Source organism: Amblyomma mixtum, chromosome 4 (genome assembly GCF_055824585.1).
Source record: "Amblyomma mixtum isolate Tamu chromosome 4, ASM5582458v1, whole genome shotgun sequence".
Classification (NCBI taxonomy): Eukaryota; Metazoa; Arthropoda; class Arachnida; order Ixodida; family Ixodidae; genus Amblyomma; species Amblyomma mixtum.
The window spans coordinates 143,585,832-143,656,604 of record NC_143015.1 but is presented as its reverse complement, the minus strand read 5'-3'; the positions used below and the strand labels follow the sequence as shown (position 1 = coordinate 143,656,604).

The window sequence follows — 70,773 nt, the reverse complement described above, 5'->3', positions numbered from 1 at the left end:
ACAGAGCCAGTGTCACCCGAAACACCATTGCGCACCTCCGAAGCTTCTCTATGCTATTCACCCGGTTCCCTCGAGTAGCCTGGTGTCCATCCTAAAATTTGGGGACTTTCAACGAAACTCGTATGTACCACGGCCTGTATCATGTTCACCGTCCCGCCTCTCCTGTGAACTGTGTTATTAAACTGGTTGCGCTATTCCCAGTTCTGCGTAATGTAGGGCGCGAAACGATCCGCTGGTTGCATTTGTCCCCTATGTCGGCAGGATGCCTCCTTTTTTGAAGGAGTGGGGAGGTGAATATTGTACTTTGGTTGTACTTTTGAAACGCGAACACACTTGGTTGGATTTGGATTTAGAGCCGATGACGACGAGGCATAAGGCTCTGCTGCACAACTGGACGCTAAGCATCACCCTTTTGACGCTGCCTGATTTCCAGCGGGCCTCGGACACCATAACCCACCCAAAGGTCGCACACCGAAACCTACACAGGAAACCTCGTGGGATCTACCCACATACCAGCAAATCCCACATACCAGCAAATCAGCACTCATTTCAAGAACAGCCGCTTCGCCCTCCCACCACCTCATCGTACACTAGATTCAAAATGCAGTGTAACTGGTGGCTACTGCAGACAAGCTGCTATATCTCATCTTACCTCCTTCATCGCTACCACCCTAGACCCTCCCATTTTGCTCAACATGTGGGGTGGTCAAAGCCACCCTGATGCACTACGTTTGGAAGTGCCCCCAACCAATGTCAGTTCCCCCATACCCAACCCATCCCTCCCTCCTGGGAGGCCACTCTGCAAGTTACTCAACCAGCTGGCCAAACATGGCTACAGTGGACAGAGCTCTCCGTGAAGCCCACGCCCCTAGAATCTTATACAAGTAGGAGCGCACCCTTGAATACCTCCTGTTCTTTTCTTAAAATAAAATTGTTGTTCGTCCTGCATAGCTTACGCGGATTGAAATCCTCGTTGCAGCAGTATTTTACATTTCGCTTCCACTTTGATAGCCTTTCCATTCCATCCTTGAATCATGTCTTTGAAATGGATTCGGCAGTCGTTTCTAGAGCGCAGCTCTTACGTGCCCTTCCGCGGTGAGCGGTGTCGGCCTAACTGGCATAGCGAACGATGAGCAAAGCGGCGGATAAAAGAGTAGCTATGAAGGCAAATGCGGAGCACATCGGACGGAGGATCAAAGACGGCACGGCAGTAACGGAGACCTCTAGGAGGAAAGTGAAGGAGGAGAGTATGGCGGGAGCTTTTAGTTCCACCATGGCGTGGTTTTCCAGAGGGTGCAGCCGTCTGCAGGGTAGAAGAGGGAGATGAGTGTGCGGTGTGTGGAATTTGTGGAATTTGTGGATGGTGGAGGTGGGTGGGGGAAGGCTCGAATATAGAAGAGGCATTGTCGCCGGTGAGTGCCCGGAGGTGAACCCACCAGCGGACGCTCCGCATAAGGCACCATCTGAACACAAAGGGCGCTACAGTAGAGGCTCCACACACACATAGACACACACACGCACACACTCCCACACACATAGATACAAAAATACTCTTGGGTTTCTATATACTCTTAGAAAAGGAATAAACTCCGAATGCAGTAAAAACAGCTAATGCAGCATTACAGCCACAAAACCTCGCTTTTCTGAGCAACCAGAAATAAAATAAGTTACTTACAAACTCCCAGAGCCTCTGAAAAGGAGAACAAAAAAGGAAATTAATTCTCTACGTACTTCAGTGCAACGGTTGCGTCAATTTCTTAGCATTCACTGACTTCGGACAGAACACGCCTCAGCAACAAGCAAGGAATGTGATCATACATTTTTCCGTGCAGGCTCTATCAGAATAGTTAACAGATGAGTTGTTGCTGTGTTCACACTCTCTAGCAGGAGTCTGTCACAGCCATGGCAACTGCTCGCGAAAGACAAGTGTAGATTTACAATCAATTGTTCCGGTCTGAAGCAACACAATTGCTTTCCTTCTAGTGGATGTGTGGTACTGTTGAGTTCCGCGTTTTAGTGCGGTTGTTAAAGCTAATCTCTTTCTAACCTTATTCAATAGAATGTGCAATTGATGAATCTTATGTCGAGTTTCAAATATAGAAATCCAATTTCTTTCCTTAACGTTACTGACCAATAAACGTCTACAATACGCACTCTAAGCCTCCTGGCGTTTTTCTTGTACACTTTTGTCGCCACAAAAGTGATACCAAATTTACCCTGCATTTATGTCCGGGTTTCGACGTGGCCGCTCTTCCATTGACAATGTGGTTGACCTTGTATCGTCCGTCCAGCACCAAAAAAACTTGAAAAGATTGACTGCGGCACTATTCTTGGACATCAAGGGCGCGTACGAGAACGTAACGCATCAGGCCATTTTGGACGCATTAGAAGCTGCTCAGATTGGAGGCCGCATGTTCAGCTGGATACGCAGCTATTTGTCAGGGAGGTCGTGTTTTGTCCAGACTGAAGACGGACCAACCTCTTCGCATCTAAATTCGCGCGGAGTCCCGCAGGGTGGAGTGCTGAGCCCAACTCTTTTCAACATAGCTCTCGTCGGCCTGGTTGACTCATTGCCACAATCAGTCCAGATCTCAATATACGCCGATGATATCTGTATTTGGGCATCAAGCGTGACCCGTCCCCAAGTTCGTGCGAGACTACAAAAGGCGGCAACGATACTGACGTTATACCTTCGTCAGCAGGGCCTAAATATTTCAACCGAGAAGTGTTCCCTCGTGGCGTTCACGCGAAAAAAAATGACAAGTTACCCCATATATATTAATGGCAACGCCATTCCCTATGAGAAAAACCATCGCTTCCTTGGCGTTGTTATCGATAGGAACCTCTCGTGGAGTCCCCATCTTTACGACATGCGAAAGAAACTGACAGCGATTGTTCATATTCTCTCCTTCCTCGGGGGAAAGTCCTGGGGTGCATCTGTACGCTCGATGCTTCAACTGTACCGTTCGCTGTTCCTGGGATACATGCGGTATAGCTTTCCCATTTTAAACAATATCAGAAAGACAAACCTTCAGACACTTCAAAGTGTTCAAGCGCAAGCTCTACGAATCTGCCTTGGGCTACCTAAATGTGCCTCAACGGCAGCCACTATTCTTGTCGCTGGGGAGCATCCTGTTACTTCATACATTGCTGTTGAAACCATGAGAACACACATTCGGCACCTCACGCGAGTTCCGAGTCATCATCTTGCAGCTTTTCCCGTACTCAGACCACATACTGCATTTGCAAATGTAATTCAAGCTCACCGTGCCTATCTTCCTTCGCAGTTCGCCCACCCATCAAGATCATGCTCACCCGTATGGAGTCTCCATGAACCCCGGGTGCACCTATCTATTCCTGGAATTAATAAGAAATCTGATTTATCATTGCCTGCTCTCAAGCAACTGACACTGCATCATTTGCATTTTAACCATAAACACCGCATACATGTCTACACAGATGGCTCAGTGACTTCAACAAGCTCTGCTGGGTCTGTGGTGATACCGGCCAGGTCTATTTTAATGAAGGTGAGGACTACCTATCTCACCTCTTCAACTGGTGCAGAACTAGCTGCCCTACGGGCTGCAGTTCAGTTCATTAGTCAGAAATCTGCAGATGACTGGACAGTTTTCACCGACTCTAAAGCAGCCCTTCAAGGCCTGCAAACTGCACTACGCCGTGGGTCACACGAACAACTCGTTGCCGAAATCCGCAAGCTCTACCATGACGCCACATTGAAAGGACATAACATAATTTTCCAGTGGCTGCCGGGCCACTGCGGCATTCATGGCAATCACCAGGCTGACGAAGCTGCCCGTTCTGCCCACAATGATGGAATCCCCGTTAATATCCCCGTCACGAGAGCTGACGCAGCGTGTGGGCTTCGTTCTTTGAGGCTGGAGCTCACACTTTCGGCGTGGAACTCTGGTGAGTTGTGCAACCGTCGCCTCAGGACTTTGGACCCTGGACTGCGCCTCCGTCTTCCGTGTAATGTAGCGCGTCGTGAAGCAACACTACTTTGTCGTCTATGGCTCGGTGTTGCCTTCACGAATAAGTATGCTTTCCGGATCGCGATGGCCGACAGCCCTTCTTGTGTGAACTGCGCCTGTGATGAGACAATCACCCATATCTTGTGTGAGTGCCCTGCCTTTGTAGCCGAAAGACATCAGCTGCGATGTGCTTTGGACCGCCTGGACCCTCGCCCTTTCACAGAGGCCAAGATCCTCGGTCCGTGGCCACAACAGTCAACTGCCATCAAGGCTTACAAGGCACTCTTTCGCTTTTTGAGAGAGACCGCCTTGATTGACAGACTGTGATTATTTCCCTTTACTTCTCTCTTTCCTCTTTAATTCCCCTCATTCCCTTCCCCTGTGCAGGGTAGCCAACCGGAATCCTTTCTGGTTAACATCCCTGCCTTTCCCTCTCTCTCTCTCTCTCTCTCTCTCTTTGTCGCCACAATGTCTGATTTTGTAAGGCGTTCCAAAATGATATGAGCATATTCCAGCCGTGGCGTGTCTACTGAAGTGTATGTTACAAACTCAGTTTCTGTCGCTCAGTTCTATAAAAAAAAACGTATTACAAACGAAAGCACCATTAGAGCCGCTAACGACTGCGCGCTTTGTGTGACTTTTGCGGTTCATCTTGGCGCTGATAAGTGTCTCAGGTATTTCAACTCAGTTACAATTTCAATTCAGGCGTGTTCTACTGTTTAATCTCCTACTACATAGTTCTTTGGCGCAAATTATTGAGATCCAGGAAAAACCCCAGTCGAAAAAGACGGCCAAACAAGCCCAAAATACGACAGAATATTTCTTCCTGTCGAAACGATCGATTGCATTAGTACTGTAGCATTTTTTATGTAGTTCTGTCACTACAACAAAATTTTCTGTTGTCATTACAGGCTATTGTACCAATATACAACAAAAAAATTTGTCGTGATGGAAGCAAATTTCCTGCTCTATTTTTCGACTGAGATTTCAAGGTTCTGAGTTTCTAGTGCCACGAAGGGCACCTGTAATCAAATTCTTCTAAGTCATCTAGTGTTGCTTTGCGGCTGACAGGACCTTAAATACTTTGCAATTGCAGATGAAAAACAAACACAATGGAGTTGTAAACTGAACGGACGACCATCGTTGTCCCCGAAAAACAACTAAAGAGAGATATGAGTTGGGGCGGCTGACATAACATATTCCTCACGGTGTGCAATGTAGGGATCTGTCGATTGAGCTGCACTAATGTGCTTTCCATCACAATGCAGCTATTATACTACGCTGTTATAGGGTACCTAGTCGAAAGCTTTTGCAGTGTCGAAGTTTATTTACCTTGAACTAGTTTCTATATTGGTTCGTAGTATGTTTTGTGCATTAGTTGAGTGGCCGTCAACTGACTGCGCTGGAAGACATGTTAAAGGCCTAAAAAAAATTGGAGGGGACGCTTAAGTTCCGCCTTAAGGGTATGACGTGATATTATAATCAGGCAACTCCCACATAAGCAGAATTGGTCACTCCCTACTTAACATTCATAGATCCCTGGGAGTCCTCAAACCACTCCTGGTGCAGTGGTTCCGTTGTTAAGAGATGCGTCACTTCTCCTCCCTTCTAGACGCAATGTCGTCAATAAAAGGTGAACAAAAATTAGACTCAGAGATTCTGCAGTCAGAAAACATCTGCTCTCTGCCTTTTTTAACCATTTCGCTTGATTTTCACCCGCAAGGTTATGCCACCGGTTAACGAGAAAAGCAACCTTAAAAGCAGCGTTTCAAATTAGATTTGTACTCACTTGCTAACACGGAGATTGCCCAGCATGACGAGCGAGATAAACAAAGCAGTCTTCATAGTAGCCGCCAACAAAACCATTGTTTAGCTCGGGGGCTGCTCAAAAGCACGGTTTAGTTTCGAAGGTTAAGCTTTTATACCTCCTCGGAAGCTTCTTATTCTACGTCATGTGGCCGGATAAATAAATGGAACGTGTCATTCATCACAGAAAATATCCCGAAGCAAAAAAAGAGGAAGACACACACGCAAGCGAATGGAAGCTTTATCAATCACAGGAAGCATATGGCGTAGAATTCAAAGCGCATAATTTAAGGCGAAAAAGAACGAAAGTAAGTCAGGCGCTAAGAAGGGACGGCCCACACCAACTCAACATGGCTTCGTTGCCAGTCATAATTCATAATGCACACTAATGTGTTCCCTAACGCATTAACTTCATTCAACTTACCTAGGGAGAACATTTACTTCCTCAGCAGCGTAGTCTCCTGCGCACGTGTGTGCGTGTGTGCGTGCGTGCGCGTGCGTGTGCGTGTGCGTGTGTGCGTGCGTGCGTGTGTGTCTGCGTGTGCGTGCGTGTGCGTGTGCGTGCGTGTGCGTGCGTGCGCGTGCATGTGTGCGTGCGCGTGCATGCGTACGTGCGCGTGCGTGCGTGCGCGTCGTATGTGTGCGTGTGTGCGTGTGAGTGCGTGTGTGCGTGTGTGTGCGTGCGTGCGTGTGTGTACGCGCGCGCGCGTGCGTGCGTGCGCATATGTGCGTGTGTGTGCGTGCGTGCGTGTGTGTACGTGCGTATATGTGCGTGTGCGTGCGTGCGCATGTGTGCGTGCGCATATGTGCGTGTGCGTGTGAGTGCGTGTGTGCGTGTGTGCGTGTGTGTGCGTGCGTGCGTATATGTGCGTGTGCGTGCGTGCGTGCGTGTGTGTACGTGCGTATATGTGTGTGTGCGTGCGTGCGTGTGCGTGCGTGCGTATGTGTGCGTGCGTATATGTGCGTGTGTGCGCGTGTGCGCGCGTGTGCGGGTGCGGGTGTGCGCGTGCGTGTGTGCGTGCAACTGCTCCACCTTTTTCTGGGGGAGTTGCACACAAAGTGGGACACAAGGAAGAATTGGCACCTCTGCAGGGAGGTTTCGAACCCCACCGAAGCGTATACCTTTCCGCATGCCCTTTTATTTTCTCCAATTTTCTCGTAGTATGCAAGTAAGGACAGACGGCCCAGAAGGCAAAATTTGAGGACAAGGAGAGGTGAAAATATAGCCGCTAAATGAATTCGCGCATTTAAAAAAAAAGGCAAATACACCAGTATAATTCAATGCCTGTGATTTTCTTACGGTTGATCAGGGAGAAATATATGTGGGGCGAATGAAAATGTCTCTATTGTAGACCCTCACTTTTTTTTTAAGGGAAAAGCATAGACAGACTCAGATTAAGTTATCATCATCACAACATGGCTTCTGGACTCTTTTCCGTTTCATTAGTTTACTTCACTTTAGTTCTGATTATTCTTTATTACATGCAACTTTGTAACGTCAGAGTTAAGCCTGAAAATGGCACTAAGGCCTATGAATAAGGTACAATGTCAAAGCTCTAGTGTGTAGCATATGCTTTTGCCTTCGATTATCTAAGCCCTCCGACGACGATCAATTCTCAGACAGCGCTCGCGACAGCCATTGGATCTTGGAAAAAACAGCGTTAAACGAAGGACAAAAAAAAAAGAGGAAAAAGCGCTGTTTTTTCCAAGAAACATGTACCAACTAGCTCAACACTGCGTTTTATTGTACAGCCATTGGAGGTGAAGGCATGCTAGACTCGGCTCAATTTTTTGATGACGTCAGGCCTGCACGATAAATTATTACTTCGCCGCATTCCGATTCCTTAAGAACTATATTTTCTTCTAAGCTCATTTTTTCTTTATATTTACGGCCCTCATCTCTTTCCCCAATGCACAATAGCAAACCGGCTTTCAGTTTCATTTACCCTTCCACACTCTCCTTCTCCTCTCTCCCTGTTTGGATGCAGTCGTGATTGATCGCTTCTATTTTAACGGTTCACTTCATGTGCATGAGACGGCTGTAGTTTTATTTTATTCAAAACGCAGCCAGACTGCTCCCAGCAAATTTTCTTCTAGCTAAGAAAGCACAGCAGTGCACATACTTCATGTTGTGATATTCTATAATATTACAACGATGGTACTTACTTTATCGTTCATAACAAGTAAAATTTTCCCCATACTGTGTGTTAGTGATACAGAGATTAGTGCCATATTTTCTACGCGGCAAAGCAAATGCATACTGTGTTAACATTGCTCTCATCAAGCCCTTCACTGCAACATCTTAGTTATATATATATATATATATATATATATATATATATATATATATATATATATATATATATATATATATATATATATATATATATATATATATATATATATATATATATATATATATATATATGTAGTTGCAACAGGTCTTGTCGTTCAATGGGCCAGGAAGACTTGTAGAAGAAGGGGTCACAACTTTGCAGTTATCTTCATTAAATACCGACAGTTTCGAACGGAGGACCGTCCTTCCTCAGGGTATACACACCAATGAGGGTATACCCTGAGGAAGGACGGTCCTCCGTTCGAAACTGTCGGTATTAAATGAAGATAATTGCAAAGTTGTGACCCCTTCTTCTCTTTCTCTCTCTCTCTCTCTCTATATATATATATATATATATATATATATATATATATATATGTGTGTGTGCGAAATTAAGAAACGCTACTTTTAAGTGAAAATTTATTGGGAGTCGACGTTTCGGACAGCGCCTGTCCTTTTGAAAAAGGACAGATCTCATTTCTAGCAACCAAGTACTTTTATCTTATTGTGCTATATATATATGTATATATATATATAAGCACACCAAAATACAGCGGCCGTGAGGCAGACAATTCCCGTCACAAAGCTCCGTAGATGCATGTTAACAATCCTGCGCAAGTCTTGCATGTACGCCGTTTTCTTCAAACTGTCCAATCATCCTGCTCGTGCTGACATTTCACTTCAGGATCATCATTTGACCAGACAAGCTCCAGGCATCATTCAGCACTATTAGCTGAAATTTGACATGTTTTTACCATCCTGCCTTTCAGTTTTTTCTAGTTATTTATATTGAAGCTAGTGATCGTTTGTGAAAATATCGTTTCAGAAAAATGTTGAGCATTTTCTCGCGTTCCAGCTCAGACCGTTCAGGCAGATAAATGGCGAGTGAGTGAGTAATAAATGAGTGAGTGAATGAGTAATAAATGAGTAAGTGAATGAGTAGTAAATGAGTGAGTGAATGAGTAATAAATGAGTGAGTGAATGAGTAATAAATGAGTGAGTGAGTGAGTGAGTGAGTGAGTGAGTGAGTGAGTGAGTGAGTGAGTGAGTAATAAATGAGTGAGTGAGTGAGTAATAAATGAGTGAGTGAGTGAGTAATAAATTAGTGAGTGAGTAATAAATGAGTGAGTGAATGAGTAATAAGTGAGTGAGTGAGTGAGTAATAAATGAGTGAGTGAATGAGTAATAAGTGAGTGAGTGAGTGAGTAATAAGTGAGTGAGTGAGTGAGTGAGTGAGTGAGTGAGTGAGTGAGTAATAAATGAGTGAGTGAGTGAGTAATAAATTAGTGAGTGAATGAGTAATAAATGAGTGAGTGAATGAGTAATAAATGAGTGAGTGAGTGAGTGAGTGAGTGAGTGAGTAATAAATTAGTGAGTGAGTAATAAATGAGTGAGTGAGTGAGTGAGTGAGTGAGTGAGTGAGTGAGTGAGTGAGTGAGTGAGTGAGTGAGTGAGTGAGTGAGTGAGTGAGTGAGTGAGAGTGAGTGAGTGAGTGAGTGAGTGAGAGTGAGTGAGTGAGTGAGTGAGTGAGTAATAAATGAGTGAGTGAGTGAGTGAGTGAGTGAGTGAGTGAGTGAGTGAGTGAGTGAGTGAGTGAGTGAGTGAGTGAGTGAGTGAGTGAGTGAGTGAGTGAGTGAGTGAGAGTGAGTGAGTGAGTGAGTGAGTGAGTGAGTGAGTGAGTGAGTAATAAATTAGTGAGTGAGTAATAAATGAGTGAGTGAGTGAGTGAGTGAGTGAGTGAGTGAGTGAGTGAGTGAGTGAGTGAGTGAGTGAGTGAGTGAGTGAGTGAGTGAGTGAGTGAGTGAGTGAGTGAGTGAGTGAGTGAGTGAGTGAGTGAGTGAGTGAGTGAGTGAGTGAGTGAGTGAGAGTGAGTGAGTGAGTGAGTGAGTGAGTGAGTGAGAGTGAGTGAGTGAGTGAGTGAGTGAGTGAGTGAGTGAGTGAGTGAGTGAGTGAGTGAGTGAGTGAGTGAGTGAGTGAGTGAGTGAGTGAGTGAGTGAGTGAGTGAGTGAGTGAGTGAGTGAGTGAGTGAGTGAGTGAGTGAGTGAGTGAGTGAGTGAGAGTGAGTGAGTGAGTGAGTGAGTGAGTGAGTGAGTGAGTGAGTGAGTGAGTATGAGTGAGTATGAGTGAGTGAGAGTGAGAGAGTGAGAGAGAGAGAGGGGGAGAGAGAAAGTGAGTGAGTTGTTTAAACTTTCTTATTGCCTAAACAAGAAGCTTATCACAAGAAAAGAATTATAAGCTCTACAGTTTTCATGCCTCACTTGCTTAATGTAGTTAAACATTACAAAGGTAATTTCGTTTACTATTGCGATTGGCAAGCGGAGTAATACAGGACGCCGCAGACCTTGGCCCAGTGTTACGAACTCCTGTATTTATTTACTTTTAATCTGTATCCTACTACATAATGCTTCTGTCAGAGAATACTCCTGTGGCTAATGTGTTTTAGGACGCAGAAGCCCTCGGCGTTGTGTCTGTGACGACACCATGCGGTGCCACGTCATTGGATGAAATGCGCGACGTGGGAAAGCCAACTGAAATAGTTCTCGAAGGCTACTTTTTCCCGTTCAGAAACAGAAGCAAGAGTGATGATTCCGAATATTTAAACGCGCTCATTTTCGATTTTACGAATTGGAAAAAGAGCGCAATCAAAGACGAGACACAAGAGAAGGACAAAACACCAGCGCTGACTAACAACCAAATGGTTTATTGCTACAGGTGAGGCAGCATATAAATGAAATGGCACGAGTAAAAACACACAATAAGCATGAGAGAAAGATACCGCACAACCACACAACCTGACTGAAAAAAGGCACGTCACTGATTAAGATACGCAAGCTCCTTTGATAGTAGATTTATCGATGGGCTGCTGATACAGGTGTTACCAAGCTTTTTGATATGGCAAGCCTCCGAAATGAGCCTTGTGGTCTCATCTTTATAACGGGCGATGACAGTGGTCCGATTGAGGTGCGCTTCGCAATCTTCACACCCAGCACAGTGCACAGCAAGATGGTTTCTGCGAGACTTATTCTCTATATCTTTTGTATGTTCACGCAGTCTATCGTTGATGCATCGTCCCGTCTCACCCGTCTAAAACATCGTCCCGTCTAAAACATGTACCAACCAGCCCGTATTTGCCCTCTTCTGGAATTCATTTTCGATGTTTGGGACTCTCCATTTCATAATGGAATATTTTAAACAGAAGCCAAATTTAAAAGGCCTATACTTCAGCTTTAGTTAGTCAACCTTAATTAAATTGATCTTCATTTCATAAACCACATCCGCACTGATGTAAAACAGACCTACAAAGACCTTACCAACGTATATCTCAATTATTTTGAAAGAAAAATATGCGTCGAATATTTTGGAACTCCCGCAAGATCATTTCAATTACGATCAGTTGTTTTCGGTGATCTCTCTTTAGTAGACTTCTGTTTCACTTTCTAAAAAAAGAAAAGTCAAGCTGAGTGTGATTTTATTTTTGTAAATCAACGAAGCCTTACTTTATTCATTGTTTTTGTTCTTTGTTTCCTTTTGGCAAGAAGAGTAAGCAGCACATATCCTCCTGCATATGTTATTGCGTTATTATATTTAAGGTACTTTTCAGATCGCCAAGAACACTTGAAAAACATCCATCTCCCCCCCCCTATGTATGGAAAAATTTTTCCTGTCGGATTTCTTTTACGTCAATGCAAATGTATACAGCGGCAGCTTTGATATCACCAAGCCCATCAATATAATGCCTTAGCTAAGCACACCAAGCCGCAGCGGCGGCCGTCAGCTCGAGTCATGGCACAAAGAGCAGCCGATGCATGTTAAGAATGCTGTGGAATATTTGCTGCTAGTCCGATTTCTTCTCACTGTCTCATATTCCTCCTTGAGCTGGCGCTTCACTTCTGATTCACCATCTGAACATGCATGCCCCAGCCCTCATCCACTCATATTATAGGTTGTTTAATACGTATTTACCATTCTGCATTTCACTTAATGACATTTAATCATTTCGTAACTTTTTTTTTTATTCGAGCTGTTTGCCATTAGGCATAATGAAAAAGGGAAAGAAAGTTATAAAAAGGAGTGTAAACAAGCCTCGCTTAAAAAGCGGCAGAAGTTCGCGATAAAGCGATTATCTTGAGTCCACTTGCGATAGTCGTCTGCAACGTCCCATCGCAGGCCAACCTTTCTTAGGAAGCGTCGTCTCACGGAAGCTGTAGCCGGGCAAATCCACAGCAAGTGTTTTTCGTCACACTGGTCGGGCGCAGCACCAACCAACTTACGAACGCTTCTGAAAATACACCTCAAGAATGCTCTTTTATTTGCTGGCCATCAGAAATGTTTGCAGCAATCTTTTCCAGTTTGTAATGCCCCTCTACAAAAATGTCAAGAGTTAGCAGTGATCAAAACTCCTTTTTTTTCCATCCCTTAAAACCGTGCCGCAAAAGCAACCGAGTAATTTTCGAGTTTTCAAGGTTGATATCTGCACAGACATTAACAGTTTCATGTGGAAAAAGAACCATAAAGTTACAGCTAACATTTTGTAAAGTGATGTCACAGTCAAATATTACACATTGGTTTCGGGCCGATTGGTTGCTTCCTTTCGCAGTTACCATATGCAAGTTAGACTTGCTTGTCGCGTTCTACGTATGATTTTTAGTCGTAGTTTAGCACCTTTATGTTGTAGGGCATTTAATTAATGAACTAAGCGTCGGAGGACTCGATCACTACCAGGTACGGAGCCTACGGCAGTTATGGCGAACGCCCGATACAGCACTAGGCCTTCTCTAGAGGCAGGGGAACATGCGGCCGGTGTAACAAAACTCATCCGCAAACCGCGGCTAGCTTGATGACGAACATGAATGCGAACCTGTATTAAACATGCCTAAATCTTCCGATCGAAGTGTATGTACCAAAACAAAATTTATCACATTTACCCTTAAGTTTGACTCAAACCAGTACCGGCTCGAAAAAGGCGCTACCCGACCCCCAAAACCACTCGGCTTTCGCAACAGCCCCTCGGATCGCAAAAGAACTCGCAACCAGAAGGACGCACTACCCTAAATCGGCTGATTCAACGAGCACTGGAAAACAAAAACAAAAAAGGTGTCTCGAACGACATGCACAAAGAACGCACCACCTACGCATTCCCAGCGCCACCCAACTCATCGGCTGGAGTACCCTGAACAACGTATGAAGGATACCTGTGGCCTTCACACCAGGAGTATGAAGAGAAGTGCAATGAATCCTGTTAGGTAGGGTGTCTTTCATTAACCTGTCTCCTATTGTGTGGCTGTCGTGTGGATATGCTATTGTCGATTTTTGCTAAATCGACGCCATGACGAGGCAGTGCGGCTAATTAGCATACAGTGGATCGGCGCTCGGGAAAATACGTAATTTGCTTCTGTGTGAGCGCTTTGGCGCTACGTACATCCAAACTTTGTAGTCAGAGTTTAATACGTTACGGCAAGCCGATGCAGACAGAGCGACATGACCGATGGTGATAGCATGTTTTTATGGTTTCGGGCCCAACGCGCGCCTTCCTGCCCACACAAGTGCCCGCTTCATCTTCTAGTGCTTGAAAAAGTATATTTTACGAGCGCTGGTATATAGTTATTTGTGCGGTAATGAGATAGGCCAGGCTGCAACTGTCCATACATGAGTTCTCCGTATAGGTCCATCGACACTCAAAAGAGCTTTGGGACTACCAAGTTGCCCAGAGGAATGTCTGCAGAATTTTCAAGGCGAAAGCCTTCCATGGATTGGCGTGGACGGAAGTTGTAGACAAGAGTGTCCGCAAAAGTGTCCACACGAACTGCCAATAATAAGAAAATTGGGGCCTAGGTGGAAATCGAACCCGCACCGCCGTCGTGCTATACGGGGACGCTGACACTCCGCCGCGCAATTTTTTTCTTTCAACATGGTTTACTGCACGAGGTTATGATGTACAAAAGGGGCTGTATACAGACTGTTTACAAATACTTCAGCTGGCGGTGGCACTCCACCAACTTGATCGAAGACAACGCAACTAAAAGGGCGACAATGATCGTCTCTCCCATCCTAAATGTCCCTGAACTGGAGCATCATTCGGATTAAACAACTTCTGGGTGGAACAAGAGATTCAGCGTGGCAACATGCTCGTTTTCCAAGAATCTGCCAAGACACTTGGACGTGTGAAGCTGAATAAAGGCGCGTCCAGTGAATGCAGTTGTTTTAAAGCCTACATGAGTAAGTATGAGCATGTTAATTACAGATGTCGCAATCGTGCCAGTACCAAATTTCCTTAGTTTCCGGTATATTTTCTCCACATTTAACGTGCACTCATAGCGCCATCATGTTTTACCAACTTAAAACCCGCTCTCAATGTACGGTGCTGGCCCAGGAGAGGGCGCAGGTGGGGGACCCCGCACAGCTTTGACATTCTCCGCTCGTAAGGAGACTTAAGTGCACCTCATGAATGTTATGTTGACCATTGGGGCAGGACAGTTCAGACCGCATCCGAAAGATGTGCAGACGAGCTGGGTTATGTTGAAATCTGAGAAAACAGGTGCACGACAACTCTGTTAGAGTAACTGAACAAGATCAGTATTCTAGGATCAAGAACATTGAAATAAAGGGTGTACCGTGTGAGGATAATGAAAACCTAGAAGAGCTGCTTGCTAAAGTGGGCGACGCAGTGGGTGAGCCTATAGATAGGCAGGATATCGAGGTGTGTCATCGTGTTCCTGTTTGGAACGACGCCGAAAGCAAGAACATTGTTGCCGTTTTCAACAGCCGTGCGAAACGAAACCAAGTGATTGACAAGGCACGCAGCAAGAAACTAAACACCGAAGACCTAGGATTTTCAACCAAGGCATCGGTGTTTGTGAACGAACACCTTTGCCCTCAGCTTAAGTTTCTGCTAGGAAAGACTATCGCAAAAAAGAAGGCAATGAGCTGGCGTTTTGCATGGGCGAAAGGCGGCAAAGTTTTCGCGCGGAAAACGGAGACATCTCGTGTCATCCGGATTTCATGCGAAGCTGATTTGGAAAAGATTGTGTAAGCACATCTTGCGCTACTCAGTGCATCTTCTTTCCCCGTGCTGATGAACACACCGAAAAATATCGCTTGCCCGAAAGACAGTACGCACCTTGCCTTTCTACATTTTAATGCGCAGTCTGCAAGGAACAAATACGATGAAGTAACAACATTTTTTGATGAATTTAGATTCAAGTTTCATATCATAATGATAACCGAAACATGGTATAAAACGCAAGAAGAAGTGCTTTGTCTACCAGGCTACAGGAGTTTCTACCTAAACAGACCCTTCAGGCGTGGTGGGGGAGTAATGCAGTTGATATCAGAACAGTTGCCATGCGTAGTGCTCCCCGACTTCACAGCTATTACTCCCGATTACGAGACTCTGACGCTCCAATGCAAGCAATCTATATTTGTCGTTACTTATAGGCCACCAGATGGGAATACTGATCAATTTCTTGCCTACTTAGAAAGGCTGCTGAATTTCGCGTGTTTGAATAAACTGCACATTACCATCGGTGGTGACTGCAACATTAACATGCTTCAGCCTACTCTAAACTCGCAACGTATGTGTCTGCTTCTGGACACTTTTCATTGTTCAACCGTAATAACAGAGCCTACACGCATCACTTGTCACTCTGAAAGTCTTCTTGACATATTCATCACAAATAACCCGGAAGGCTGTATCAAAGCCGGCGTTATAACGGCAGCTCTGGGTGATCATTTGCCTATTTTTATGTTTTGCAAGCCCGGTGAGCTATGTAAAAACTTCGAAAAGCCTTGTGAATCATTTTTAGTTCAAGAAATTAATGAAAAAACGCTTGAACGTTTCCGAACTGCAGTTGAGGAAATTGACTTTACATCTGCGCTTGAGTGTACTACTGCTGATGATGCCTACGACATTTTCTTGGGTTTGCTTAAACGTGCTTACACAGATTGTTTTAAGTACAAATCTGTCAAAAAGCGCAAAAAATGTCGGAAACCATGGCTCACTGACGAATGTATTAGAATGATTAGTGAAAAAAATGCGATGTATTTTCAGTTCTTGAAAACAAAAGACCCCAATGATTTCATATCATTTAAGAAATACAGAAACAGTGTAACAAAAGTGTTACGCAACTCTAAACACGCTTATTTTGAAAATCTTTTTGGTCGCGTTGCAACTCGGGGAGACGCTCTTTGGCGTGAATTACATAAACTTTTAAATCGCAATACGCACGAAAGTGGAGACCTCGAAATTAGTGTCAATAATCAAAGTTTTAAAGGAAGAGAACTATCAAATAAGTTTAATGAATACTTTACGACTTTAGCGAACAGTAACCATGATGATAAAGCATCGTCCTACTTGGGTCTACCGAATGCCCACACTGCTTTTTTTGATCCAGTTACTCCAGATGAAGTGTATTCCATTTTTATGTCTTTGAAGAATAGCAAAGCGCGTGATATTGATGGCCTTCTTATCCGCCCCATAAAGTTTGTGCTCGAGCTCCTGATACCTGCTCTCACACATATTTTCAATACCTGTTTGACTACTGGTGTTTTCCCACAAAAAATGCAGCTAGCCAGAGTCACTGTTCTGTTTAAGTCGGGAGACAAAAATGAGTTTTCGAATTATAGGCCTATTTCTGTGCTGCCTGTCATATCAAAAGGATTGGAAAAAGTCATCTGCAAAAGAGTTGTATCGTTCTGCGATAAGCATTCTATAATATCCATCCAGCAGTTTGGTTTCCGGCAGGGTATGTCAACAGAACTGGCCCTTCTCACACAAAAGGAATTTATTATTAAAGGTTTCGAACAACGAAAATTAACACTAGGCGGCTTTGTAGATTTCTCCAAGGCATTTGACAGAATTAACCACACAACCCTATATTCTAAGCTTGAACATTACGGATTCCGTGGTGTACCTCTTGCCCTTTTACAATCATATCTGTCCGCGAGACAACAAAGCGTTTCACTGAAAGAGGAGTCGTCAGCTCTACGCAATATATCTTGTGGAGTGCCCCAAGGTAGTATATTAGGACCCATTCTTTTTACTATCTATATAAATGACATAGTAACAATAAGCAACCAGGCATTCTTTGTAGTCTATGCCGATGACACAAGTTTCTTTATTCAGTCAGAGGACATTAGTGAATTATCGTCTTTAGGTAATATTACATTTAGTAAACTGTTAGAATGGGGTAAAGTAAATTCATTAGAAATAAATACGAAAAAAACCAAGGCTGTCCTATTTCGACCTGTGCAAAAAATTCTTGATAACAGTATTTGTTTAAAGATAGGCCAAGAAAAAATAGATACTGTACATGAGGTGAAAACCTTAGGTGTAGTATTTAATGAACATCTAAATTGGGATGCACATGTAACAAATGTGCTTCGCAACTTGGCCAAGGCCTGTGGTGTTCTGTGCAGACTTCGTTACATTGTCCCACCTAAGATAAAGCTAATGTTATATAATGCCTTATTTACCCCACACATCAATTACTGTAGCCTTGTTTGGGCAACGACATCAAAGGCGAACATACACCGGCTATTTTTAATGCAGAAGAAAGCAATCCGTCACATTGCAGGCTTACCGTATGATGGCCATACAACAGAGCTTTTCTCAACATATAATATAGTCCCTGCTGTACATCTGTACAATTTAAACTTAAGTATGAAGTACAAAATCTCGTTGGCAAAATCCAATACATGCTTTCTCTCGCTGTGCAATCTTAGACAATCTTTGAATGTTCCTTACAACATAAGACACAGAAACATTTGGCTAGTCCCCTTTTCGCGCACAAATAACGGTTTTAATAGATTGGAACATCGCTTGCCAGTATTATTAAACACACTTCAAGACACAGACATGGACATACGAACATCGTCAAGACCCGCACTCGTTAAATATTTTAGGAATTTAACTGTATGAAGCAATAGATTAAGGACTGGCATTTCCATGTTGTAATTAGAGAAACATTTCTGCATAAATACATTTGTCTGTGTTTCAGATTTCATTTTTGAAGTATGTACATGTATAAATTTTTGTGTATAGAGTTTATATGTGTGTGTATATATATATATATATATATATATATGTATATATATATATATATGTATATATATAATGTGTGTGTGTTGATTTGGTATAATGCTTTCTGGTGTACGCGCGTAAAATATTATTTGATCGTATTTTGTGCTGTAGTGCAAGAATTTCTGCAGAAACTAATCTAATCATTGTGTGTAATTTTTTGTGTGATTTTAAACCCCTGTACGCTGCCATCAAAGGGGGCAAGGGCCTTAGTCAAGCTGCTTAACTAGCAGCTTTTAGCCCTTGCCCTCACATTTTTTCTGTACCAGAATAAATGTGGAATAAATGAATGAATGTGAATGAATGTGAATGTAAGAGGGGTGTTGGGGTGCGTCTTGTGGAGAATAAGAGAGTGCGTCTTGAGCAGAATAAGGGTCTGTGCGACACTGAGAAGAGGGAGGGGTTTGGGGAGTGTCTGAAAAGAGCCTTGAAGCTGTGTGTAGTGCGCCTCGATGAGTTTGTAGAGCAGAGCAGAGCCAGAGATTGGATGGCACTACCAGGGGATCGCAGGCAGCCGGATGAGTGTTTCTCAGGCGAACCTATGGATCAGTTCATTGCCTTCGATCCCAGCATGGCCAGAGATCCGCCTGCGACAGTGGCGGGGGAAGGGGTACGAATGCTTCAGTCAAGCTGTCGTGGAGCTCTGCAGCAATTGTGTGGCTTTGAAGTGAGCGAATGGCATCCATGGAGTCCGTGTTTATTGTCAATGAACAAGTTAGTGAATGGGGTGGCGTTAAGCTTTACAATTTACAAAAGCGATTTCACATTCTCTCATGGGCAAAGTTTCTGCCCAATGAAAAGGTTTTAAATTTGCGGACAGCGCAGCGAGCCTTGAAAAGAAAGATTATATGCATGGATTCGTTAGCGGGAACCACAAGAGGGCAGAGTGGGTAAGGAAACTCAATATCGTTGCTCTAATAAAACAAAATATGAGCATGGGCACGGCATGTAATGCAAATGCAAGACAACCGATGGCCCCTTAAGGTAACAGAGTGTATTTCAGAAAGCGAGCCTACCACCAGGCCCGTGTTCCTCTACAGTACACAGCGTCCGTGTAGCGAATTACAACGAACACTCAAAAGAAGTATAACAGTATTATCCTGTTTAATATATGCATAATTGCGTTCTGTAACCCTTATAGAACATGTAGGCGAGCGTTTCACACAGCACTAATTTCTGCTCAAAGAAAATTTTGAAGGCACTCTCATTTTGAAAGGACTCGATACCCGTCATGGTAGTGTGCAGTGCACACTTCTCGCCGACAAGTTTACTGTATCGTCCAAGGCAGTGCTGCACCCACCCAGCGCTATCTCGAACGCTGTGCGTCTCGTCGCAGGAGAAAAATAATAACGCACGGTTCTCGAACTCCGAGTCAGCAGCACTAAAATGGCGCGCTAGATTGTCATGCTAAGCTGCTGCCACTCAGCATCGCCACAGACTTGTCTCGCAGTGTAGACATGTCTCGGATGATCATGTTTCCGCGTGACTGGGTTTTCGCGACACTTCCTTGTTCTTGTCTTGCTGGCCCTTATTTGCTTTCTTCAGTTCACGGCTACTATTCCCAGCAACACCTGCGCGCTCGGAGTGCTTCGAGCGCGTCGTCACAACCATCGGCGACTGTGGACGCGTTTCTCTTGCATCCGCTCCAGGCCTTTGCGCGCGGGTAGCACGAGCATACTGGCTTCCGGAAGCTTTCTTGAGACCAGAACTACCTGGCATGGAGGGCATCGATGATTTCCGCCGTTCACGTTCCTGGACCGACCCGACGATGGAGACCTTACGTTTCGTGTCATCAGCCTTTATCTTTCTTCTCGTTTGGCCTTTGACGTCTTGCAATGGTGCAGGAGCATTCGCCTGATGCTCGGCCACAGTCGGTCGTCGGGAGCCGAGCGGAGCACTGCCCCTGGTCACACCCAATGCACCACCACCTCCAGAAGGACCACCCTTTGCTTCAGGAATGCTAAGCCTTCCCCCAGACGCAATAGTGGTAGCGGTACCCGCCTGAGGTGCGGACCCGGTGGGAGGAGCTCTCCGCAGGCTGTCCAGCGAAAACCAGGGCGAAAGCGTTGCGAAGCGCTCCTTCGGTGCAGGTTCGCTAGAAGGAGCCCTTCTGCCTCGTTGCAACGCGTTGGCGCGCTCTTCCGGTCTTAAGAGCAGATTCCGCAGTAAAGAGCGAAACGCGGTGGTCTTGTCGATAGTGGACATTGAAGGAGCGCGTGCAATGGCAGGGTGACAGAAAGAATCGCTGTCGACACTAGCTGCGCCCGGCGCTCTGGCGACGTCTTGCGGCCCAGCGCTGACAGCAGCCGGAAGTGAGGCCGCCTTCCTGTGCTTCCGCCGCTTCCGCCTTAGTACGACTCCTTCCTGCGTAGTGCGTCGCGGGGCAAGTATTTTTAGGCACTAGTATTTTCGCGACATCCGAGGTCACGCGATGAAGAAATAGGAGGGCACTCCTGTGCCTCACGTGACAAGAAGCGTAAGAGAAGTCTCGCGCGACAGAACCCGCGACAGGCACCACGAATGGCACGTTCTCACTCGGCCATTCAGAGTCGAGAGCGAAAAACTTTGGCGGCAGCGAGTTTCGTTCGCTCTTTACGCTGAATGTCCAAATGTGGACGTACCATAACAAAACCTTCCCGCGGCAAATGTTACTTTCATCCCACGCAGTCATTTTGTACGCGCGAAAGAAATGTCTGCTGTGTCCTTATCGATTGGAAACTGTTAAATTCGGTAAATGAGCTGCGCAGTGCTTATACAACTTGAGCGTACAAAACTTCCAAAAAAAAGCGTCTCTAACAACGCATCTAAATAGATTTCGGCCGAACATACGTAAACAAAAAAGTTTACCTTCAAGCGTTTTAGCGCTTCCTTTGGCTCCTCCTGTAAACAGGCCGCAGCCTTCTCTACATTAGGCTTAACAGGGACGTCTTCTGCTGTTCTTATTTTATGTCCCACCAGGCGCTGCTCCTGTGCGCCTTCCACGTTCTTTACGGAAGCGCCGCTGCCTTGTGACAAGGCGCCCACCTTCTGATCGCGCTTAACGCCATCCTCCGCCACGCTTCTTCGAGGTGTCTTCTTCGATTGCCGTTTATCCTGTTCATCCTGCAATACAACGGCTACATCTTGTATTTTTCCTGGGGGCTTTTCGTTTTGAAGCTTTTCCTCAGGAATGCATGAAGCAATTGGTTCCGATTGATGACCAGGCGCCGGTATGGTTGCAATGTCCATCGCGTGGTCGACTGGAGCTACCGCTTCGGGGAGATATGGGCCCTGGGCTGGCACATTTCCCCGGTCTGAGCCTGCCTCGGGAGGCCGATGGTCGGGCGGTTCGTTACCCGATGCTTCCATGGAGGCTGCCGCGGGCCTTGAGCTCTTCGTCGTCTCCGATGCGACGTTATCAGCGATGGGTTGCTTGGGGCGCATCATGGACCGCCTGATGGAGCTCAACCGTCGCGACACGTGGACAGTGCCAGAGTCGGGGACTCCGCTGGGGCCGGCATTGCCCGCCTGATTGCGTGGTGAGCTGGGGCTGCCCGAATCAGGGCTCGGAATCGTGTTGCTGGCCACGAACAGATCAGGGCTGCCGAGAACCTCGGTACTCGACGAGGAACTCTCGCTGTTCCTCACTGCCACCCGACGGAGTACCTGCAGGATATTGTGATATCCCGGAAAATACTTTGGTCGGAAGGGGCGGGAACTGACAGGGGGTTTGGTCACTAAGGACGCCAGGACTATTGTTCTCACTATTTGGTGACGATGGGTGGAGAGAAGTCGAATCCTTTTCATTATATTCGTACGTTGTTTATTGCATATATAGATTCAGGCGGACCAGTTGGTTTGGTAGCATTATGCAGTTCACAGCCATGAGCTAGACATGTTCAGAATATATATTATGAGACAGAGCACAGCGCGCAGAATCACAGACAATCACTGTGTCCAAAATGATGTTCTTTCTTATGCGCGCGCCTGGATTTGGGCTTTCAGCTAAATGTAGCTATCTTCGTTTTTCAAGTGCACTGTGCAAAAGCCTTTCCGCATTCGATCTCTATACCCTCATGCTGCGCTGACAACAGCCCGGTAATATGCACCAGCTTAGCCGCATGTTATTCTTGCTTTCCAAACAACTATGTTAAAGTTCAGGCTACTGAATATGATGTGCCTTTCCCTCAGGCACAGTCAAACAGCACATGACAAGGGTCTGTAGAGGCGGATCAGACTGTTGTGCCTTTCCCTGGTGAACAGGCAAACTACACAGGCGGATCAGGCTATGCTGTGCCTTTCACTAGGAGACGGGCAAACAATGCAGGGGTTTGTAGAGGCGGATCAGACTATGTTGAGCCTTTCGCTCGGAGAAAGGTGAAGTGCACAGGGTTCTGTAGAGTGCCGCCGCGGTGGCTCAGTGGTTACGGTGCTCGGCTGCTGACCCGAAAGACGCGGGTTCGATCCCTGCCACGGCGGTTGAATTTCTTTGGAAGAGAAATTCTAGTGACCCGTGTACTGTGCGATGTCAGTGCACGTTAAAGAACCCCAGGTGGTCGAAATTTCCGGAGCCCTCCACTACGGCGTCTCTCATAGCCTTAGTCGCTTTGGGACGTTAAACCCCATAAACCAAACTAAACCAAACCAGGATTCTGTAGAGGCGGGCCAGCGCTAAAGAGGAGAGGGACTCAAAGGGCCAGCACCTTCGCCTTCGGCCGTTGTCCATCTGGGGGCTTCTGGCGGGCCTCCGTGTCCATTCCTTCGAGGACCATGAGCTGCCTGTACACCATGACCTGGTCCCAGGCGGCTGGGACCCACGCGGGCAGGGGGACCAGGCAGTCCCTCATATTCTGGCGACGGGATGAGACCACTCTTAATCTTAATCTTAATCTTTTCACAGGACCTGTGAAAAACAATTTCTTGAATGGAATAAGGACTATAAAATATTTCTATACATCAGAGCGTAACTGCTTATTGAATGGGATAATAGTACAGGTACTTTCCGCAAGCACGCGAGTGCGTCTTGTAATTAAAAGGAAAAAAGAGGCAGCTGAACGACAGTGCTCGCAGTACCCCTGATACTTGGGACGTATGGCGAATTTGACGTTTCTTTGAAGCGAACGCACAAGGACAGCCAGAATCTCCGCGTAAACACGCACTAACACCAATAGGCAAGGTAGGAGGCAAAAAGAAAACATCTTGTTCCGTCTTTAGGGCTGCTCGAAAATTGCAACCCACGAAAGGCCCTATTTCTTGTAAATACATCTTTATGAAATAAGGTCTCATTCTTTCGCGTTGATAAACTACTTCGTCAACGCATTCACCCACTCACCAGACCAGTTTCTTTCATGAAGACAATAGCAAACACTGGAATGCAGCTGAGCTGTACAAGATATAGCCATGCCGTGACAGCGTAGGTCCACATGGGGTAGTGGAGGTCCTGCCCCTTGTACCCGATGATTACTTCCGCGAAAAAGACGCTCTGCGAAATAAAACAAGAAAACTCCAAAGGGGCTACCCACAACTGACGCAGAGGATTGCGCTCGATATGCTGCGCGGCCGGCTAAACCAGAATGAGTACCCAGTGAACCCAAAATATACGCTGAACGTCCCGTTTAGTGCCTGACATCGGCGACACACTCTATGCTCAGGGGACAGTTGCCGGAAAAGCAGGCACGCCAGGTCGCCTGAGATTTTCCCGCGAAGTGCTTTTGGCATCCAAAGGCAACTAGAGAGACAAGAAAGAGTAAAACGGCTTGCTCAGCACAGACGAAAAAAAGGTCTCAATCCAAGGGACAGGTAGCAGGTATCTGCGACACCAACTACACCGCTCGAGCACTCGGTCGAGACAATTGCATGGACAAATCCATTGGCGGGGGAATAACTGCGGTTAGGACGCCCTTCGTGAAGCTGCCACCTGATTTTGAAGCCGCTGTTAGACCAATATCCTGTGGACGCACTCTTGGTGTCCACTATCCGAGAAACTACGTCTCAGGGACGTCTCCGGGAAATTAAGAACCGAAGTTTTGTAACCGCAGTGTCTCGAAATTCCCGGCGTGGGAGTGCGTGCGAACTCGGTCCCCTTTACTGTTGCACAGGCCGGCCCCAGAGAAATCCGCATTTCCTATTAGGGATCTGAATGGATGTCCATCGGACACCCAGTAGCGGACATATTCTGAACATTCTTCGGACGCTTGCGATCCATTGCATAAAGTTTGACGAAACAAAATTTCTCTTAAAAGGAGTGCCGAAGAATAATTTCGGCTGAAAAAGGGCTGTTGTCGAATGAAATAACAGCCCAGTGGCATATGTTTGAGGCAAAAAATTTGCTCTCTCTGATGTCCCCCGAGAGCGTTCTGTAACCGCAGTGTCTCGAAATTCCCGGCGTGGGAGTGCGTGCGAACTCGGTCCCCTTTACTGTTGCACAGGCCGGCCCCAGAGAAATCCGCATTTCCTATTAGGGATCTGAATGGATGTCCATCGGACACCCAGTAGCGGACATATTCTGAACATTCTTCGGACGCTTGCGATCCATTGCATAAAGTTTGACGAAACAAAATTTCTCTTAAAAGGAGTGCCGAAGAATAATTTCGGCTGAAAAAGGGCTGTTGTCGAATGAAATAACAGCCCAGTGGCATATGTTTGAGGCAAAAAATTTGCTCTCTCTGATGTCCCCCGAGAGCGTTCTAACGTTCCGACTTATAGGATGACGACGTACGACTTTTCAGCTCCAGTTGAAGTCGCTATAACTGACAAATATCGGCAAAACACGACCCTGCACCGTTGGCAGGGGCAAAGGTACCTTTTTAAAGGCACTGCATACGTGGAAATGGCCGCTAGTAAGAATCGTTCAGCAGCCACTTACAATTACGGCGATGGGAATGACCGACGTCCAGCAGACCTTCACGAAGAAGCTGCATTCGCGGCCGGTCATCATTTCGGAGATAATATTGAGTCTGTGTAGACCTGCGAGAGAGATAGGCAGACGTGGGGCAGGAAAGGATCATCAGAACATTAATTCTCTTGTCATGTGTTGCGAAAAAGCTACCAAACCACCTACTACTCCTCTCACGCCCAACCTTCCCTGCAATCATTACAGCAGCACAGTTTTACAAGGTAAGCCCATTATAATAACAGTGCTACTAAACAAACTCAATAACGCCATAACAGCTGTTTCTGCGTCTTTATCCGGTTTGTTGTTGCGAATTTAAAACCGAACGCCGGCGAGAACGCAGCTGTCCTGTCCCTAATACAAAACTTTCCATGTACATGCCGTGCCTGCGCTGGGGACAATACGTGTAGGTGCTCCTAAAACTCACCATTGAGTATTGTATTTATTGTACTGTATCCGATTTTATGGCGCACAAGAAACTCATATCATCATGCACCAAACGCATGGTGTAATTTTTTTCGAAAATTGGGTGTCCTCAGCGACAGTACTTGTCCGGACCATTGAGTCTCATTACCTTCGACTGACGGCTAGTTACCTTCTTATATGAGCCGCATAGCCAAAGAGTATTACGCTCATGCACTCAACACGTACGACAAGGTGTCGATCATGCAAAACCCTGCTCTGCAAGAACCCAATATTCACTGTATGCTCTCTTCACAGTCTGCTAAATAATTGCGCATCCTTGAAGCAACTCACCGCAGAACTGCAGCACCACGACAGACTCCAGGAGCAGCACCAAGAAGCGCAGGCCCCGGTCCTGGTTGTGGACGAAAATGGACGCCATTGCGGCGCCACCCTGGGGCCGATGGAATAACACAAAATGGAAGAAAGTTTCAGCGTATCGTCATCTGGCGAAGGTGTGATATGCTGAAAGTGCGCCTGTAGGGTCCTGACTCGTGCGACTGTTTCCACGAACAACAATCACCAGCCCCTTCATGGAACAATGAGGAAAACTCGTTGTTAGTAAAAACTCTTCTATGGCTATGTTCATTTTTTCTGGCACAAAACGACGCTTATATTGCGAAGAGAATTGCATTGATCAATTTTAACGGCACTCCTTTCAAATTCGTTATGTTAACGCCGAAACGGACCCCTCTGGCGTCCGGAATCCGCGCAGTGTGTGACGCACCACAGTTTACTTCCGAAATCGGTCGAGTGGGACGACAGGTGTATTTCAGTTTTTCCCTTAGCTAGCTAATATAAGCTGTTTTCAACAAAGGAAGTAGCATCTTTGTTATTACAACGCGGTATCTGTCAATACACGCCACCATTCGATTGTTGTAAGCGCTCGTTTAGTGTCACCTACACCCAGGTCTACCCGGAATGCATCTGCTCAGATGGCACCCTTCAATGAGCCCTCCAGCTACTTCGACGCACGTAACCCTCTCCAACTCATTCCATGCCGTAGAATTGAGCGGACAGACAAGTGCAGCATTCCTCGATAAAAATTGTGAATATTCGAAAACGGTAAGGTACTACCAAGAAAATATTGAAGGTAATAAACGCATTATCTTTCTTTTAAAGTTTTTCCCTCGCTCGCACCGAGCATTTAAAACTACCATAGAAAATCAATGGAGAATGGCTGTGATGATAACAAAAACTTAAATAGCAAAAAAATGTAAGCCTTCTGCTGGAGATCTTCGGATATATTGGTTGTTATAATGAAATCTTTCTATATGAAAATTTCATTCACAAACTCTTTCCTGTTAAAAAATGCTGTAACCCAGAATTACTCGGTATGTCTGCAGAGTCATGCAGACAAAAATTCAGCTCTTGAATTTTCAAAACATAACGTGAATAAAAAATTTACCCATGGAGCCGTTAAGCACGCACTTTCCTGAAACAGCGCCTGTTACATCATTCTGCCAAGTTCGTTTCCTCCTTCTACTGGAAACCAGGCATACCAGATAAACCGGATACGTAATACCATTAATTCGACCGAATATGGGTAGCTACCTTGGAGGGATGACTCAAAAATATCCGTTAACGGGATCATCGAGAGTATGACTTCGTTGTAAAGTTTTTTTTTTTCCAGGGATCTCGTCAAAACACTCAGCCATTCAGCCTCTTGTATTTCAGGACAGCGCGTGTGATTGCTTCACTCACGGGGCTGCAGACCACGGTGGTGGCGGTGACGAGCAGGGCGCAGAGGAAGAAGTGCACCAGGGTCCGGTTGGCCAACACCAGAGGGTGCGAGGCGGCCAGCAGCTCCAGCAGGATGTCCGGCACCACCAGCTGTATATACAGTGCGGGGAGAAGAAAAAAGAAGATTCAAATCGCCCTGGAATGCTAATTTCGATAGAACGCATGTTAGTGGTTCGGTTACATCACGAGCGACCAGAAAAATGGCTTGTACAGTTCTATCAACCTAATCATGGCTATAAACCTAATAAACCTAATCAAGCTTCGATCGCTGCATTTCGATGTAGGAGAAATCTATAAACGCTATGCCACGTCAGTGCACGTTAAGGGACCCTAGCTGGTCAAAATTAATCAAATGCCCTGAGCAACAGAGTCCATGATAGCCCGCGTACAAATTTGCATCTTTAGACCCCACATTCGAAAGAATCTACTTCCACGCCATGGCAACAAAGCAACATGGTCCAAGGAAGCGCGCACTCACAAACTTGGGGAGCACCGTGGAGACGATCCACAGGGAGTGGACGTGTCCCCAGAACTGCTGCCACGGCACCGCACTCATGGCCTGGGGCACGATGCTCGCCGAGGGGTCGGACTCTGCACCGGAGAGTAGTGTGGAATGATTGTTGCAGATTCACACTTTTTTGGCAGCATAAGTGGAATGGCATTGGGAATCAGCAAGCAGAGCAGACGTACCTTATTCTAAACATTTGCTCTGGATGGCATCCACTGAACACTACGCGCTAAACTTTCACTGAGGTCATCCTTCGCAAAATTGTTAAACGTGCCCTTGACTTCCCCATCACTACTTCAAACAGCCGGCTTATGGCCCTTGGGGTGGTGAATACTTCACGGGAGCTCCGGGAGGCGCACCTTACAAACCAGTACACGCGCTTGTCGCTCACGGAGTCGGGTCGCCGCCTTCTTGCTCGACTCCATATCCAACACACCCCTCCAATGGAAGACAGGTTTCACATCCCGGAACTGTGGAGACGTGCCCTCCACGTGCGGCCTTTTCCAGCAAACATGTCACATGAAGACCATAATGGTCGGCATCTAGCATGAGCGGAAGCGCTAGCCCGATATTATGACAACAAAACAGGTGTGTACTACGTGGACGCCTCCGGCCCTCACCACGGGGGATGGTACACGGCCACGGTAGTTCACAACAGCAACACAGTTAACGACCTCACTTTCAGAGCCCGCAGTGCAACACAAGCAGAAGAGGTCGCGATTGCTCTCGCGGCCTCACATTCCAAATCAAAATACATCATCACCGACTCGCGAGGGGCCTGTCGGAACGTCGAACAAGGCTGCACTTCCTTCCTAGCCTATCGAATATACCAAAATTGCATACGGGATACGGACCCCGCACACCGTTACCTCATATGGGCCCCTGCTCATCAGGGGTTGGCAGGAAACGAGGCAGCAGACGGAGCCGCCCGCGCGCTCTCTCACCGGGCTGTTTTCTCCTCCCCACCTGATCAGGAACCCGATTTTAATCCGGTCTATACGTTCAAAAATATCGCAACCTACTATCAAGACAGCCATCGCCTTTACCCTAGCCCATGTAAAGGCCTCAGGAAGGCGGATGAGCGGCTCCTTCTCCGCCTCTTCACCAATACATTGCTGTGCCCGGCAGCCCTAAAACATTTCGACCCCTCCTTTAGCGGCAACTGCCCGCACTGTAGTGCGGTGTCTTCGGACACCTATCACATGGTGTGGGCCTGCCCCTCAAACCCGGCTATTCCCCCCATCCCCAACCCAACCCGGGAGGACTGGGAGGCGACCCTGCTCGGCTGCCACGACTTACAGGCCCAACAAGCCTTAGTCGGGCGCGCCCGGGCGGCGGCTACAGCCACTGGGGTCCCAAACTAGGGACCTCCACCTAGTGTTTGTAAGAATCGGTCCCTTACGGGCTGATCCAAACACCTCCTGTCCGTTCTGAAAATTTTTTCACCACCACCACCCACTCAGCGACGATAAATCGGATGTCCAGTCATTGGACGCACTCTCTTGTGCTCTGTAGGCTATCCTGGCAAGACATGGTTCAGTACTTTTGTCGCGGCGGTGCACTTTCTTTGATTAAACTCAATACTGAACGAAATGGGCCTTCCATACTACACAACAGAAGGTAAGTTCCACAATTAATCATTGTCGTTTTTTGTTTCTTTTCTGGGAGTCTTCTGAAAACCACAAACGATGGGCAGAAGCCGGAAGGTCGTCCCCATAGCGACCTATAAGCATCACGGTTTAGGAATAGAACGAGTGGCTTATTGAACCGCCAGTGAATTTTTTTATCGCTTCCTAGTACGATGTCTTCCAAGATTGCGAGGCTAGATTGTAAAATACACTATAAACACCATTTCATATTTTTCGCAATTTAGCGACAAGTCAACACGCATATGGTGCACAAAAAAGATGCACACCTTTAACCCTACATGAGATAGAATTTTGTATTTCGACTAAGTTGGGCATCCTAGTTTCAGTGCAGTATGTACTGTGACTCGAAGTACCGCAATATTCGTTCTTTAGTTTATTTTCACCATTGTAATTTAGCTTCTAGATATATATAGCCTGCGTACTGCATTTCAAAAAATGCATCGAAAATGCGCACCCGAGTCGACGAGCATGCGGATATCGACGCCGATGCTGGAGGAGAGGTGTCCCAGGAACATGAAGGCGATCACCGTGCGCAGGCCCTTGGTCGCTGTGTCGGCCGCCAGCACAAAGATGACATCCCTGAAAAGGGTCAAATCGACAGTAGCTGCTCCACTGTACCGAGCATAGGAACAAACTTCTCGCCACAATACTCGCGTTTCGTTTCTGTTCGCCTCTAATCGTAGACTGCACAGACTGACGGATGTCGGCGCTAAGGAGCACTTGGAGGCGCTAAGCTGCCAGTCTCTCGCACTGGGTTTGTGTATCGGCGTCTTCACCAAATTCCATTCGGGTGGCGCGAACAGATCAACTTCGCTGGCCGCTGCATTAGAGTAGTACCCCATCGCCACAGCCGAACGCACTGTCTGCAAGCTTTAGTATTCACAGTACATACGCAGTCTTAAGGGCCCTCCGTAATTTTGCAGCGAAAGCTACATCGGACACGAACTTGCCATTTCGCTGTGGCGGTGCTCCGAGGAGGCACAGAGACCGACCTTGAGCCGTTGCCTAGCAACCGCCGCAGCTGGCGGACGCCGCGCGCTCGCCGCGCCATCTGGCATGTCGTCACACCGTGCACCTCGCCGCGGAGCCGCCGTTTGGCATGACATCACACCGCTTGCCTCGTCGTTGCGCTCACCTCCACTCGCTTCGCCCAAGGCTAACCAAGCTATGCCTTAGCTTTCGCTACGTATATCCTGGCATAGCCGAGCTAAGCCACTGAATTTTTTCGCAATGTGCAGCCATGGTGGAATTTTTAATAGGTTTGGTTTGGTTTGGTTTATGGGGTTTAACGTCCCAAAGCGACTAAGGCTATGAGAGACGTCGTAGTGAAGGGCTCCGGAAATTTCGACCACCTGGGTTTCTTTAACGTGCACTGACATCGCACAGTACACGGGCCTCTAGAATTTCTCCTCCAAAGAAATTCAACCGCCGCGGCTGGGATAGGCTTCGGACTTTCTAAGTCTCGCCATTGCATTCGCTCGTGACCTTAACTTTCATGTAACACCCATATTCCAAACGTTTGCGTCAAACGAAATAAATGAAATCAAATTAGTTTTATGTACAATCTGACAAGTAACAACATTCTGCAGTCAAAGTCAGACAGATTAGCAAGCTTTCGAAGGAACAACTCGCTACTGACAAATACATAATCGCACGGTCGATCCTCACTCGTGGTAGTCGTTCTTGAAGTTGTTGAGCCTCGCGACGCCCAGGTAGACGGACCCCGTCACGCCCACGCTCTCAAGGCACTCGTAGAGGGCGTTGGACCACATCTGGCGGGTAAGAAAAGCTTTCATTGTAGCATCCACAGCTCACGAGGTGATCTTTATCCAAAGATACATTAGCTCAAAGTATGGTTTCTAACGAAGAAGATATACAAAAAAAAGATGTTCTCTGAGCATAATTCACGAAGCTGTGGGAGTAGGGCCCTGGTCAAAATCCATGCATGAAGATGGAATTTGAACAGGGGTAGCTTCCTGTAGTTAGCATAGCACCGCTATGAACTGCTGTGAAGGATAACTGCGAAGGATAATTGAGAAGGGTAATTGTGCTGTGAAGCGCAAACCGCGCACCGATCACCGCCCGTGCGCTGCAGGTCATGTTAAGCACGACTGTGCATTATTCAGCTTATTTTAGCCACAGCAATTTTGAAAAGTGTATAACATCGTGCACAGCAAATACAGTACAAGGCTCCATTGTAACTAAATGCTATAGACTTACCCAGCAATACTGGACAAAGCATTTTTGAGCGGGAAACCGCTTATGAATAAAAATTTTTACTATAATGTAAGATTTCACTATAACCAATATATCCACCGATCTCCACACGGCAGTCTTGTATTTTTTTCTTCTGTTCACGTTTTTGCTGTCGTCAAAAGCGTTCCCCTTTGGTTTTCTATGGCAGTCGTAACTCTTCGACGCGATCGATGCAGACATTGTAAAAGAAAGATTTTGCTACATATCAGAATAATAGACCATTGTCTTCAATATTTCCATAAGAGTGTCTTAAAATTTTTAAGTTTTTAAAACTTTTTGCCAAAGAAAGCTGCACATGTTTGTTGTAAACTACTGCGCTAACTGCCGCTAAAAGAACTCCGCAGCAGAACAGAGGGGGGGGGGGGATCATCAACAGTGGACACTGCGCAATGTTCTACGGCTAGCACTAACCTCCACGTCGACCACGCTACCCCAGTCGGCGTAGAACAGCATGCCGAGGCCACCCAGGCCACCAGGCAGGGCAGCTCCGCGCACCAGGAGCAGTGCGGTGGTCACCAGGTGCAGGAAGACCATAGCGTACAAGAACTGGGGAAAATGGGCACACTAATTGTGATGTGCCTAAGGAAAAGCATCAGCTGCACATGGCTGGTGAATTGGGACTTCAGGCAAGAGGGTGCAACCCTAGCTACCATTGCCTCCTGTTTTTGGTGAGGTGCTCGGAACAGATTGGCTATCATCTAGTCAATTTTAGAGGTTTTCAAAATCGCCTGTGTGCTGCCCCATGTCACATCAGGTTATATAACCCCAAGCAGTCAAGACTAAACCAGAACGTCCCACAAGAGCCATCCTTTCTCTAACTTCATTTACTTTCTATTTCATCCCTTCCCTCAGGAAGACGGCTGCTGCGCCTTTCTTTTCCTCAGCCCCCTCCCCCTCTCTAGCTCGTCGTCCACCCACCCGCCTGGCGCTGCTGAGTCCGTGGCGAGCGAGGGCGAACACCAGCACCCAGGCGGCGGCCAGCGAGAGCAGTGGCTGCGCCCGGATCTCGTCCAAGGAGCCGCCGTCCCAGGGGACTCCGGCACGGCGCCTGCGGGGGTGCACGGAGGGGTCACGTCTCCCTCAGCCGCGGGAGCGACGCCGAAAACGTAAAGCGCCAAAACCGATGTTCACCTTTGCAGCAATACAATACTTCCTAACCGCCCCTTGTATTTATTTTTACACGATGGCATGCACAGCCTAGTGTACCGATGGAGGAACTGCAGCATCGTTCGTGGTGGTCAGTACGGCAAAATCACGAATCCTCGCAAAGAAGAGATAGCATAGTTGGTCAAATGTTTAGGGGAATCCATAAAGTGGAGTAGATTTGTAATAAGGGAGCAATTACTCATTCACATCCACCTAAGCGCGGTAATCAGTAATTGCTCCCTTACTAAAAATCTACTCCACCTTGGGGGATTGCCCTAAAACATTTGACCAACACTGTTCCCACCTGGAGTTATTGATCAATTCGCTCTCGCCCTACCATAAGCTTTCCGTCCCGGTTAGCTCATTTGGTAGAGCGACTGAAGTGGTGGTCCCGGGTTCGAACCTCGGACCAGGACGAATTTTTCTTTAACTGCGAAGTTTATGAGAAAGCAGTACAGTTTTCCTTTGTAGCCGTTGGCTGCGCTTAGGTGGGTATCAATGAGTAATTGCTCCCTTATTACTAGAGATAGCATAGATTCATGTGAATATCATCATCACCACCAGAATATCTAGATCTACTGCACATCAAAACCCTATCCGACTAGTTTTCAAGTGGTCGTGTCGTGCGTCAGCTGGAGCCACCTTAACCATGCAGACTTCCCTACCTCATCCGCCTGTCTGACTGTCACCCTTGGTTGAGACAGGTTGGCCAGATGGTTCTTGATAATCACAAAGAGGGGGGGGGGGGGGGAGACTCAGGGTGCTTGCCAACGTTTCAGCAAGAGAACTTGTCTTCGTCGAGGACAAGACAAATCATCTTGTTACATGTTTCCAGGAGACCATATAACCATTTCGTAGATTTGTATACCCTTGCAATTTATTCCGCTACACTAAGGGTCCTTAGCTTTCTTGTTTTGAGTATAGTTAGTTATATGGGGTTTTATGGCGCATAAGCAACTGTGGCTATCATGCGCCAAACACAAGGTTAGATGATGTTATATTAAGTGTATCCATTCTTCTCCCTAACTTAATATGCAGTTATCGCGTGAATATCCGTTTTTCACTTCCCTCAATAATGTTGCGGCCCTTGAGGCAAACGTATTGACAACTCTCGCAGTATTGACAACTCTCGCTGTCCGTACTACGTGGGTATGCATGTTGTCAAGAACCGACGGTGGAAGGCGGCGGTGTGCAAGAATACGGACACCGCAAAAATTTCAGACGTAATCTGAACTCACGGCTGCGGCTGGTGAACGGGGTTGTAGATGCCCGGTATGCATCCTGCGGCTTCGTGGTGGTAGTCTCTGGCGGGCACCGCGACCACCAGACCACCGTCGTCGCCACCGGAGGTGGGCAGTCCCTGGTCGAGCTGCTCTCGATGGAAAGACTCCGCCAGCCGCGTGCGCACGTTACTGCACAGCGGCTGCAGTGCGGAGGAGGCGAAGGAAACCAGAGCTAGCATCTCAGCCTAACAGGGAGGCTATATAGAGGCAGTATTGGTCCGCGTGTACGCAGCCTGTCACGTGGCACATTCATCAATGTCCTTCCATTTACTACACTCTGCCTCTGTTACTCTTGCACGCTTACCTGGGAGACAAGAACAGTTAAGAGCACTGGTCCTGAGCCCGCGACGAGACGGGTTATGCAGTTGGAAATTAATGGTAGCAAGCAGTACTAGCAAACCAAGCAGTAGTTGTAGTAGTAGTTGTAATGTTAGGAGCAGTAGCAGTAGTAGCAAGGGGTCTTGATCGTGTGCACGACGATATGTGCAGTATTGCGCCTAAAAGACCGAATGATCCCCCTTTCCGGTAAAGGAAATGTAGTATTCGAAGGGAAGGGGACAATAGGTAGGCGAAGGAGCCTACCGCAGCACGAAGGACTACTGTTGCTCCCGGGCGTTAAGTGGATGGGGATCTTTTGACAAAGACTGTCACGTCTTCGTTACCCAACGAAGAGCAGGGTATACCGCGTGCACAGAGGATCCTCACCGCCGGTGCGACGTAGCATGCCCGGTCGCTGGCCACCAGTTCCCCGGGGGGGCAGCCGCCGCTCCACGAGAGGAGGCTGCGCAGCGAGGACACCAGGTGGAGCAGGTGCTGGGACAGCGTCACCGAGTCGCCCAAGATGTGCACCACCGCGCACAGGCTCATGGTGTAGCCCAGGCCTGCGGATGATCGCACAAGCACCAGTGCAGGGTTATTTCAGGGGGTTAGATATGCAGCGTCAACCAAAACATAAGCAAACATGACCCGATTTTTCAGAATTTTTTTATGCGAAGCATACTACTTTAGCTACCACTTCAGCCCTTCACCGTGGTTATGCGCCTCCAAATCACGTGATACATGACGTCACACCACGTGACACGATGACGTCACGACAGTGGAGAAACGGGGGCCCACCTCGCGCCGTCGCTGTCGTTGTGCGCCTCCAAATCACGTGACACGATGATGCCACACCACGTGACTCGATGACGTCATGGCAGTGGAGAAACGGGGGCCCACCTCGCGCCGTCGCTGTGGTTGTGCACCTCCAAATCACGTGATACATGACGTAACACCACGCGACACGATGACGTCACGACAGTGGAGAAACGGGGGCCCACCTCGCGCCGTCGCTGTGGTGTGCGCCTCCAAATTACGCGACACGATGATGCTTCGCATTCTCCAGGCTTAACCAAGTTAAGCCTCAGCCATTTTTTTCTGCACGCATGATAAATCATTCAACACTTGCAGGGCGTATTCCAAGAACATTCGTATCTCATGGCATTTCTCCCACTTCCCTCCACCCCTTCCCGACACAAGCGTTTGCGGGTAGGCAGGCTGGAAACGCTGATTGGTCAAAAAATATGACGTCATACGCGTGACGTCATAGGTCACGTGGTATTTAATGACGTCATGTCCGGTTGGGGACAGGCATGTTTTCCCTAGATTTTTCCCCGCCACCGCTCGTCAGCGGACGGGGCTGCTCGTGTTGGCTGCTCGCGAGGAGCCGAGATCTTACACCGTGGCCGAGAGGCGAGGAGGCAGCGTGCACTGCAACGTTGCCTCCTCGGCGTGTCCCCGTCATGTCTTTCGACCCGCCGCGGTGGCTCAGTGGCTATGGCGCTGATCCGAAAGACGCGGGTTCGATCCCGGTCGGGGTGGTCGAATTTTGATGGAGGCTAAATTCTAGAGGCCCGTGTACTGTGCGATGTCAGTGCACGTTAAAGAACCCCGGGTGGTCGAAATTTCCGAACCCCTTTCACTATGGCGTCCCTCATAGCCTGAGTCGTTTTGCGACGTTAAAACCCCAATAAACCATAAACCCATGTTCTTCAGTGCGCGCGCGAGATTAAAAAGCGCACCTGTCGCGCTGCGCTGTCACACTGCATGCCTGCTTCCGTGCATTTCTTGCGGACTCCTTTCAGTCATACTTAGCTATACTATTGACCAAAAGGCTTCTTAAACAGTTATTTCAAGTTTTATTGCTATGTATAAAGAATATGTTTGTAGCAGGTACGTGAGCCCGAACAAAAGAAAACTGTTTTTATTCCCCTTCAGTATTCCTGCTTATCGAGACTTGAGCATTTATATGTTGCAGTACCAACTTTTTTCAGGCATCACAACTGATGTTTTGATGTGTTTGGTACATATTCATCTTCAGACATTTCATGTCTGTTGGGTAAAAAAAAATATACGAAATAATACTTGAATGCATCAATGGTGACTGAGGCAACTAGCATCACGTATAGCATGCTCTTGAAATTCCTCTAGCTGTTGCACAGAAGTCTGTAATTGACTTCATTGTAGCTTCATACTTGCACCATTTAAACTCTGCACATAGCTCTTTTTTCACAAAAGGAAATGTGATTAGGTTTCTGAATAGAGCTGTGCACGGGCCGCAATTTCGAACCCGCGCCTGGCCCGGGACCCAGGAAGCCCGGCCCGACACTGAAGGACCCTGAGCACGCTCGTGCTCGGCCCGACCTGCAAAGCGGCGACGACACAAAAAGAGAATTTCAGGAAAATGAGTTTATTTCAATGACATTCAAATTTTGACCTCGCATTGCAGATCACAGTTTGGGATTATACACAAGACACAACGCATAAAGGCATAGATTTATCACTCTAAATATGCAAGTTGTTCATTGATGATGGCTTGATCGAAACAAGAGCGGCGCTCTTTCATTACGAATCCTGCGGCGCTGAAATTTTTCTCGCTGCTTGAATTGGTGGCCGCAACAGCTAATACTTTCATAGCAAGAAGAGAAACGCTTGAAGTACGAAGGGGAATGACAGACGTGGTGTCGTAAGCCCTGGATGGCGTGCCACGACACGAAGACTTTTTGACTTGTCAGAGGATAAGTGAGCAAATAAGCGACAGGGCGGCGCTATCCTGCGAATGCCGATGTGGCCGCGACGTCCCTGCTTCTACTATTCACGGGAAGGCACGGTGCTGTGTTCACTTCGCTGACAAGCGATTACGGCGAAACGCAGCACTGCGCCAGAATAGTACGAGCTGAGCCGTAGTGGAGGCGCCAGTGACATTCTTCTAATGCCATTCATGTGGTGGGCCCCCCCTCCCCCCTCCCTTCGCTCTCGCCCGCGACTATTGTCCGTCTCCCCGGCCGGAACCTGCCGGGTAGGCGGACAAGAGAGAAGGCTGCCGGTTCTGCGGTGCGCTGCGAGTGGCGAGTGGAAGAATTTAACCTTTTCCCGATGTGCTGGTGCAGCGCGACTCCGTGACCTCGCGTGCGCCGTACGCAGCCCTGCCTCCGCTTCCCAGAACCATCCTTTCTTCTTACAAGGCGCCCAAAACTGGTTGTTTTGCCCCAACGTTGGTACTTGCTAGAACCAAAAATGCGTTTCCAGCCCCAGCTAGCTTTTTTTTTTTAGCGTTTGTACTATCCTCCCGTCCTTGTACATTCCCTCCTGGATGGTCTAGACACAAATCTATTCCTGCTGTGCATGCAAGACGCCCAGCGCACCACAGCCATATTCGCACTTCCACATATATGATACATGCTTTGCCCAAATTAGAGCCCTGGGCGTTTGGTTGTGAGTAACACCGTATGGCGCGTAATGCATTCCCATCAGGCAGAATTAAAATATGAGAAAATTCATCGCAAGATATATTTCCTTGTATTGTCCAAGTAAATTACTTCTATACTAACTCCTCCGTTCTGCTGTGACCAAAAGATAAAACAACTCAGCGTGTAAAAAAGGTGAATGCAAAAATACACTACTTTTGTGCAAAATTCACAGGAAGTGCACTTAAATTGCCACAAATGCATGGCCAATTAAGGAAAAAAAACAAGGGCAAAGGACGGAGACGCACAACAGGAACACAGGACGACGCTGTGTTCTGTGTTCCCAGTTCTGTGTCCCCGTCTTTTGCGCTGGTTTTCTTTCTACAATCGTGAACCAATTAACTCGCCCAGCTCTCCACTCTACTGGACCAATAAGGCATCAAGCTTCACAGTGCATTAGTGTTATATCTTACGCTACATATTTTCGAATTGCTTTTGCTCGGCATACACGTCTTTCATTTGCTTAGGAAGAAAGCAGCGCAGTCAAGAAAGTTACTCCCTCCTGCCAGCGAAAATTTTAAAAATGCGTTTTTTTTCAGCGCCAGTATAAAATCTTTGCATGCTGACGGCATGTTGAAATTTTCGTTAATGCACCGTAATAATTATCTCATGAAGCCCCAGCTCTTGTGGCTCAGGACGAAGAGTACGATGATTTATGGCAATATTTGAAGTGCATTTATGAACCAATTTCTTATTGCTCTAACGTTCTCCTAAGCAAATAAAACTGAAAATTGTGATAATTTTGATAATGCTTTATGAGCTAACACTACCAGGACGTGGTAAATAAACAAAAAATAAATTCTTTGATGAAGGCCTGTACGCTGCACTTGTGCTGCTCATTTATTTCATGCTGTCCATTTTCTCAGTGCAGTGTCTTCTTTGATATGCATATTTCTGGCTCATTACATACTTTGCTTCGGTTCACAATTCTTCTTTTAGCTATATTTCATCCACTTTCCTGCCATGATCTCTATTCAGACGTAATTTGTGTAATTTTGCTTTGTCCGGGCTCCTACAATGTTCTAGTATATATGAATGATGTGAAGACCTGTTTCAAGCTGTTGCACTATAATTCAGTCTAACCTCCTCGATCACGATCACCTAAGCCTTTCCTTATCTGTTGCCATACTTTTTTATGGAAACACTTAAAAACAAAGCACCATGATCTATTTCAGTATTGTTTTATTTGCCGATCTAATTTTTTCGAAGATAACATGGAATACCAACTCCCCTTTAATGTCCCCGTTCTCGTCTCGAAGTCGCGAATTTTTAGATGTGCGCTCAGTATTCTCGTTAGTGCATTTGTGCTCACAAGGGACTATAACAGCCAACGCGGCTAATACGCTAGATTTAATCCTGACAAATCGATCTGACATAGTCTCACCTATTACATACCTGCCAGGCATCAGCGATCAGTTGCTAATGCACTCTGACATTAATCTAGCCACTCCGAACACTAACAAAAAGAAAAAAAATAATAATACGAGACTACAACGGAGCAGATTTTCAGGCGATAAATAATGAACTATTTTTTTTATCGATGCTTTCCCATAGCTTTGGTGTCCGCAGCATTCAAACCAACTGGAGCATGTTCACAGCTATAGTCACCCATCTCACAGAACAATACACTCCTGAACGCACTGCCACCACCCACTCAATAGCTCCCTGGTGTAATAATCACATTAAACGTTTATCTAACAAAAAGAAAGCCTCTACCGCATCGTAAAGTTCTCGCCAACTAGTGAGTGATCGGACTTCGTATTCAGCGGCCTCCAACATGTATGTTCAGGCGCTCAAAACACTTCCACTCACATGTAACCACCAATGTCAAAAATTCTGGCGGGTCATTACTCCTTCCACCAACGATAGTTTTGCGTTATCTGACCCGTTAGGCGACCCCATCCCTTCCGACTTTTGCATCACGATTCTTAACCGCGCAATCACTGACAACTTTACACCCATATCTGATGTATACATATGCCTACAACTCACCACTTCAACTATGTTTTCATGCCACCTATAACTGTTGCTCCTACTGGTGTGAATAAGCTTATTGATGGACTCAGTGTTCATTCCGCTCCGGGTTATGACTGCGTTACTTAAAAAGCACTGCAGCTTATTCGCCCATTATACTAACCAAACTTTTCCAGCATTGACCAGTCGACGCTGCTACTGAGTGAAAGATCAGAAAGGTGGTTACAGTCTACAAATCCGGCAGCAAAGCATCCCCTATTAATTATCGTCCCATATCCCTTACCAATACTTGCCCCAAAATGTTCAAAAATATAATATTCACCAACCTTGTTAACATCCTTTCATTGAACAACTTTTTTATGTCAGCGCAACATGGTTCTCGAAAACCTTACTCTTGCGAAACACAGTTAATATAGTTTACACATGCATTGCACTGTATTCTAGACCTACCATCACTAACTGACTGTATATTTCTGGATTTTTCGAAGGCTTTCGACGATGTATGTTACAACCTTTTGGCTCACAAAAAAAAAAAATCTGAATATTGACTGTAACTTATTGAAATGGATTGAAGGTCTACTTAATCGCTCACAATTAGTTTTTGCTAACGGTTATAACACCTGTTTTACAGAGGTGTCTTCCGGAGTTCCACAAGGTTCAGTGCTTGGACCCTAGCTACTGTTCCTGATTTAACATTAATGATCCCCGCTCTCTTATGGATTCTCATATTCACCTATTCGCTGATGTTTGCGTCATTTTTAGAGAAATAACCAACACTAACAACCTTACATTACTTCAGTCAGTGGCGGTCACAGAGCGGTTTTAGGGGGAGCGGACAGACTGCTGTATATAAAAAAAGAAAAAATAGAAACAACGATTTTTATTTTATTTGAACAAAAATTTTTTTGCGCTTTGTTATTGAAAAATAAAGGGCGAAAGGTATAGACATTATACCATTACTCAATCTTTGAATGTTAACGTTTACGCGAGCAATATTCATTTCGATACCAGGGGAAACGAGTCGACGTCTGAGATATCCCGCCACGACATGTCCACTAAGGTCAAAGCACCTGCCCGGACATTTCACCAGTGGGGTTAGCGGCCTTCATTTCTCAGTTCTGGGAAGTGGCTTTGTTCCGCCCTCAGTCCCCTCCTTCAAGGAGGCTGGTCGGCGCTCCTTGTCAAGCCAGAAAGGGATGGTCCCCTCGCTGGCGTCGCTGTGTCCCATGGTGGGATAAAGACATGAATGGGTGGCTCCCTTTCCCCCCTCCCCCGCCGACGAGGTTGCTGGCCACCGCAACCGCAGGTGAATGGCACTGCCGTCGCCGCCGCGCCGGCGGCATGGCAAGACAACGGTGGCGGCAAGGCAGGAACACGATTCCTCCACAATCACAACGAATTGTGCTCGTATAACTATCAACGTGTAGAACGTGGAATTGTGTGAAATAAGACAGCTGCTAACAAGGTGAACGTACAAAGCAGGGGACTACTTGACGAGACCGCCACTGACTTCAGTGCGAAGAATGGTGAATGCAGCTATATGAACAAATGCAAAGTCATGCGTGTATCTAGAAAAACTTCCGTCCCACCTCACTACTACTTCGATAACATTTCGTTGAGATCAGCCTCATCATATAAGTGCATCGGCGTCCACATTACTTATTATCTTAACTGGTCTCTTCATACCGAGAACATAATTGAAAATGCTAATCGCATGCTTTGCTACTTACGTCGCAACTTCTTTAACGTTCCTTCCAATTTGAAACTATTGCTTTATCAAACACTAATACGATAAAAACTCGGGCATGCAACACGTGTATGACACCCTGCTCATGACAACTTCATTAATGATCTTGAGCTGGTGCAAAATAACTCTGTGCGTTTAATCCTTGTTAATTACAACCGCACAGCGAGTATAACTACTATGAAGTCTAATATCTGCCTCCCATAACTGACATCGCGTAGAAAATTTTTTCGTATCACCCTGTTCTACAAGCTGTACTATTATCCCGCTCTTCGTGATCACCTCATCCCCCATACAATTTCTGTATCCCGCCGCATTGATCATGATCACAAAGTCGGAAGTATGTCATGCACCAGAAAATGCTGCTCGCAGTCATTCCTGCCGCGAACCTCATGCGACTGGAACCACCTTCCCGCAGAAGTTGCCGGCACTGAAAATTATGAGCAGTTCCGCGTAGCACTAGCTAACATTGTATATTCAGGCGCTTTTTAATATTCATGTAATCAACTGTATTTTTCTCTCAGTGTTCGTATATTTACCATTCCCCCTGTGTAATGCCACTGGCCTTGAGGGGTAACATAAATAAATAAACAGAGTATGCAAGCCTCTTACACAACATTCACTAATATTTCTTTCTTTCTGTAATAACGATTTGTAGACAGCCTAAAGACTCATATTTCACTGACGTGAAGGTTCATTTTTCACAGTCACAGTTCCATACTGTAGAGCGCAGGATAGCGCTTGTGCTGCATTGTTCTTCTTCTGTGTGTGTCATTGAAGGCGATATTGTTTATTTTCTCAAGTACTATGCACCATGTACCCCAAACTGAAGTTCTTCTAAATCTTTGATATTAGCAGTTGCAAATTCAAGCCTTCTGCAGGATTTGAAGGAGGCCCAAGGAGCCGAGGACTAATTTTATGCATATGTAAATGTAAACAGCTAATCTATCTGTACTATTGTAACTTCCATTCTCTTTTTTGCTTTATGTGCTGTTTTTATATTTCGTGCCATAGTGCTGAATGTCGTAATTTTTGTATGTATTATAGTGTAAATTGATACTGTATGTCTGCTGTCAAAGTGTTTTCTTTTTCTTTACTGTAAAGCGCGATTGTAATGTTTATCTCTTATATTGTTTGGTGTACTTTCCATGTTCTTGTAAAGTACCAACTTGTTTTTCCTACGTTCAAAACTGTCATCTAATGGTCTCCTGGGCCTTGTCAAGCTGTTTGGTTTTGGTTTGGTTTATGGGGTTTAACGTCCCTAAGCGACTAATACACGTGCCACACGCTCACAAGTTTTGGGACGTTAAACCCCATAAACCAACCATAAACCAACCAACACGCTCACAAGAAATGGCAGTAAATGCTTAAGGCCTTAAGTTTGTTAATGCCATTATTTTCGGAGTTGGTGCTACACGTCCACATTTAATGCCATTATCGAAAGTGACGATGACGATAACGCTTGCAAGGTAGTTAAAAATTTCATCTGAATATAAACATTTCTAATGTGCACAATATATGGGAAATGTTGTTCAAATGTAATATAAAATCGATTTTTCAGAAAATACGGCTGTTCCTGCTTTACAAGTCGAAAAAGTAGCCATAGACTCGCATGTCAGCACCCAAGTCGAGAGTACCTGTCAATAAGGCTGATAAAAATGGCGCTCTTCGCATCGAAAATTCAGTATAGTTGCCTCATCTGGCTGAAAGTTAAGAATTAACTATTTCCTACTGGTTAGGAAGTTGCTACTAACAAAGCTGCATGCTTTTCTGCGTGTGGAATGGGAACGAGAGTAGGCATTGCACGGGCGAATGAGTTGTGGCGAACTCAGTAGGTCGCGAATGGCAGTAAGGCTAATGCCATTAAATTTGTGCGTGTGGCACCGCACGAATGCCATTAAAACTTAAGGCAGTAAGCACTTAATGGCATTAAATCTGTCCGTGTGGCACGGGTATAAGGCTATGAGAGACGCCGTAGTGGAGGGCTCCGGAAATTTCGACCACCTGGGGTTCTTTAACGTGCACTGTCATCGCACAGTACACGGGCCTCTAGAATTTCTCCTCCAAAGAAATGCTAGCCGCCGCGGCCGGGATTGAACCCGCGTCTTTTGGGTCAGAAGCCGAGCACCATAACCACTGAGCCACCATCAAGCTGTGTGCACAGCTTTTAGCCCAGGGTGACCAGCCAGATTTTTCTGGTAAATAAAGTGCACTGACTGATTTATTAATTCATTGATATGCAACTTACAAATGATTGGAAATGAGGGGAACATGTGCACAGAGCGGAAAGCGCGTGGTCTCCCAGGAAACACTGAGGTGGCCCCGAGAAGGGCCTTTAGTAAGGACGACATCCGTTTTATGCCTCTTCACTAAGCAGCGACGACACGGCGTGCGCAGTCCTCGTTGTTTTGCCCGAGCTGTCGAAGCAATCCTTGTTAAAAAAAAAAACACGAGGGAACAAAGTCGGGCTGTGTATGCAGATGCGATCGCCTCGTGGTTCCATTCACGGCGAACAATCATCCGGGAAGCCCGGCTTTTTCGACGGATTCAGGAAACGACTGAAAAAAACAAAAGTAAGGAGCGAAGAAAGGTGCACTGCTTACAGGTTAGAACACAAAAAACAAAGCTAGGCGCTGCACTCGGTTAACCCATTCAACGAGGCGTGGCGTGAGCTTTAAATCCGATTTCGACAAGGCGTGAGAAGTCGCTAAAGAGGCAAAGGCACACTGCACTGGGTGAATGATATAGCTAGACTAAGCGCAAGTCATAACTTCTCTAAAGCCACACTGCACTCGTTTAACCCTGCAACGAGGCCTAGCGCGGGTTCTGATGTCTGGCGCCGATTTCGACAAAGAGAGGGAACACGGCCGCGAGATTGGATGCCCGCAATCTTCCAGGAAGCAATGAAGCGGCCCTGAAGAGGGCCGTTTGGAGCAGCTCTTCAACGTCAACCTACAGCGGCGTGGCGGCGAGCAGTAGGCCCAGCGTCCGCGGCGAACAATGACATCGGCTTCCGAGAAGCATATCCTGGGAACGATGCTGCAAAAAAAAAGTTTCGTTACAAGCACCGAAATTTGGTGAGCCCTCAATGCACGAGAAAACTTGCGACAATGTAGTTCAGTCCTTACCTCGGGGTTGAGAATGCGCACGCCCGACAAGCGCGTCAGCGTAGCTGTCAAACGGCGGTCCTCAAAGCGCGCCTGATGCGGATCCTTGTAGTGCCGCGGCAAAAACTTTAAATACGAGCATGACACTAGCCACGTGCTCCTGGCGAAACGGCGAAAGCCGCAAGCAAAAACTGCACAGAAATTTCAGCTGGCTGTCACCGACGAGCGCACCACGCACGAACGCCATAGCTGCACACGCCTCGAAACGAGCGCGCCGAGGATCACGAAACGAATGCCCGCTCACCACGCACGCACGCGCGGCGCGGCGGGTGCACCTAGCGATTCCCCAGGCGCTCTAGGGAGAGGTCGAGAAAGGCGCGCGACGCCACGTCCGGTTGAGAACAAGGGCGAAGTCAAAAAACGTCACGGAGAAGCGCATCCCATCGACCAATCAGCGTTTCCAGCCTGCCTACCCGCAAACGCTTCTTTCCCGACCTACCCTGCGGTGGCCGGCAAAAACCGACCCCCGCAGGAAGTCATTTAAGGAGACCGTGTCGTGTCGCCTTCCTCTCTGTACTGACTCCCGTTCTCTTAGCTGCCTGCGCTCCTTGCGGGTACCACGACGGATGACTACGGGAATCTGCCATTAAGCAAGGAACCCCCTCCATGTTTACATCACCGTGAGCCTATGCCTACCTGCACTCGGGCAGAGGGATCGACCACACAGCTCTCCATTATAACACGTTCTCTCTCTTGCAACGAACATCCCAGTTGTTGTCAGATACAACTCAAAAACAAAGCGGCCAATGACCCTCAAAGCAGGCTTTCCATCCAATGGCTTCCACTTACTGACATGGTGATGCGTTCACTCGGGTTGCACCTGCTCGGCACCTACGATGCCACGCTATCAGGTTCGATGCACTTCACAGCGAAGCCATAACACTAGGTAGCAGCCAATGCGTGGAAAGCCTCATTGAGGGGGGTTTCCCAGCAGCGTTCTTGAGTTGTGTCATAGCCTCCTTTACACTTTCTATAGGAGGCTATAGTTGTGTCTGACTCAATCAACGAATGTTAAGAAAAGCAGCACAAAGGCAGAAACGCGGAAGAAGTGAGAGGTAGAGAGGATCCGTCTGAGTTCAGTAGTTCCTTCTGTGCTTCCTTTTTTTGTGCTGCTAATCTCGATGTTTATTATCCACAACAAAGTGCTCCACGGGCCAAGTTCTCATAGCATCCGTTAGCGACGACGCACCTATGAAGAGTGGAACTGCGCCGAAGATGCCGCTGTTTCCGTCTTCGGAGAACTGGGCCAGGCTGCTCTCGAGGTGCATGACGGGCATCGCCACGGCGACCAGCAGCGCCAGGTAGGCCAGCATGAACGGAACTGCAGAGAGGCATACATATATGCACGTCTCTTGGTGCTTGATAAGCTCGAAACTAAGGAACACGTCACAAGGACGAGAACAGAGGTGAGAAGGGCTACTACTACGCAGACATGTCCAGTATTCTTGGACAAAAATTTTGAATACTGAAATACTGTAAGGTACTGTTATGTTTCAAAAGAGTTAGCTGCTGGGCTATTCGGTTGTCCGACATAATAAAAGGATTCTAGCGCCTACAGCACACAATAAAGAAGACAGAAGACAACACGGGCACTTGTCTTCTGGCTTGTCTTCAAGCGCCATGTTGTCTACTTTCTTGTGTGCTGTACGTCTTGGCGCTAGACTCCTTTTAATATGTGCTTTAAGTAAGCATTGGAGGCAGTGGTTCATTCTTCTTATTCGTAGCAAAATCTTTCTTTTAATGTTTTCCCGTCCCTCACATCGATCTGTTAAGACTGCCGTATAAAAACAATATACGGGGAACATTTTTTACGGTGGCAAAATGAATACCAACAAAATCCAAGCCTGCCGACAAGATATCTGCGGATATATTCATTTTTATAGTGAAATATTACAATATATGAAAAGAATGGCATTCATAAACTCTTTCTCGTGCAAAATGCTTTTGTCCAGGTGTTCTGGTTATGAATAAACTCAAACACAAGAAACGAAAGCTCACAAGTGACCGCACGTTCTATGAGCCTCAGCTCAAAATTCACAGCGAGTACTGCAAAAAATTTTTTTGCGGATGGCTGGCAATGGAATGCGATTCACAGTAGCTTTTAGTGGGCACGAATAATTTCCGTTTTATGAGATAGCACTCGTTATCGTCAACGCGGCTATAATCTGCATCTAGAAGACGAAGGTGCCCTGCAGTTGACCCCGAATGATAAGCTTAACGCGCAAATCTACTACTGAGACCGCAGTGTTTCTATGGTCCTGCATCTCACAGGCCCCTACTGTCGTCACTGAACGCATCCCTCACGGCCTTTGGCGAAAAGAAAGACGCAAGAGGACCCACCTCCTCCGTGGGCGATGGACATCTCGGGAAAGCGGGTGGCGTTGGCGCTGCCGGCCGTCATGATGAACAGCGTGGCCAGCTTGTGCGCCCGGCTCTGGAAGCCCGCCTGCGTGGTCTCCTGCGCACACACACACGCAGGATGTGCACACATTTGAAACCTACATGTCCCGCAATGTACTGACCACAATGGCCGTCGCATGGCCCTACATATCGAGCTGCCCATAACAGAGTACAAAGAGATGGTTGCACTTTCCCCCCGTCACGTCAAAACCTCGGACAACCACGAAGGCGGGAACTCAGTCCTCAGTTGCCGCTGCCCAAATAACACCATAACCAATGATATACTGACCCGCCACGGTGGCTCAGTGGTTACGGCGCTCGGCTGCTGACCCGAAAGACGCGGGTTCGATCCCGGCCGCGGCGGCCGAATTTCTTGAAGGCGAAATTCTAGAGGCCCGTGAGCTGTGCGATGTCAGTGGACGTTAAAGAACCCTAGGTGGTCGAAATTTCCGGAGCCCTCCACTACGGCGTCTCTCATAGCCTCAGTCACTTTGGGACGTTAAACCCCAATAAACCAAACCAACGATATACTAACCACCCCCCCCCCCCGGGTCGCTATGTGGTGCGGGTGAATCATGTGTCAGCGCCGCAGCATCCCTGGTGATTCGCGCTTGGTTACAAGGTGTCGAGACTGCTTGAATTCGTCGCTGTCTGTTTTGCGCCCACGACATTGGTGAAACTGGGAGATCATAAAAGTGGTAACGGACGATGGGAAAGCGTATCCTCTTTGAATTGGCATTGTTAAGCCTGTAGAAAATTGTTTCTTACAGCGCGTGCACGCCGCCTGGTTCACCGCGGGAAACTATAACCCGCAACAGATTCTCGCAAGCGGAAATGCTTAAAAAGTACGGGAAAAGTGGTGCAGTCGTATGGAGATACTCAAGATTCTAGCGCGTCGAAGGTATCTACCTCGCTTCCTTCGCTTTCTTCCTCGCTTTCCGTCATGAAGACAGCTGGTCACGTAGTTCCAGGCAAAGGTGGGAGGCTGAGAAACCGGGAGGTCCAGGCTTGAGTTCTCCGCCTGGAAGACCCAGAAGAACGTCGAAAGGCGGCGTAGACCTTTTCTGCGGGAGAACAGAGGATAGCGCGTGCAACGCGGCCCGTGACTCTTCTTCTTCTGACCCGCCTTCCGCTGCACGTGCAGTTCGTTCTTCGTTCACGTCTTCTACAGAGCATGCAAGCCCAGTAGTTGGGCTAGGGTATTCAAGAGCAAGGGGTCATCCTGAGGAAACTGAAGACGAACACTTATATCAATCCAGTAAAATCCAGCTAAATGTTTCCAAATTCGTGTGATCCGCATTGCGCCTTCTGTGGTGCAGCGGCTAACTTATACCACATTGCATGGACATGCCAGAATAATCCATATTGCGACCGGAAGACCAGCTTTGCGTTGTCAACTGGTCAAGAGCAACGGCAAAAGCCAATGGACTCCTGGAATGAGGGCACACCCAACTAATCCCAAAATATTCTGTGCATTAAATGTTTTTCTCACTTACTCACGGAGAAGAAGGGAAATTCCCCCATAGGGTTCCTTCCGCTGAATTTAGGTGGCAGGGTGCCTCGATTTTACGACCTCCGTTAAGGATTAAAGTAAACCATTGTTTAGTTGGGAGGCGCCTTCTGGTTGCAAAAGAACTGTGTCTCAAACTTTGTTTCAAACTGTGTCTCAAAGTCACTTTCTGAAATTTATTTTTTTTTTTTTCGGACGCTACAAAATTTCTGCCTGCCAGTCGAAACTGCAACCAGAAGGAATAATATCGAAGGCGCCTTAATTTCAGTCGTCTGTGACTTAACACGGTGTACCGCCTCAACTGCCAAGCTGAAAAGTGCATGAATGGTACCCTCAATACTACCAAATCAGTGCTCTTTCCCGAGTTCCGCATGTGCACGTTGACCTCGACACCAGGTCGCCCGGCAACTAGATGGCACCAATTCCTGTTTTCAATCCGGAGCCGTGGTACATTCCGCTCTCGCATTTGCTGCGGCGCTACGAAAACTTAAATCAGTACATCTGCAAAGACATGTGGAAAGCATGAATATCGTGTGCATGCTACACTATAAACACGAATGCACCTATATGGGTGTAAAAAGGGCGTACGCTACAGGACAGCGTACTCCCTTTTTACTCCTTTCTGACACGCTGCACACTTCCCGTACTGTCGGTAGCTAAAATGGCGCATGCCACGCGAGCTTCGATTCAACTGCGCTTACCTTCCTATTCTTGCAGTGTCAAGACGTCAAACAGAAAGCGCACAAAACTTGCTGCGATGTAGTGCATAGGTGAATCTCTGAACAGTACACCGCTTGTGGCGGTAGGCAGCAGAATACACGAGGCAGGAAGAGAACATCTTGCGCCGTCCATGGATGCCGGAGCGCGGCCAGACATCCGATCTCGGGCTTCCTAATTAGCCTTCGTGCTGTCCGTGTCCAAGCCGGCATATCTGCAAAGATAAAAAGGGAACCTCCACCAAAGGCAACCATGGATCCAAACGACTGAAAACTGCAAACAGACGGAACGGAAGTGGTTGTGTTGTCCTTTGCCGTCCTGTCCGTTAGCAGTGCTCAGTATTTTCCATCAGCATGTACCAAGCAGTCCGACTAAGCCCTTTTCTTGCAGCCTCGGATGACGTGACCATTCCAATGGCGTCCGAGGGTCACGCTGTACACTAGCTGTACTGTCGGGACTTCGATTGAACTGCATCCTCCATCCCCTTCAGCGGCACCTGGTGTTGATACAGCTCTGGGGCAGGGGCGTAGCCAGGAGGGGGGGGGGGGCACTTATTTCAGCCCCCCCCCCCCCGAAATTTTTTCGAACTGTCACCGACCGCAGCACGGCCGAAAGTCTATACCGCGACTTCTGCTATCGTAGTTTTGTCCTTTCCCGGATCGTTTGTCTTTCCGTGTGTGAAGTTTACTATCTTTGATTGTGCAAGATGCTTATTTTCCTTGTTTGACGCATTATATAGGGTGACTTTTGCTTAGATACGTAGATTTAATGGAGACATATGTGTATTTAAATATCTTGCTGCGAGATTTTGTGTATACATACAGTGACTTTGTTTCCAGTGACACCTTTTTTCCTTTATCAAGTTGTATCTTCGCATTTCTAATACTCCATTTTATCTTCGCACTTCTAATGTATATTTTGCAGAACTGCTCGTTTATACATGTGCTCGATGTTGCGACTAAAATTTCGATGCAAATACTCGCAATACATGACCGGTGACAGCTGCTGCTGCGCAGTACACTGGAACCAAGGACAGCGTCATTGAGATTTTTCCCTGGCCGTCGCATATGTACAAAAACGTAAAGGTTCTTAAACGACTAAAATTCCTTAAAATATTTGTCCATTACTTGCTCATTTCATGGCCTTTACGTTTTTCATATCAGCGGCTTGGACTGCTTTTCTGGTTTCTGATTTATACGAGAATAGTTCTAGACTTCGTTTGATATTTATTAAATACGCAAAAACATGGAAGAATTGGTATCAGTTATGTCTGCCACAATTTTTAAGACATACGAATACATTCTTTTATTTTAAAAATGCATATTCCACTTGTCTAGACAGTGCATAGCGTTATCTAATACACAATGGCATTGTCAGTGGCAACGCAGTTTTTATTCTTGCGTGTGATCCCTCCACAAATTCTATGAGGAGGCCACGCTGCAACCTGAGACCCCCCCCCCCCCCCCGAACAAAATTTCTTTCTACGCCACTGCTTTGGTGAGCACAGCTTTCATCTGCAGTCATGCCAGTCTTCTCGGTTCCATAAAGCGTAGTTCTGCTTATTGAAAACGCAGAAAACTGGACGCTGCGATGCAGCGTATTCAAATGACCCGACAATGCATCGTTTGCGGCGGGAGGCAGAAGGTGCACGAAAGGAACTTACGACCCTCAGCTGCCATATCGGGCCAGGTGTCACTGCGGGACAAATGCACCACTGCCGTTGGATCAAGTATGAGAATGCTGGAGTGATCACATCTGCAAAGGAAAAAAAAGGTGACACACATACAAGCATATCGCAGTTGCACATACTACTCGGCGAGGAAGCAAAGTGGGTGCGATCGAAGCCTACGCCGCGGGGCTGAAAAAAGTAGGAAAAGCGAACTACCCACCTTGGCTGCAGCGGAAAAAAAACGATGTCCCGCAGACTGTAAGCAGCGTCCGTTCTTCGGAGTTGCTGGACGAGGCTGGCGAGAATTTCCGAGCGCTGTTGCGGCCACAAACCACATGTCGCTCAAGAGCACATTCGCCCCTGGGCATTGGGTGGCACGACATGGTGCCTTGGTCGCAATCCCGTTCGAAACGTGTTTCTGTTCTCTGACACAAACGGCAGCGGGCTCGCATATCTAAACCCCATTGAGGCCGCGAGCAAAGCAGGGCATACATACAGTTTCCTCTCTGACACAATATCTACCGCTGCCCTACCTACAGTGAGGTAAGCCTAAAACTGTTTGCATCGCGAATCCTAGCTCACCGCGCTCCCGTCACAGACACAAAAACCCGATGGCGAGAGTACATGAAACCTGTGCTTCACATGCTGCGTGTCGCTTTCTGATTAATAATCAATGCTCGCGGAAGCAGCACGAGTGAACCTTAAATTCGCTCAAACAGCCCAGAGCAGGTTTTACAGAAATGACACCCTCGCCGCGAGGCTTGAGCCTCGCACTCACCTTCGAAGTCGACGGCCTGGCTCGGTGCATTCCGCGACAGTCGTCAGTCGGTCGTGAGTGCAACGGCTCCTACGAGTCTCCGCTGGACGGTGAAGACGACAGCAACCCACTGGCAACGGCCACAAAATCATGTCTATAAGCACTGCCGCTTGTACGCATTAGGAAGTAACGTAATCGTCGGCAATTTCTTTAGCCGATAGTCAGCTGCTTGCGCATGCACGTTACTGTCGGTTGCAGGACTTTTCAGTGGCTGTCTGCGCTGTCGCACTTATCAGCGATAGAAAATATCCCCTGGGTGCAGAAGGCTCGAACAGTGACAGTCACTTCGCCGCGCCGCTGCTTCCATGGGCAGACGGAGCGTCGTAGCGTTTCCTGCGGCCAGACTTTCTTTTCTTTTTGTTTTCGTTGTCTGCCTCTGGTCTGTCTAGATGAGGTGATATCAAGATTGCTTTAGAAGCGCAAATTTTGCCATACATGCGCTTGCCACAGCTTGAGCGATGTTTTCTGTGTCCCACCATGCAACCGACAACAAAGCCCTATTTGGGGGGGGGGGGGGGTAGGAAGCATTGGAATTCTAACTGCGTGCTAACCATGCACCTAATGATTGATACTGATCAAAAATCCCGTTGTCGTTTCCTGGCTTCGTCAAGCCGACATAGCCTCTCTTTCTGTTTATCAGCCAGCATAACGACGGAGCCGGCAAGCGAGCGAACGCATTTTATGACCCCCCCCCCCCCCGTCTTTGTTCTCCAGCCTCCTCTCCACACTCCGCAGCTGGCGAGAGCGCGGCGAGGGCAGCGCCTCCACTCGGCAGCGGCGCGGATACAGCTGTAAGTGCGCCGCGCCTCGCGCCGCCATTCAAGGTCAAACGTGCCTCGCGGCTCCCCCAACGCGACGGGCTGAAACGCGTCATAATATTGCTTACGCAATAAAAAGTTTTCTTTGCGATGAAGCACCAAGACGGTAGCGATAACACAAGCGAGTGCTAAGTGCCGGCACAGTTAATGCGAAATAGTCTTAGTTTCACGTACGTAGAAGCTTCGCGTACGTAGAGCTCTCACGGGGAAACAGTGCGCATGCGCAGAACGCAAAGGGTCTGCGTGAATCTCACAGACTTACGTGAGATTCCGATTTTTACGTTGCGCTCTTTGCGTTGCTCGCGTACGTAGCGTTGACAACATGGAGGCACCCTGCCCGCCCGCTTCACAGCGACAACAGCTTTGTCGCCTATCCCTTGATGCGATATCGTGTTCTAAACTGTTGTATCGCCTTCAATTTGCCCATTGTTACCCCCGCATAAAGTTTCAAGTTTCAATGCAAGGAGCGGCGCCACAATGGAAAGAAGGGTCTATCCGGACCATAGAGGGAAGGGATTATCCCCTTTCATCTACCACTCCCTGCTTTGTCACACTAGCAGGTTGATCAGAATCGGTCGACGCCATTGGCTGGAAGGAGGTCCTTTGACGGGGAAAAAAAGGCTGAGGCTTAACTTGGTTAAGCCTGGAGAATGCGAAGCATCATCGTGTCGCGTAATTTGGAGGCGCACAACCACAGCGACGGCGCGAGGTGGGCCCCCGTTTCTCCACTGTCGTGACGTCATCGTGTCACGTTGTGTGACGTCATGTATCACGTGATTTGGAGGCGCACAACCACAGCGACGGCGCAAGGTGGGCCCCCGTTTCTCCACTGTCGTGACGTCATCGTGTCACGTGGTGTGACGTCATGTATCACGTGATTTGGAGGCGCACAACCACAGCGACGGCGCAAGGTGGGCCCCCGTTTCTCCACTGTCATGACGTCATCGTGTCACGTGGTGTGACGTCATGTATCACGTGATTTGGAGGCGCACAACCACAGCGACGGCGCGAGGTGGGTCCCCGTTTCTCCACTGTCGTGACGTCATCGTGTCACGTGGTGTGACGTCATGTATCACGTGATTTGGAGGCGCATAACCACGGTGAAGGGCTGAAGTGGTAGCTAAAGCAGTATGCTTCGCATAAAAGCCGCTGCGTTCTTCAGTTGTATCCGGCTATGCAAGCTGACTAAACAAAGGACGCCTCTTACCGGGAGGCAGCGACTTACAGACCTGTGGGACTGTCTCGTGAGCGCATTAGAATAGTACGCTTATTTTAGCCGTTGTATCTCGTTGGTAACCTGTATTCAATGCGAACGGCTCAATTGTTGCTGTTCTCAAGGTGTAAATGGCGCGTACTCTTGCACCCACCGCGGTGGCTCAGTGGTTGGATAGGGCGCTCAGCTACTGAGCCGGAGTTCCCTGGTTTGAACCCCGCCGCGGTGGCCGTGTTCCGATGGAGACAAAACGCAAAAGGCGCCCATGTTCTGTCAGATGTCAGTGCATGTTAAGATCCCCAGGTGGTCGAAATAGCCCGGACACCTCCACTACGGCACCTCTTTTGTAGCGAAAGCTACATTGGCCACGAACTTGCGATTTCGATGTGGCGGTGCTCCGAGGAGGCACAGAGACCGACCTTAAGCCGTTGCCTCGCAACCGCCGCAGCTGGCGGACGCCGCGCGCTTTCCGCGCCATCTGGCATGACGTCACACCGCGCGCCTCGCCGCGGAGCCGCCGTTTGGTATGACGTCACACCGCTTGCCTCGTCGTTGCGCTCTCTTTCGCTACGTGTATCCTAGCATAGCCGAGCTAAGCCACTGCCAATTTTCTTCCGTTCTTCTTTCACTCCATCCTTTATCCCTTCCCTTACTTCACGGTTCGGGTGTCCACCGAGATACGTGAGACAGTTACTGCGTCATTTCCTTTCCTCTGAAACTAATATGCGTTTTAACGCGACAGCGTTAAAGGCCCCGCTACCCTGAAAATCCGGCATCGGCGTTGTGAGCGAAAAGTAGGGTGGCGTAGGGTGGCCCAGGTGGCCACCCACCTGAGAAGCAACTTAGGTGGGCCACCTAGGTCACGTGGCCCTGTGATGTCATCACAACCTGCCCACCAGGTTGTAGGGCAAACTGACCATCCTGACGGGTGGCTGTTAAATTAATTACTGATCGCGAGAGGTTACTCGGGAAGAGCAACTTGGGTCTCACAAACCACTCTGCTGGTAGCGCCTGCCATCCCGGTGCATTCTACAATAGCATTGTAGAGTGCGCCATCTACAACAGCATTGTAGAAACAACCACCTGCCGTGTGCCAATGATGACGTCACGGTCCAATATGGTGGATAGAGGTGGAACTATGTGAGTATAACCAAACACCTCAAGCTCGTTACTTACGCGTCTTCCAGAGAGTGGCGGCCTTTTATGCGAAGCATATTACTCGCACAACCGAGCTCTTCCTTGCTGCGCCGCGCACGGCCGCGTAGCTACCACTTGACCTTCATCGGCGCACCACGTGATATGACGTCACAAGAGCTGTGAAAGCTGGGGTAAGCCACCCTAGCTGGGGCTCAACTCGTGCGCTCGCTTGCGGACGCGCAGCCTCCGCCGGCGGCCTAACTCCCGCTCCTACCGCTAGGAGATACTGACGTCACGCAAAAGGCGACGCACTCGTTGAGTCAGTTGAGCAGCGAGATGTCGGCCAGGGAGAGGGCGGCTCGCCAGACCGCAAAGCGCAAGTTACAAAGAGCCACGGGAACGGGAGAAGAACGAGAAGTACGGCTTACCAAGCGACGTGCACAGTATGCAGCTAGACGGCAGCGTTCGACAACCGATGCCGAGGTGAAGGATGAAGCTTCGAGTACTTCTACTCGGTTCGAGCGGCGAAATGCTACCAAAAGGAAAATGCGTGCTGAAGAAACTCCTGAACAGTGGGAACAGCGCCTTGTAAAGGAGCGTGCTTACCGGAAGAAGCAACGTGAGAAACGAATTACTTTACTGATCATCATAGTGTATTTATTGGTTTGAGAAAAATAAAGGAAGAAGCAGAGTAACACATGAGTTGTTCTTGTCTATGAAATGGCTAACCAGGTATAGCCAGGTAATGTCTTGTCTATGAATGGCTAACCAGGTATAGCCAGGTAATGTTTAATTTTTTAGGCTACTATGCTTCGCATCCTAGGCTTAACCATAAGCTAAGCCAGGCCATTTTTTTTTACAAGTTCATCTGCCATTTCTTCTGTATAGGCGCAGTCTTCTCTGAGGCTGCACATTAAGGTACGATTCAACGTGGCACTGGAAAGCAAAGAAGACGAAGCCTCTCTTCTCGGGTGGGGTGGTGAAAAACATTTATTAAATCATAGGGACAGGTGTTGGGGGTCGTGACCTGAAGGGTCACGCCCTTACAACCACTAGGTGGGATGCCTAGTCAGGCACCCCATTGGCGCTTGCCGCAGCCCGGGCGCGCTGCGTTAAGGCCCTTTGGGCCTCGAGGGTGCAGCAACCGGACAGGGTCGCCTCCCAGTCCTCTCGGGCGTTCGTTGCTCCGCTGAGGACATTCCCGCTTCACGCCAGAAAATCGAGACGTTGTCAGCTGGCGCCCCAAATTGGTAAGTGAGAAAGAACCACTTAAGGCGGCATTGGTCTGCTCGTGGGTGGTTCATATGTTCCATTGAGTGCTCTGTAAAATGAAATGCCTAGCATTAACCCTTTGGACTTCCCTGATAGATGGCAGGCATTGCGCCCTTACCGACGGCTATATTATGTATGTATCCACTTTCTGTTGTGAGTTCTGTTACTTCCGCGCAAACCATGACGGATGCATTTTGTTACGTGAAGTGATCTGAAGCGGGTCGAATGAATCGAGCCGAGACTCACTAGCGTGGAAGCCGATGTAAGGCACCAGACGAGACCAAGACCAGGCCAGTTAACAATAACACTTGTTGCTACTAAAGGAAGGATGAAAAAAAAAGTGCAAGGGCTTGCCCACTGGCTCAAGCCGAGCCACAATCGCTGCCACGTGCAGACAGAGGAGAGTTGAAAGATGTGAGAGGAAAGAAACTGCGTCCGCCGAACCGACGACGCCGGCTGTAACAGGTAGAGCACTGAGGGGCTTAAATAAAGGGAGAGGCTACCCTGCCAGCCGGTGGAATAGCTGCCAGGTTAGGTTGCCGGCAGTATTTGTTGATTGGCTCGCTGTAGTCACGTGACGTGCAGGAGCACTATAGTGTGACTGTTGAGAGAAGGAGCACGCAGTATGTGGGCTTACAGGAATACTGGTCTCATGGTCACCGGAGTATGTCTCAGTAGTACCGCAACCATATATCCGGATTGTTTCATGAATCTTAGAGACCGTTCAATCACGACAAAGCTGACATGCTAAATTACCGCGCACATGAGGCGTGACTTCGCCGACTGCTGAAGTAACGCAAAAGTAATACTTGTAGAAGCTTGGCTGCAACTACTTGTGTTAATTTCGCGGCCACAAATGAGCGTACTTAAGCTCTTCCGAAGGAATATGAATATTCACAGTTGTGTCACCGTTCTGATACTCACGATTAAGCGAGCCTGCACAAATACCCTGCTTATCGCATAAGCCCCACATTCTTTTGTGCACAGCGGACATGGCAGATCACTGGCGACCCAGCGAATCCTTCTGTACGTTCTTCGAGGCAGACCCATTCGAGCTTGCCTGCATCGGCCAGGTCAACCTAGACGCCGCAAGAAGCCCCTTCTCAGGAGAGGCAATCGACCACTGCCTTCACTGCACAGGGACCGAAGGACGCACCTGTCATATAGCTCAGAACCTTTCAACGTGGAACGAATTCTTGTGCCACGGTGGGCTGGAAGTTCGGTACCTATCTGAGAGAAACGGCCACTTATGTCTATTCACCTTCTCTGCTCTACCTCCCTTAATAAGACACCGACCAAAAGTAATGCTACTCCAAGTCGCCGCACTTGTACGCTTGCTTCTGAAGACACACTGCTGCGTCACGTCGGTCTGCGTCAATCTGAACCAGCTGAATATACCCGAAGAAGTTCTATTCGATGCTTTGCGGGACAACAAATATCTGAAGAAGCTTGTGCTAGACGCGACCTACGGTGACATGCCAGAGGTTGCGTGCGCCGCCATATCTACCCTGACAGCCTTGGAAGAATTCGAATGCCGAGTCCAGGATTGCACGCCGGAATTGACCTCCGCACTGTCGACACTTCTTCACGAGGCGCAATTGACCGCCCTGAGAATACCCGAGTTGAAAATGGACCAGAGTTCAGGGAATGAATTGTTCAGCGCTCTGAGGGACAACACCACTGTGAAAGAAATATCGCTGCACGAGTCGGTGTTAAGCGCAACCTGCGGCGTAATGTTCATCGAATGCGTGAGAAATAGCGTTGTGCTGACTGCACTAAGTATGAAGGCAGACCTCGAGCAAGAAGATCAAGGCTTTCTGAACAACTTGCTTCGGGGTCTCCTGAAGAGCAAGACCATCGCAACGTTCACGCTGAGAGGTTTTCAATTCGAGCCTGAAAGTGAAATTCTCCTTGAGAAAATCATATCAGAGAACGAGGCAATTCGTGCGCTCCACATCATCGACACTCCTAGCACTCCCTGTTGTAAGCACGGAAGCAGTTGTGAAAGCTGGCTTGCCGCAATCGCTGGCAATGACAGGTTAGAAGAACTAACTATTCCATTACATGCTTGGAAGGCGGAGATGTGGGAACATTTCTTCACGGTTCTTGCAGGAAGGGCAAATCTGAGAATGGTGACCATTCAGAACGAAGATTCTTCAGATATCGGTGACTGTAACCGGGTCTACAAGGCCCTAATGGAGAGCGGGCAACAAGATAGAGTGTCCCTGAGAACATGCCGAGTTCTCAATTATTTTGAACAGTTGGAATGCGGGTTGTCTGTGGAGCAGCCTACTTTCAAGCGTATGTTGACTGACATAACGCTATTCGGCACGATGCCTTCAGCAGACCACGTGACATCACTGACCCTGGAGATCACAAGAGGCGACCTAGCAGTATCTTCAGCCTTGGCGAACTACCTAAGAGCTGCGTCAGCGCTTCAATTCCTCTCACTTTCCGTCGAATCGGAAGACGAAACGGTAAGCGTCTCAAGCGCGTGGTGGACTGTCATCCTCGAATCCCTGTCTCGAAGCGAGACCATAGAAAGGCTGAGATTTGTGTCCAACACCTTAATGGACGGCCATGAGCTGGAGAGTCTGGCCGACGTGGTCAGACTGAGCCGAAACATCCGAGGAGTGACCATTTTCACCGATACGTCCACGTTCACCCAACGCCTGGCAGACGGCATCCAGGACAACCGTGCCCTGATGAGCGCCATTCTTTGCGACGAATCATTCGCAGACGCACCCGAGTGCTGGTTTGCTGTCAGAGACACGGCGCGGCGTAACTCCGACCTCCTGACACACGCCGCGCTCTTCGTGAACGGCTTGCGGTTCGACAGGTAAGGACGCATTGCGTAGAGGACGTGCTACGGTCAGCCGCCTTACTAGAGTTGATTTAGTGTTTCGTGTGAGAGTAGAGTTGGACGTTGGTTCGCCATCTTGCTCTCTAAAGCATCCTGGTGATCTAAGGCTCTAACAGCAGCGTCAAGTATTGTCCCTGCATGCCTGGCTCTGCGCTTAAAGCTGGTGCTCGCGCAATTCACTAATTTTCGCATGCAAAACTCAATTTATTTGGATTAAAATAGTGCCTCAGTGATTTAAACACTTCCTAGTAGAGCGTTGGCTGCGCTTGGGCCTGCCTCAACAAGTTTTCAACATATTAAGAGCTTTATGAATAGGTAACGCCATTCTTTTAGAAGGCCACAAGTCACTAATGACTTCTTTTCATGATAGCGAAAAAACGCTCGAATAAAATTTGTGCTCTTAATACAAATACAATTTTTGAATAAAGATCTGCGCTCGAGCAAAAAGAAAACCCGCGAATGACGAGGATAGTTTGCGAACCAGTGCATGTCCGATAGTGAGCCATATTTCCATATTTCAATGAAGTACAATATTTTCCGGGGGCTGTACGCCGAGAGAACCCGAAGTGGTGTAAATTAATTCAGAGACCTCGATAAATACCCATATGTTCCGTCAGGAGGTTAAACCCGGAAGGGTACAATTTACCTCTTCTCGGTAGAAAAGTACAGAAGGATAGTTTACGGGGTGATTCACGTAACTTTAACCAAGTATTGAAAAAAATGTGGCGCACTGGAGCTTGGTGAAAGCAAATACATACCGTTTACCGCCGTGTGGCGCTCCTCCGGGGTGCCGTTACCGAAGTACCGTGAGCCCGCCCACCGCCGGTGAGCACGCGCTGATTGGTCCCCATGCTGCAGGCGAGCGCGCAGCTGCTGGTTGCCTGGCGCCATCTGGCGCAGTTAAGGCGATTTGCGCATGCGCATTGGTTGCGAGCGGGCTTCCAGCACTCCAGCAGCGGTAACACGGTACACGGTCCGCTAAAGGTGTGTAATAAAAGCATTTGTCTGTATTTTCTACGCTTGAGCTTACGAGTGTTTGGTTCGGTGCAATCTTAAAAACAGCGCGAATAGCATGTCGAAAGTTGTACACAATGGAACTTCCTCCCAACGTTCAGATTCCTCTTTCCACAGGTGCCACGCGTCAGCACTGGAAGAAGTCGTCCGCCATTCGTTCCTTCTTAAAAGTCTAGCTGAGACTGCGTCCATCAAGCAGGACGGTGTCGCCTCGGCCGTGCGAAGAGCCCTCAACACCATCGAAGACATGCACACCTTCATGCGGCTGACCGGAGTCGTCAAGGAGCGAGTCGCCTGTCACTCGCGGGGAGACGAACGCATGCAGCTCGTCGACCTCACTGAGCACTGCTGGGCACTTGTCAGACGGTACCTGAGTCTCAACGACGTCTTGGACGCCGCACCATCAGAGTACATGATCTTCGAACTTTCAGAAAACTCTGAAACGGCACCAAGCAGATAATTGCACGGATGGGTCCTCATGTCTGGCTGCTTTCATTACACCTGTGATTCCCATGCAACGAAGTTTCTGCCAGGAAAAAGCTCTGAACTTCGAGAATTTGGTCACCAGTGGTCCCTGCATTGCAGAAATTTCAAACGAACTGATAGGTTTGTTTAAATTCGATTGCGTATAATTAAAATTAGCAAATAATAATCATGTCTGAGTACCTAGAGATAAAACTGCTCGTAGCGCTGAATATATCAAATAAAAAATTCGTATATGTGCCTGTGCAAAGCACGAACAAATATTTTTTGCTTTGCGGTCATGGTTAGCTTTTTCACTGATTTACCTTCAGAAAACCTCCCGCATCTCTAGCGGCTGTAAATTTGTCCTTGCTTTCGTATTTAATATACTGTAAGTGCTTTTCCGCACGCATAAATTCCAGCCTGAGCCGCTTTGGGACGTTAAGCCCCATAAACTAAACCATAAACCATACTAAGAACTTCACGTTTTTACAGTCAATCTCTTGAAGAGAAATGAGGACAGCTCCATCTAATTACTTTTCGCAATAAATATTCATTCTTTGGCGTCTCTCTTTTATTGGTATGTTTACTTTTGTCCGGCAGCAAAAGAGTTTATGAGCAAGAAAATGAAAGTTGAGAATTTTCCGATGATTTAATTTAAACCAGTGAATCCTGCCCCGAGGAGGACTGGTTGCCACCGTTTTGAAGTGAACATAGGCGTAGCATAGCCTCTGAGATCCAGGCTTAACATCAGTAATTGACGCGTGCAGTTTGCTTTACAAATCGGCCGATGACGGCGATACGTGTATTTTGTTATTTGGTTTTGGTTTATGGTTTGTGGGGGTTTAGCATCCCAAAGCGACTAAGGCTACGAGGGACACCGTAATGAAGGGCTCCGGAAATTTCGACCACCTGGGGTTCTTCAACGTGCACTGACATTGCACAGTGGACGAGCCTCTATAATTTCGCCTCCATCGAAATTCCACGGCAGCGGATTCGATCCCGGCTGCATTTACGGGAAGACGCCGGTTTTTCAGCTGAGCAGGACTCTTAAAGGAGTGTATACACCTAATTTTGGTGGCATGTTTATGGGGGTTTAACGCCCCAAAGCGACTAAGGCTACGAGGGACACCGTAATGAAGGGCTCCGGAAATTTCGGCCACCTGGGGTTCTTCAACGCGCACTGACATTGCACAGTGCACGAGCCTCTATAATTTCGCCTCCATCGAAATTCCACGGCAGCGGATTAGATCCCGGCCGCATTTACGGGAGACGCCGGTTGTATACACCTAATTTTGATGGCCTGTTTTCTTTCCTACAATGATTCCGCTTATGGTAATTAGAACACCTGGGGTTCTGATTTCAAGACACTACCGATTCTGACTGATTCGAATGTCAGTGCATGATAAAGAACCCCTGGTGGTCGAAATTTCCGGAGCCCTTCACTACCGTGTCCCTCATAGCCTGAGTTGCTTTGGGACGTTAAGCCCCAATAAACCAAATCAAACCGAAGACGCTACTAAGCATGAATGACCATGTGGTATTCGCCTACGACCGACAAATAATTTATAATCGAGTTTTTCTGTCAGTAATGGCCTAGTGACTTAAGCATCCACCTCGCATGCGAGAGGTGCAGGGTTCGATCCCCATCGCTGCCAGTACCCACCGGTGATAAAATCTGTACAAGCTTTCCCCTGGCCTGGTGCTCGGCTTCTTTAGGATGAATTGCTAGGAGAATTAGCCTTTGATCGCACCTTGAGTAACCAAAAACACCTTGTGTCATAACCCTCTTTGGCCACAGATGACCTTGCGCCATGAAAATTATCATCATCGCGTTACAAAACAAAGCTCGGTATCAGAAAAAAATGCATGTACGAGCGCACTTACTGGAGCCGCCGCGGTGGCTCAATTGTTACGGCGCTTGGCTGCTGACCCGAAAGACGCGGGTTCGATCCCGGCCGCGGCGGTCGAATTTCGATGGAGGCGAAATTCTAGAGGCCCGTGTGCTGTGCGATGTCAGTGTACGTGAAAGAACCCCAGGTGGTCGAAATCTCCGGAGCCCTTCACTACGACGTCCCTCATAGCCTGAGTCGCGTTGGGACGTTTAACCCCCTGAACCAAAACCAAACCGAGCTTGCTGGAGTTCGCAGACTTCTGAGGAAAGTACACAAGAAACCACCACGTCATCCGCGCTAATGTAAACAGTTGCGGGGAAAACACGATCACTGTGTGTCGTTGTGTTTGAGATGTCTGATAACGGTTTAACAGCGTATTGTCGTACCTAGCAGTTACGGGTGCCTGGTTTAGTTACCTCATAGGCAACGGGCAGTAAGCTGATTGTTCTGTAATTTTCTAAGTCATTGGCATCTCTTTTCATATGGATTAAGGTGATGTAAACGTTCTTCTAAGCTCTTGGTATAGTGCAGGTCATCACCGACACCGACAAAAGGTGTCAGTACTCGTGGGGCCGTCACCAGGCAAAGCATGTCGATGCACCTGTACAAGCGTGGAAACAATAATAGTTTCCTGCATCGTGGAAGACTGTCGCCACTTGGTCAGTGATGCAGAGATTTGATCAGAAATGACAAAAATTCAGGGGGCACTTTGTCTAAAGTGCGTAGAGGCCAAAGCATTTTCCGCACCACCTTGACAGCCTCTGTGGCACAGGTGACGTCACCACAAGATGACGGCACGCCTAATTAATGACTAATTACTAATTAATGCTTCACCTTTAGGGGCGGTACGCGACAGCGTGTTGCAGCACTGCCAGGGAGTTCGCGGAACCGTTCGGCGCGACGCCTTTGCCCGTTGGAAACACCTTTGAACGCAACACATTTTTGAGAAAAGGAAATGGCGCAGTAATTATCCATCTCGGTGGACACCTGAACCGCACCATACGGGAAGGGAGGAAGTGGGAGAGAAAGATGAGAGAGAGGTGCCGTAATGAAGAAAAATAAAATTGTATTTGATGACAGGAAATGACGGAGCAACTTTCTCACATATCTCGGTGGACACTTGTCATCCGTTTGATTGACAAAAAATATGTTGGGGCTTGTGAAAAGGACTTAAAAATAATATGCCCCTGCCCGTGCCACGTTTGATTGACAGCTAGAGTGTGACAGTTTTGGCCTACAGTATGAGCCATTAAAGACTTTCGCCTTAATAAACGTACTACGTTCAGTTCAAACTGTCGCACAGCCGCCGCGGTGGCTCAGTGGCTATGGTGCTCGGCTGCTGACCCAAAAGACGAGGGTTCGATCCCGGCCGCGGCGGCTAGAATTTCTTTGGAGAAGAAATTCTAGAGGCCCGTGTACTGTGCGGTGTCAGTGCACATTAAAGAACCCCAGGTGGTCGAAATTTCCGGAGCCCTCCATTACGGCGTCTCTCATAGCCTTAGTCGCTTTGGGACGTTAAACCCCACAAAAACCAAAACCAAACCAATCAAACTGTCGCGACTTGTTCACAGATGCAGATATTTGACTAGAAATGGCTAAAGCGCACGGTCATCTTGCTTACTACGAAACATGGCTAAAGCCTATGCTTGTTTCGCAGGTGCTTTAATGCCACATTAAGGACTCAAAAGAAAAACATTCGACAGAAGTCTGTCTGGTTGGGAAATTTAATGTTAGGAGAAGGTAATTGACGCCAACCAAGTAAAATACAGGAAAAACACGACGTTTCGGGACCGGCTCGGCCCCTTCTTCACAGTGTGACTACGGGCGAGCGCAGCTTGGCTTTTTAAGCCTCTGCGTGGAGAACGTGAGGGGAGTGTGAAGAGCTAGGGGCCGAGCCGATCCCGAAACGTCGTGTTTTTCCTGTATTTTACTTGGTTGGCGTCAATTACCTTCTCCTAACACATTAAGGACCTCTTAGGCGTGCCGGGTAACAAGAGATTACATCCCGCTGTTTCGCAAATATTTGCATCGACTGCATCCTGCACTAACTCATGACACTTTATTTCTTACAGCGCATATTATTATTACTGAAATCGCGTTACAATGGAGCAGAATTAAAAAAATTTGGTGGTGGCTTAGCTGTGGTTAAGCCTGGATATTCAAGCGAAAATGTTCAGTCACGCTTGGTTTGACGTCATGGCTGTCGCAGTTCGCGCACAATGCACTGGGAGCACCACGATAACAGTGGAGGCGTTCGGCCGTCCACACACTGCCTGTACGGAGGCGGAGGAGGAGACGCGCGTGTAGTGAATACGGTGCTGTCTTAGACGGTTGCTTTAGAGACATGTACTGTGGTGTCCATTCCTTTAGGGTGTAAGTACACCAAGATATGAGGGATAGGCATTTCCTTTCTTTAAAACCAATTTTCATTTCATTTTCCTTCCCTTGCGGCGCGGTTTGGGTGTCCACCGAGATATGAGAGTTTCCTGGCGCACTGTTTGTCTTTCATTTATTTATTTTATTTGTGATATTTCATTTTTTCCATTTCTTTTTTTATTTTCGTTTCTGAGCTTTTTATTCTTACTTTTTATTCTTATTATTTTTATTACCTGCGCTGCGCGTGACTTCACTCGGTTTTGCGCATGCGCAGAGTATGGCTTTTGCAGCATACCCGGCATACGCGAAACTCGGTTTGGTTTTGGTTTGGTTTTATGGGGTTTAACGTCCCAAAGCGACTAAGTCTCCAACCCTCGTAGTGGTGGTGGTGAAACTTTATTTCCAGCGGATGTAGAGGAGCGACACGAAGTCGCCCCCCGCTTAAACGACGGCCGCTATCCCTTGGGCAGCGGCGGCGTCTTCAGCCAGCTGGAGGAGCTTGGTCGGTGTCCCCGGGTCGGGGCTGAGCAATATCCTCCCAATGAGCAGAGTCGGTAATGAAGTGACTCGTGGGTAGGGACGGCGGGCAGTTCCAGATCATATGATTCAGATCGGCTTTGCTATTACAATTTTTGCATTTGTTTGAGTAGAGTCCTTCCGAATAGAAGCTACACAATTGGGGATTTGGATAGGTGTTAGTTTCCGCCAGGCTTTGGCCTGTTACTTGGAGAGCGTTTTATCTGCTGGAGGAATCTGAGTCTTGCAAGCCTGTAGTGCTGCAGGATTTCTCTGTAAGAAAATAACCTGTCCTTGCCGGAGTGTATGGTGGGTGGGCTGCACGGGACAGTTCTCGAGCCAGGTTATGAGCCGCCTCATTACCAGCAAGGGAGGCATGAGCAGGCGTCCAGATTAGGCGAATGCCTAACAGAATCCGTGCTGCTTGTGGGGAGATTCTTCCAAACGTGTAGTTACGTATCGCCAATTTTGAGTCGCTGACAATGGTTTCTGCTGAGGATCCCGCAATGGCTAGAGCAATGGCTGTTTCTTCTCCAACATGTGTGTGGTAAGTGCGTATAGTGCCCCCAGTTATGAGTGTACCACATTCTGTGGTGACCACAGCTACCATCTTGTCAGCCGAAGAATCTGCTGCATCTACATATACCACAGAGGTATCATTAAGAAAGCGTTTGCCTAATGATTTGGCTCTCTCTGCACGACGTTCAGCGTGGAAATCTGGGTGCATGTTTCGAGTGAGTGGAGGAATGAAAAGAAGCTGGCGTATATGTTTGGGAAGGTCAGTTGTTGGTCCGCCTTGTCGTTTGTATGTTATGCCGAGTGTGGACAGAATGTGTCTGCCAGTTGGGGTGGCCGTTAGTCGTTCGTACTGCGAGACGGTTACCGCTTCAATAATCTCACTTAGGGTGTTATGAAGGCCGATACCTAACACTTTCTCAGTCGCTGTGTGCATGGGTAGCCCAACTGCCTCTTTGACGCATTTTCTGATTACGGCCTCCACAAGCCTTTGTGATCAGCCGCATAGCTTACATATGCCCTTACCTACATCTCAAGACCCTCGCTTCAAAATTCGCTTCAAAATTTCGCCAGAGAGACGTAAAATCGGAGGACACTCAAGCTTCGCCTTTAGGAGTGGAACGCGACAGCGTGTTGCAGCGCTGCCAGAGGAAACGCCATTGCCCGTTCGGCACGACGCCTTGTTGGACAAATCGAAAAATTGTATTATAATTTTATATTTTAAAAAAGAAAGGAAATGACGCAGTAAGTCTCGCTTATCTTGGTGAACGCCCGAGCCGCGCATCATACTTTTTTTTTTTACTCAGCCCCCGATTATAGGCCGCCGGTTACCCCAAATACAGGTCACCGGTTCGAATCCATGCCGGGAGCTAGTCTCTAACTTAACTAGTAAGTTTATGCTGCACGAAACGCTGAATCGTATGACACCATCTGGAACATTCTGTGTCAAACGGTTGGCATGATACGATTTTTCCCTACGCACGGTGCCGACAACTACAACGCCGGCGGCTCTTCGACCGCACGAGCTGTGTACGATGTAGCGTTCACGTGTGGAAATGGTTTGGTTTGGTTTACGAGGGTTCAACGTCCCAAAGCGACTCAGGCTATGAAGGACGCCATAGTGAAGGGCTCCGGAAATTTCGACCCCTGGGGTTCTTTAACGTGCACTGACATCGCACAGCCACGGCCGCTCAATGGAGTGCGCCTCCATTGAGCGGCCGTGGCACAGCACACGGGCCTCTAGAATTTCGCTTTCATAGACATTCCACCGCCGCGGCCGGGATCGAACCCGCGTCTTTCGGGTCAGCAGTCGAGCGCCATAACTGAGCCACCGCGGCGGCTTTGTGTGGGAATGCGAAATCATTACTGTACTTGGGTGAATATACTGGCGCGCACACACACACGCACACACACGAGTAGGACGAACGGTTGCATCACAATTTTGATATAAATATTCGTTTTTGAGGCAATGGCGCAGTAATTGCCTCACATCTCGGTGGACACCTCAACCGCGCCTTAGGAAAAGGTGTAGATAGTTTGGCAAGGCATACGATTCAAGGTGCATAGGTCGTCGGTTAGAATCCCTGCAGCAAGCTAGCCTCCAGCTTAACTAGCACATGTTACCTATATGCAACGAGGATCGTACGACACCAATGCGTCACATTTTTGTTATGAATGCTGTCAGGAATGCTGCCGCCACATAGAGGTCGGCCAGTGATGGATACGTAAGAAAATAAGGAAATGACGCAGTAACTGCCTCACATATATGTCGGTGGACACCCGAACCGCACCGTGAGGGAAGAGATAAATGAGGGAGTGAAAGAAAGGAAGGAAGAGGTGATGTAGTGGAGGTCCCCGGAATAATTTCGACCACCTGGGGACCTTTAACGTGCACTCACATCGGACAGCACACCGGTGCCTTTTGCGTTTGATACTGAAATTGGTTTTTGAGGAAGGAAATGGCGCAATATCTGTCTCGCATATCTCGGTGGACACCTGAACCACGCCGTGAGGAAACGGAGGAAGGCGGGAGTGAAAGAAGAAAGAGAGGAAGAGGTGCCGCAGTGGAGGCCTCCGGAATTATTTCGAGAGAGAGAGAGAGAAAACTTTATTTACAGAGGAATTCGGGGCACGCCCCAGGGTCCCCGCACGACTCCACTGCACTCAAGTGTTTATGTTCCGAAGGTCCATAACACTGGCAGCACGGCCGGTGGCGATGGTCTGCACGGCCGGGTCCTCCGAGCGCAGCAGGGTCTCCCAGTCCTCCCAGGTCTTGAGGTTCTCTAGGTCCCGCGGGGGAGGGTCCGCCGGGCAGAGGGAAAGGATGTGGAGGGAAGAAGCGAAGGGTTCTGGGCATAGGGCGCAAGCAGGAGTGGGGAAGGAGGGATGATAATGGGCTAGGGTAAGGGGTGAAGGGAGTGTGTGTGTCTGTAGTCTGCGCCAGAGTGTTGCGTGTTTCTTATCTAGGGAGGGGTGGGGCGGGGGGTAGAGCTGGCGAGAGGCTCTGTGCGCCTGGGTCAGCTCACTGAATGAGTGTATGCGCTCCTTCGTGAATCCCCAATCAGAGGCCACCTGAGCCCGGTTTAAAGAACCTCGGGCTAAAAGGTTGGCGGCCTCGTTCCCGGGATTCCCGGAGTGCGCGGGCACCCATATCAGCTCCACTTGGCGGGGCGGGGGGGCATCGGGCGAGTCCAGTATGCCAAAAGCAGGGACATGGACTCGGCCTCGAGCAAAATTTAGAATCGCAGTTTTAGAATCGCTTAAAATGTACCGGGCTTCCGTGCGGGTTATAGCAAGGGCAATGGCGGCTTCCTCTGCAGCCTCTGGGGACGTGTCTGGAGGGAGAGGTAGTGTGAGGAGGGCGGATAAAGAGGAGTCCACCACAGCTGCTGTCGCTTCATCACCCGTGCAGGCAGCGTCCACCCACACGGCGTCCGGCTGGGGGCCGTACGCTCGATAAAGTGCCTTCGCACGGGCTCTGCGGCGCTGCTCATTGTGGGACGGGTGCATATTCCTCGGCAGCGGCCTGATGAGGAGCTCTCGGTGAAGGGATCGTGGGATGGCGAGGAGGGTTGGGTCGTTGGCCGGTATTTTGATTCCGAGGGTGTCCAGGATATACAGACCTGTGGAGGTTTGTGTGAGCCTGATGTATTGGGCCTGTAGGTGGGCCTCCACCAGTTCCCCGATCGTATTGTGGAGGCCCAGGCCTAGTAACCTGTCTGTGGGTGTGTTGAGGGGAAGGTGAAGTGCTACCTTGAATGCCTTGCGAATCAAAGCATCCAAAGCGTTTATGTCATGTTTGGATAGGTGTAAGTATGGGGTAGTGTACAGCACACGGCTGAGGACAAAGGCATGAATGAGGCGACATAGGTCGCGCTCCTTCATGCCTCTATGACGTCCCGAAACCCTGCGGATGAGGTGCGATATCGCGCCTACAACCTGCTTGAGTTTCTTGAGGGTGGTGGTGTTTTTGCCATCGTTCTGGATGTGCAGGCCCAATACACGGAGGGTTCCAACCTCAGGTACCGGGTCACCATTCAGTTCAATGGCAATGGGGGAGCGGGGGCAGCGGTGGCTCTTAGGCCGGATGAGGAAGAGTTCGGACTTCTCTGGGGAGCAAGACAGTCCGATGGTCCGTACGTAATTTTGGGTGAGGGTGGCTGCTTCCTGTAAGGTGTTCTCTATGTCTCCGTCACTGCCGTGAGTGGTCCACAGGGTGATATCGTCGGCATAAAGAGTGTGCTTCAGGTGGGGAATAGTGGCCAATTTTCGGGCGAGGGGGATGAGGGTAATGTTAAAGAGAAAGGGAGAAAGGACGGACCCTTGAGGGGTGCCGATACTCTGAAGAGTGTAGGAGGGGGAAGACAGAGGGCCGAAGTGTATCTCAGCTGTGCGGTCAGTGAGGAATGCTTGAATGTAGGCATACGTGCGCACACCCACATTCAAGGGGGATAGAGCAGTCATGATCGCCTGATGTTCAATGCGATCAAAAGCTTTGGAGAGATCCAAAGCTAAGACTGCCTTGGTGTGACCCGGAAGAAGCGGATCGAAAATGTCGTGTGAGAGTTGCAGCATAACGTCATGTGCGGATAGATGGGGGCGAAACCCTACCATGCTATGCGGGTAAATATTGTTGTCCGCCATGTGACTTGTGAGTCTCGCTAACACAACATGCTCTAGGAGCTTCCCAAGGCATGAGGTTAGCGAAATAGGGCGAAGGTTTTGAAGTGTAAGTGGTTTGTTGGGTTTAGGTATGAATATTACCTTCGCGTGGCGCCAGGACTGCGGGAGGTTACCCTCCCTCCAGCACTGGTTGAAGTATTTCGTAATGTGGGTGATCGATTGGTCATCCAGATTACGGAGCATGGAGTTTGTGATTTGGTCTGCACCAGGTGCGGAGTTGGCGCGGAGAGTCAGGAGGGCCGCTCTGACTTCCGTCTCCGTGATGTCGGTGTCGAGTGTTGGATTTGCTTGTCCTGTGTAGTGCGGTAGAGGTATGGGGCCGCCTGGAGATGTGTACATGGTTCGAAGTGTGTCTAGAAGGGTGTCGGGATCGTCAATGTGTTCATGTGTGAGGCGTGTCACGTGGTGCTGTGTTGCTGATTTGGTGCGCGTGGGGTCAATGAGGTGTCGGAGGAGTTGCCATGCGTGTTTGCTGGACAGGTTTCCGGCGATGCCGTCACATATCTGTCCCCAGTTGGATCGGCAGAGCTCCTCAGAGTGGTGTTGGATTTGTGTCTGCAGCGCGGCCAGCCGCTTCTTAAGCGTTCTGTTGTGTTTGTTGCC

At 48.1% G+C, this 70,773-nt stretch overlaps 4 protein-coding genes across 4 annotated transcripts; 1 reads left to right on the top strand and 3 right to left on the bottom strand.

The window, feature by feature from the left end:
• Positions 1-19,675: 19,675 nt before the first annotated feature.
• LOC149348562 (uncharacterized) lies at positions 19,676-25,121 on the bottom strand. Its single transcript, XM_089585852.1, has 5 exons — positions 25,050-25,121; positions 23,517-23,666; positions 22,888-23,034; positions 21,053-21,850; positions 19,676-20,569 (listed from the first exon to the last, which is right to left on the bottom strand). The coding sequence occupies exons 1-5, from the start codon at positions 25,119-25,121 to the stop codon at positions 19,676-19,678; spliced, it is 2,061 nt and encodes a 686-aa protein (XP_089441978.1).
• Positions 25,122-25,740: 619 nt separating this feature from the next.
• Positions 25,741-34,302, bottom strand: LOC149348561 (sodium- and chloride-dependent glycine transporter 2-like). Its single transcript, XM_089541794.1, has 9 exons — positions 34,079-34,302; positions 32,613-32,742; positions 32,106-32,240; positions 31,107-31,210; positions 29,893-30,017; positions 27,760-27,872; positions 27,243-27,371; positions 25,833-25,932; positions 25,741-25,757 (listed from the first exon to the last, which is right to left on the bottom strand). Exons 1-9 carry the CDS (start codon positions 34,300-34,302, stop codon positions 25,741-25,743), a joined length of 1,077 nt encoding a protein of 358 aa, XP_089397920.1.
• A 107-nt stretch (positions 34,303-34,409) lies between these two features.
• LOC149348560 (sodium- and chloride-dependent neutral and basic amino acid transporter B(0+)-like) lies at positions 34,410-47,242 on the bottom strand. The gene is made up of 4 exons (XM_089541793.1): positions 47,134-47,242; positions 45,983-46,114; positions 34,829-35,004; positions 34,410-34,427 (listed from the first exon to the last, which is right to left on the bottom strand). The coding sequence occupies exons 1-4, from the start codon at positions 47,192-47,194 to the stop codon at positions 34,410-34,412; spliced, it is 387 nt and encodes a 128-aa protein (XP_089397919.1). The 5' UTR covers positions 47,195-47,242.
• A 10,096-nt stretch (positions 47,243-57,338) lies between these two features.
• Positions 57,339-60,683, top strand: LOC149348559 (uncharacterized). Its single transcript, XM_089585851.1, has 2 exons — positions 57,339-59,185; positions 60,341-60,683. Exons 1-2 carry the CDS (start codon positions 57,339-57,341, stop codon positions 60,681-60,683), a joined length of 2,190 nt encoding a protein of 729 aa, XP_089441977.1.
• Positions 60,684-70,773: the final 10,090 nt, after the last annotated feature.

Excerpts from the sequence above, each read along its gene's own strand:
- LOC149348561 (XM_089541794.1), bottom strand. The coding sequence starts at position 34,302 with ATGCTAGCTCTGGTTTCCTTCGCCTCCTCCGCACTGCAGCCGCTGTGC. Across the intron at positions 32,743-34,078 it reads CCCGTTCACCAGCCGCAGCC|GCGCCGTGCCGGAGTCCCCT; the intron begins GTGAGTTCAGAT and ends GCACCCCCGCAG. Across the intron at positions 31,211-32,105 it reads GTAGCGTGGTCGACGTGGAG|ATGTGGTCCAACGCCCTCTA; the intron begins GTTAGTGCTAGC and ends CTTACCCGCCAG.
- LOC149348562 (XM_089585852.1), bottom strand. The coding sequence starts at position 25,121 with ATGATGACCGGCCGCGAATGCAGCTTCTTCGTGAAGGTCTGCTGGACG. Across the intron at positions 23,667-25,049 it reads TCATTCCCATCGCCGTAATT|AGCGTCTTTTTCGCGGAAGT; the intron begins GTAAGTGGCTGC and ends TTTATTTCGCAG. Across the intron at positions 21,851-22,887 it reads GACAACGGCCGAAGGCGAAG|GTACTCCGTCGGGTGGCAGT; the intron begins GTGCTGGCCCTT and ends AATATCCTGCAG.
- LOC149348559 (XM_089585851.1), top strand. The coding sequence starts at position 57,339 with ATGGCAGATCACTGGCGACCCAGCGAATCCTTCTGTACGTTCTTCGAG. Across the intron at positions 59,186-60,340 it reads AACGGCTTGCGGTTCGACAG|GTGCCACGCGTCAGCACTGG; the intron begins GTAAGGACGCAT and ends CTCTTTCCACAG.
- LOC149348560 (XM_089541793.1), bottom strand. The coding sequence starts at position 47,194 with ATGACGGCCGGCAGCGCCAACGCCACCCGCTTTCCCGAGATGTCCATC. Across the intron at positions 46,115-47,133 it reads GTCCATCGCCCACGGAGGAG|TTCCGTTCATGCTGGCCTAC; the intron begins GTGGGTCCTCTT and ends GCCTCTCTGCAG. Across the intron at positions 35,005-45,982 it reads CGCAGTTCCACTCTTCATAG|GCCTGGGCTACACCATGAGC; the intron begins GTGCGTCGTCGC and ends GATCATCCGCAG.